Source organism: Lolium perenne, chromosome 3 (assembly GCF_019359855.2).
Source record: "Lolium perenne isolate Kyuss_39 chromosome 3, Kyuss_2.0, whole genome shotgun sequence".
Classification (NCBI taxonomy): Eukaryota; Viridiplantae; Streptophyta; class Magnoliopsida; order Poales; family Poaceae; genus Lolium; species Lolium perenne.
The window spans coordinates 32,555,205-32,627,293 of record NC_067246.2 but is presented as its reverse complement, the minus strand read 5'-3'; the positions used below and the strand labels follow the sequence as shown (position 1 = coordinate 32,627,293).

The 72,089-nt window shown below is 45.9% G+C and overlaps 2 protein-coding genes across 4 annotated transcripts; one reads left to right on the top strand and one right to left on the bottom strand.

The window, feature by feature from the left end:
• Positions 1 to 42,652: 42,652 nt before the first annotated feature.
• On the top strand, positions 42,653 to 43,538 carry LOC127338071 (peamaclein). The gene is made up of 4 exons (XM_051364331.2): positions 42,653 to 42,721; positions 42,846 to 42,887; positions 43,123 to 43,153; positions 43,280 to 43,538. Exons 1-4 carry the CDS (start codon positions 42,662 to 42,664, stop codon positions 43,459 to 43,461), a joined length of 315 nt encoding a protein of 104 aa, XP_051220291.1. The 5' UTR covers positions 42,653 to 42,661; the 3' UTR covers positions 43,462 to 43,538.
• Positions 43,539 to 44,565: 1,027 nt separating this feature from the next.
• On the bottom strand, positions 44,566 to 50,820 carry LOC127340803 (CDP-diacylglycerol--serine O-phosphatidyltransferase 1). 3 transcript variants are annotated; one of them, XM_051366547.2, is made up of 13 exons: positions 50,580 to 50,820; positions 49,496 to 49,681; positions 49,240 to 49,305; positions 48,998 to 49,057; positions 48,469 to 48,559; positions 47,725 to 47,779; positions 47,556 to 47,635; positions 47,290 to 47,406; positions 47,089 to 47,173; positions 46,483 to 46,574; positions 45,512 to 45,765; positions 45,057 to 45,145; positions 44,566 to 44,969 (listed from the first exon to the last, which is right to left on the bottom strand). In XM_051366547.2, the coding sequence occupies exons 2-13, from the start codon at positions 49,654 to 49,656 to the stop codon at positions 44,842 to 44,844; spliced, it is 1,278 nt and encodes a 425-aa protein (XP_051222507.1). In that variant the 5' UTR covers positions 49,657 to 49,681; positions 50,580 to 50,820; the 3' UTR covers positions 44,566 to 44,841. The 3 variants fall into 3 exon arrangements, with proteins under 3 accessions (XP_051222507.1, XP_051222509.1, XP_051222508.1); XM_051366549.2 differs by lacking the exon at positions 50,580 to 50,820 and adding an exon at positions 49,802 to 50,531; XM_051366548.2 differs by lacking the exon at positions 50,580 to 50,820 and having other exon boundaries at positions 49,496 to 50,531.
• Between the last annotated feature and the right edge of the window lie 21,269 nt (positions 50,821 to 72,089).

Below are 72,089 nucleotides of genomic sequence, written 5' to 3'. Positions count from 1 at the left end.
AGAAGTTTACTGGCAGTTTTATAAACGAAAAAGAAGAAAAGGTGAACGGGCCGGGATGATTGGGCCTGGCCAGATCCGGCCTGGCAGCACCATCGTTGCGCGGGAGAGGCTCCCGTTTGAATGGCGGGACGTGGCCCGCCATGCTGGCGCCTGGGCCCGTTTAGGTGCGAATGCACCCGTTGGATCAGATCCAACGGTGCATGCCACCGTCTTCCTCCCCGACGCGGCCAGGCGACCGGCGGGCTAACCCTAACGTCGGAAGAGATCTCATGTGCTCACCTGGAGTCGCAGAAACTGGCGGCGTCGGGCGCGTTGGAGGCGGAAGAGGGCGGGCTACCGGTCGGTGGTCACGGCGACCAAAACAGCACTCCTCGTTCCGGCGATCGACGGCAACGGCGGAGCTGCTGTTCGGGATGGCGGCATCTACCGACATTCCTGGACGGAAAAGAGAAGAGCATCAGCATGAGGGGATGAAGGGGTGTCCAGGGAGCTAGGGGAGAAGAAGGATGGGGGAGTCCCGTGGCTGCAACCTCGACCGTGAGCTCGCAGATGTCGAGCTCGAGCACGGGGTGCTGGGAGGAGTGGAGCTCCCCTCCTCTGGGTAGGTGAACTAGAGGTGAAGTGTGGTTCTGGTGGTGAATGGGTTTGGACGGAGGAGGCATGTGCCATTTTATACTGGAACGGCTGGTGCATGGTGGACTTGGTGCGGCGAGGCGGATCACGGTGGGCGGCAGCAGAGGATTGGCGGAGAGGGGCGGCGTGCTACGTGTCTGAGACACGGTGCCACGCCGTGGATGCACGCGCCCGTCGTCTGCAGCGAGAGAGAGGGCGAGATAGCACGGCGACGACGCGATCTTTCACGTGTTCGACAGAATGACGGGACTGGGCGTCGGTGTTGGCGTGCACGGGGGAGGGAAAAAGGCTGGCGGCGCTTGTCTCTGATGGCGCGGGAGCACGCTGCTGTGCTCGCCTCATCGTCCAAGCCTACCACCGCGAGGGAGTGAGGTGGCCACCGTGGCCGTGGCCGTGCATGGTCACCACAGGTGGTCACCGTGGCGTGTCATCGATGGTAGGAGAGGGTAAGGAGGCCTAGTGGGTTCTGGAGGAAAAGGAAGGGTGCATTGGAGCATCGACATCTCGCTGGCCTCATGCGCACGCTCAGCAGAAGGATATAGAGGGGAGTTGTCTCCATTCGGTTTGTCCAAATGAGGGAATTGATGGGTAAGCTCTAGGCTGTGAAGAGAGGACAGGAGGGAAGCTAGGGAGGGTAGGGGAGTGATGGCGTGTATTTCACACATTCGTTGGGCAACCCCAAGAGGAAGGTATGATGCGCACAGCAGCAAGTTTTCCCTCAGAAAGAAACCAAGGTTTATCGAACCAGGAGGAGCCAAGAAGCACGTTGAAGGTTGATGGCGGCGGGATGTAGTGCGGCGCAACACCAGGGATTCCGGCGCCAACGTGGAACCTGCACAACACAACCAAAGTACTTTGCCCCAACGAAACAGTGAGGTTGTCAATCTCACCGGCTTGCTGTAACAAAGGATTAACCGTATTGTGTGGAAGATGATTGTTTGCAGAAAACAGTAGAACAAGTATTGCAGTAGATTGTATTTCAGTAAAGAGAATTGGACCGGGGTCCACAGTTCACTAGAGGTGTCTCTCCCATAAGACAAACAGCATGTTGGGTGAACAAATTACAGTTGGGCAATTGACAAATAAAGAGAGCATGACCATGCACATACATATCATGATGAGTATAGTGAGATTTAATTGGGCATTACGACAAAGTACATAGACCGTCATCCAACTGCATCTATGCCTAAAAAGTCCACCTTCAGGTTATCATCCGAACCCCCTCCAGTATTAAGTTGCTAACAACAGACAATTGCATTAAGTATGGTGCGTAATGTAACTAGTGACTACATCCTTGAACATAGCACTAATGTTTTATCCCTAGTGGCAACAGCACAACACAACCTTAGAACTTTCTGTCACTGTCCCAGGTGTCAATGCAGGCATGAACCCACTATCGAGCATAAGTACTCCCTCTTGGAGTTACAAGCATCTACTTGGCCAGAGCATCTACTAGTAACGGAGAGCATGCAAGATCATAAACAACACATAAGCATAACTTTGATAATCAACATAACAAGTATTCTCTATTCATCGGATCCCAACAAACGCAACATATAGAATTACAGATAGATGATCTTGATCATGTTAGGCAGCTCACAAGATCCGACAATGATAGCACAATGGGGAGAAGACAACCATCTAGCTACTGCTATGGACCCATAGTCCAGGGGTAGACTACTCACACATCACACCGGAGGCGACCATGGCGGCGTAGAGTCCTCCGGGAGATGATTCCCCTCTCCGGCAGGGTGCCGGAGGCGATCTCCTGGATCCCCCGAGATGGGATCGGCGGCGGCGTCTCTGGAAGGTTTTCCGTATCGTGGCTCTCGGTACTGGGGGTTTCGTCACGGAGGCTATTTGTAGGCGGAAGGGCAGGTCAAGAGGCGGCACGGGGGCCCCACACCACAGGGCCGCGCGGCCAAGGGGGGGGCCGCGCCGCCCTATGGTTTGGCTCCCCTGTGGCCCCTCTTCGTCTCTCCTTCGGACTTCTGGAAGCTTCGTGAGAAAATAGGCCCCTGGGCTTTGATTTCGTCCAATTCCGAGAATATTTCCTTACTAGGATTTCTGAAACCAAAAACAGCAGAAAACAGCAACTGGCACTTCGGCATCTTGTTAATAGGTTAGTTCCAGAAAATGCACGAATATGACATAAAGTGTGCATAAAACATGTAGATAACATCAATAATGTGGCATGGAACATAAGAAATTATCGATACGTCGGAGACGTATCAGCATCCCCAAGCTTAGTTCTGCTCGTCCCGAGCGGTGTAAAATCGATAACACAGATAATTTCTGGAGTGACATGCCATCATAATCTTGATCATACTATTTGTAAAGCATATGTAGTGAATGCAGCGATCAAAACAATGTATATGACATGAGTAAACAATTGAATCATAAAGCAAAGACTTTTCATGAATAGCACTTCAAGACAAGCATCAATAAGTCTTGCATAAGAGTTAACTCATAAAGCAATAATTCAAAGTAAAGGCATTGAAGCAGCACAAAGGAAGATTAAGTTTCAGCGGTTGCTTTCAACTTGTAACATGTATATCTCATGGATATTGTCAACATAGAGTAATATAATGAGTGCAATAAGCAAGTATGTAGGAATCAATGCACAGTTCACACAAGTGTTTGCTTCTTGAGGTGGAGAGAAATAGGTGAACTGACTCAACATTGAAAGTAAAAGAATGGTCCTCCATAGAGGAAAAAGCATCGATTGCTATATTTGTGCTAGAGCTTTGATTTTGAAAACATGAAACAATTTTGTCAACGGTAGTAATAAAGCATATGCATCATGTAAATTATATCTTATAAGTTGCAAGCCTCATGCATAGTGTACTAATAGTGCCCGCACCTTGTCCTAATTAGCTTGGACTACCGGGTCATCACAATGCATTGTTTTTACCAAGTGTCACAAAGGGGTACCTCTATGCCGCCTGTACAAAGGTCTAAGGAGAAAGCTCACATTGGATTTCTCGCTATTGATTATTCTTCAACTTAGACATCCATACCGGGACAACATAGACAACAGATAATGGACTCCTCTTTTATGCATAAGCATATAACAACAATTAATAATTTTCTCATTTGAGATTTGAGGATTGTTGTCCAAAACTGAAACTTCCACCATGGAGCATGGCTTTAGTTAGCGGCCCAATGTTCTTCTCTAACATATGCATGCTTAACCATATGGTGGTAGATCTCTCTTACTTCAGACAAGATGGACATGCATAGCAACTCACATGAAATTCAACAATGAATAGTTGATGGCGTCCCCAGTAAACATGGTTATCGCACAACAAGCAACTTAATAAGAGATAAAGTGCATAATCACATATTCAATACCACAATAGTTTTTAAGCTATTTGTCCCATGAGCTATATATTGCAAAGGTGAATGATGGAATTTTAAAGGTAGCACTCAAGCAATTTACTTTGGAATGGCGGGAAAATACCATGTAGTATAGGTAGGTATGGTGGACACAAATGGCATAGTGGTTGGCTCAAGTATTTTGGATGCATGAGAAGTATTCCCTCTCGATACAAGGTTTAGGCTAGCATGGCTTATTTGAATCAAACACAAGGATGAACCGGTGCAGCAAAACTCACATAAAAGACATATTGAAAACATTATAAGACTTTACACCGTCTTCCTTGTTGTTCAAACTCAATACTAGAAATTATCTAGACCTTAGAGAAACCAAATATGCAAACCAAATTTTAGCATGCTTTATGTATTTCTTCATTAATGGGTGCAAAGCATATGATGCAAGAGCTTAAACATGAGCACAACAATTGCCAAGTATCACATTACCCAAGACATTTATAGCAATTACTACATGTATCATTTTCCAATTCCAACCATATAACAATTTAACGAAGGAGAAACTTCGCCATGAATACTATGAGTAGAAACCAAGGACATACTTGTCCATATGCTACAGCGGAGCGTGTCTCTCTCCCATAAAGTGAATGCTAGGATCCATTTTATTCAAACAAAACAAAAACAAAAACAAACCGACGCTCCAAGAAAAAGCACATAAGATGTGATGGAATAAAAATATAGTTTCAGGGGAGGAACCTGATAATGTTGTCGATGAAGAAGGGGATGCCTTGGGCATCCCCAAGCTTAGACGCTTGAGTCTTCTTGATATATGCAGGGGTGAACCACCGGGGCATCCCCAAGCTTAGAGCTTTCACTCTCCTTGATCATGTTGCATCATACTCCTCTCTTGATCCTTGAAAACTTCCTCCACACCAAACTCGAAACAACTCATTAGAGGGTTAGTGCACAATATAAATTGATATATTCAGAGGTGACACAATCATTCTTAACACTTCTGGACATTGCATAATGCTACTGGACATTAGTGGATCAAAGAAATTCATCCAACATAGCAAAAGAGGCAATGCGAAATAAAAGGCAGAATCTGTCAAAACAGAACAGTTCATATTGACGAATTTTAAAATGGCACCAGACTTGCTCAAATGAAAATGCTCAAATTGAATGAAAGTTGCGTACATATCTGAGGATCATGCACGTAAATTGGCTTAATTTTCTGAGCTACCTACAGGGAGGTGGACCCAGATTCATGACAGCAAAGAAATCTGGAACTGTGCAGTAATCCAAATCTAGTACTTACTTTTCTATCAACGGCTTAACTTGGCACAACAAAACACAAAACTAAGATAAGGAGAGGTTGCTACAGTAGTAAACAACTTCCAAGACACAAAATAAAAACAAAGTACTGTAGGTAAAAACATGGGTTGTCTCCCATAAGCGCTTTTCTTTAACGCCTTTCAGCTAGGCGCAGAAAGTGTGTATCAAGTATTATCAAAGGGTGGTACTTCTACAGCGGGGTGTGGGCTTTTCTCAACCAGTCATAGTATATTAGATACATAAGTTTTAGCATCTCCCTTTTCATTAGTCTTAGGCGTGCTACTCTCATCAAACAAATTTTCAGGAACAAGCCAAGCATAGTTATTTTCTAATGCATCGTTCATAGCTAGGAGCTTACATGGTATTGGTGCTTTGATCTCCCCTCCATCATCAATATTATTGGTGTACCTTATTCTATCCATATCCATCTTTTCAAGGAGACTAACAAAATTAGTAGGAGAACCAAGCATATTAAATTTAGCAAACACCTTTCTAGCTTCTCTTGCTAGACCACCAAATTCTCTAAGAAGGGTTTCTAATACAAAATCTTTCTTTTCCCCTTCTTCCATATCGCCAAGTGTGAAAAACATGTGTTGGATTATAGGATTAAGATTAACAAATTTAGTTTCCAACAGGCGAACTAAATGCGCAGCAGCAATTTCATAAGTAGGCGCAAGGTCTACTAAGTGTCTATCTTCAAAATTTTCAATAGTACTAACATGATTGAAAAATTCTTCTATATTATTTCTCCCAACTATAGACCCACGTCCTACCGGTATGTTTTTTGTGGTAAAATTAAAAGGAAACATGATGAATAAAGTAAAGTAAATGCAAGTAAACTAATTTTTTTTGTTTTTAATATAGCAAACAAGATAGCAAGTAAAGTAAAACTAGCAACTAATTTTTTTGTATTTTGATTTAGTGCAGCAAACAAAGTAGTAAATAAAACTAAGCAAGACAAAAACAAAGTAAAGAGATTGAGAAGTGGAGACTCCCCTTGCAGCGTGTCTTGATCTCCCCGGCAACGGCGCCAGAAAATGTGCTTGATGGCGTGTATTTCACACGTTCGTTGGGCAACCCCAAGAGGAAGGTATGATGCGCACAGCAGCAAGTTTTCCCTCAGAAAGAAACCAAGGTTTATCGAACCAGGAGGAGCCAAGAAGCACGTTGAAGGTTGATGGCGGCGGGATGTAGTGCGGCGCAACACCAGGGATTCCGGCGCCAACGTGGAACCTGCACAACACAACCAAAGTACTTTGCCCCAACGAAACAGTGAGGTTGTCAATCTCACCGGCTTGCTGTAACAAAGGATTAACCGTATTGTGTGGAAGATGATTGTTTGCAGAAAACAGTAGAACAAGTATTGCAGTAGATTGTATTTCAGTAAAGAGAATTGGACCGGGGTCCACAGTTCACTAGAGGTGTCTCTCCCATAAGACAAACAGCATGTTGGGTGAACAAATTACAGTTGGGCAATTGACAAATAAAGAGAGCATGACCATGCACATACATATCATGATGAGTATAGTGAGATTTAATTGGGCATTACGACAAAGTACATAGACCGTCATCCAACTGCATCTATGCCTAAAAAGTCCGCCTTCAGGTTATCATCCGAACCCCCTCCAGTATTAAGTTGCTAACAACAGACAATTGCATTAAGTATGGTGCGTAATGTAACTAGTGACTACATCCTTGAACATAGCACTAATGTTTTATCCCTAGTGGCAACAGCACAACACAACCTTAGAACTTTTACATCCTTTGTCCCAGGTGTCAATGCAGGCATGAACCCACTATCGACCATAAGTACTCCCTCTTGGAGTTACAAGCATCTACTTGGCCAGAGCATCTACTAGTAACGGAGAGCATGCAAGATCATAAACAACACATAAGCATAACTTTGATAATCAACATAACAAGTATTCTCTATTCATCGGATCCCAACAAACGCAACATATAGAATTACAGATAGATGATCTTGATCATGTTAGGCAGCTCACAAGATCCGACAATGATAGCACAATGGGGAGAAGACAACCATCTAGCTACTGCTATGGACCCATAGTCCAGGGGTAGACTACTCACACATCACACCGGAGGCGACCATGGCGGCGTAGAGTCCTCCGGGAGATGATTCCCCTCTCCGGCAGGGTGCCGGAGGCGATCTCCTGGATCCCCCGAGATGGGATCAGCGGCGGCGGCGTCTCTGGAAGGTTTTCCGTATCGTGGCTCTCGGTACTGGGGGTTTCGTCACGGAGGCTATTTGTAGGCGGAAGGGCAGGTCAAGAGGCGGCACGGGGGCCCCACACCACAGGGCCGCGCGGCCAAGGGGGGGCCGCGCCGCCCTATGGTTTGGCTCCCCTGTGGCCCCTCTTCGTCTCTCCTTCGGACTTCTGGAAGCTTCGTGAGAAAATAGGCCCCTGGGCTTTGATTTCGTCCAATTCCGAGAATATTTCCTTACTAGGATTTCTGAAACCAAAAACAGCAGAAAACAGAAGCGGCACTTCGGCATCTTGTTAATAGGTTAGTTCCAGAAAATGCACGAATATGACATAAAGTGTGCATAAAACATGTAGATAACATCAATAATGTGGCATGGAACATAAGAAATTATCGATACGTCGGAGACGTATCAGGGAGTGCAGGTGCTCCAAGGCTTGGCTGCATCTGTTTGGGTCGAGGCCAAAGGTGGTATGATCACCAAACCATCCCGGCCACCTCCTCTCTCCCATTTCCCTCTTAACCACATGGTGCCAAATGCATGCATAAGCATGTGATCCGTGTGTGTAGAGTAACAGAGTGGAGAGAAGGGAGATGGGGTCGAATTCTGTCCATATGCTAGTGGTTTGGAGGAGTAAAGAGAAGAGAGAGAGAGATAGAGGGATGTGTCGTTGCCTATTCGACGGTACCTCGGAGGAGGGATCGTCACGAGGGGGAGAAGAAGTAGGGGCCATAGAGCGGAGTGCACACGGGACGGTGGTACGCGATTTACCCAGCTTCGGAACACCTGCACGATGACAGGGCCTACTGCTGCTTGTCTGGAATTATCTGGGCGCTTTCGCGTTGTTACAATGAGTTGTGGTTGTGCCTCTAGGGCTCCCGGGATCCGGCTTATAAAGGCGCACGGATCTAGGGTTTACATGGAGAGTCCTAGCCGGATTACAGATTGCCTAACTACGGTACAATGACTTGCCGTGTACATCAAGGATCCGCCTCCCATACACGTCGTACTGGATCCGGGTTCCTCATGGGCCTCCATGGATCCGAGTTCCTCCGAAGGTCGGTGCGGATCCGGCTAGCTGATCCTGGGCCAGACTTCATCCTTCATGATCAACAGCAACTGGGCCGCCCGATGGGCCACATGCCACATCACTGTCTATGGGCCACCCGGGCTTGCCGGATCTAGGCACTGTCGATGGTACACCCATGAAGTATACCCACAACAGTAGGCCCCAGAGTTCTCCGAGTTTCGCCTGCAGTTTCCGCCATGCTAGCACCTTATGGTCTCCGGCATTGTTGGTAACGCGGAGAAATTTGAAGAACTCCAACTTTACCTTTTCTTTTTTCCCAACCTTTAGTCGGAAAATCTCCCCATCCTGCGGGACTTCATCCATCGACAATTTAAAACATGTCTCCGGGTTACTCCCCTGCTTGTGAATGAGAATGACTTATCTTTTCGCTTTTACCCGGAATCTTAATAGACTCAAACAGTTCCGCCAATTCTGGCGCCATTTTCGCGCGATTTGAGCGGTAACTTATCCTTAGCCATTTTTACCGTTTAGGGTTTGGACACGTGTCACGCATCCAACGGCGCGATGCTTGCGTTCCGACCACAGGATGCGGAGCACGAATCTCCTCCTCTCGGCCTATAAATATCCACCGTCAACCCTAAACTTCCCATTCACCCCCTCTTTCACCTCTCTGCGAAGCGCCGCCCGCGAGCTCCTCCTCCGCCGTGCCGGAGTCTGCCGGAAAACTCGCCGGAGTTTCGCCGGAGCAGTTTCACCACCGTGCAGTTCATCGAGTTCTTAACTTCGACGAGCCACCGCGCACAAACCTCGCCGCCGGCGACTCCGATCACCGCGGAAGCCATTACGGCAAGTTCTCGAGCTTCGTCCTTTCGCCGCAGTTGGTAGGGATGAACCTGGGATTTAACATAGGATCCGACTAAGTCAGTTTCCGTCTTCATCATCCTATCAGATGTCTTCTTCGACTCCACCTTCCGCTTCCGAACCAATTATGGCGACGCCCATCTCCTCCGCCCCTCCTCCATTTGTCCCAGTTCAGCTGGAGTCCTCAAAGGATTCCGACAAGAATATCGAGGGCACCTCTGCTAACCCGGAAAACATCACAGGCATAGAGCAAATGGGGAAGAAGGCGGAAGAGGCAGCCGCCAAGAAATCTAAGGCTCGTCAACGAGACAATGAGTCTAAGGGAAAATGGTGGCCCTGCACCACCACCGACGCGGAGCTCTCCAACCTCGAGGCGGAGGGCTTCATTAAACCCGGATCCTGGCGGACACTTCCGGGTGCCCCCACTCCTGCTCCCGAAGACGGAGAGATGGTGGTGACAAAGGCGCTAGTGGAGCGCGGATTCTCCTTTCCGCCATCTGATTTCTTTTCAGAAATCTTGAAGACCTATGAGCTCCAGCCCCACAATATTTCCCCGAATTCCATCTTGGCGATCAGCAACCACGTGACGCTCTGCGAGGGCCATCTCCGGGTAGCTCCTGACCTTGCTCTGTTTCAGTACTACTTTTCCGTGAAAAAGGAGAAGATTCCCAAAGCTTCCGAGCTGGCTACCTGCGGATCAATCACTTTCATGCTCCGCCCCGGCTGCGTTTACCCTCCAACTGATCGCCACGAATCCGCGCGATACTGGTCAGGGGGTTTCTTCTATCTGAAGGATGTCTCCGACCCGGCGAGCGAGAGGGTGCTGCCACCTTTTAAGAACAGCCCCGCCAGCGAGGATCCGGCCTGGACGCAATGTCCTCATCTCTCCGACTCACCTCAGCTGACTCGGATGGTTAGGCGGATCTGCAAGCTGACAGAGGAGGGTCTGACGGGGAAGGACCGTACCATGTCCTGGTTTACCAAGCGGATCCAACCTCTTCAACACAGGGACCGCCTGATGTTCCAGTACACGGGGCGCGACGATCTTATGCGTGCGTCCAAGGATAACCTCTCCACCGACGCCATCGACAAGCGGATCCGACTGTTGATCAAGATTCCGCGTGATCTTCACGTTCACGTGTGTAACAAGGACATCCACACCAACGGTTCCGGGACTGCGGTATGTTATCGCGTCTTAACTTGTTATTTTATTTGTAATCTGTAATTTAACTAAGTACTGGCTCTGCAACAAAGCTCGAAGCCCTCGAGGAAGGCGACCTCGGAACTCTCCTCCAAGTTCCTCACGCGGGCAATACTGACCCGGAGGCCGCATCGGAGGCGGAAGCTCCTGAAGCACCGCGTCCATCCAAGAGGAAGAGAGCTTCCCCCTCCAGTCCTTCAGCCAAACGTGCCCGCGAAGTGCTCAGCATCGCGGCAACTCGCAAGGCGGAGGCGGAGAAAAAGCGCCTCAAGCTTATCGATACCAGCAACCGAGCCCAACCAGAAATCCACCAGTTCTTCAGACCTTCCGGGTAAGTGCGAAGTTTCCGAAGGAAATTCTTCCGCCATCGTGAATCAGCATATACTTAATCATAACGCTCTTTTCTTTTCGCGACAGAAGTTCCGAAAACCAGCCCCCCAAGGCCCCTAAAGCCCCCAGGAAGAAGACTAAGCCATCTCCGGCTTCCATACCAGTCACACCAGAAGTCGGAGTTCCACCCAAAGCTGCTTCAGCCGCCAAGCCGGATCCTAAGGACGTCATCAACATTGATGATATCCCTGAAGACCCGACCACCGAGACTGCACAAGGCGATTCCGGCAAGGGCGCCTCCTCATCTGTTCCTCCGCCTGAACAACCCACCGCTACTTCCGCCGAGCCTACGGCCAAACAATACGAGCAGAAAGTGCAGCTGATCCGTGCCACTGGCGCATCCCAGACTCCGTTACTGCAGAAGCTCCCCCTCTCTCAACGTCACGCGGAAATTTCAGCCATGATGGAAAAGGTGTGGGGGCCTGCGGATACAGAGATGAAGGAGCTCTCCGACCTCGAGAGCGATCTCAAGGTCTTCTTTGCTAAGCATAAGGAGGTGCGCCAGGTAACACTAGCCCCCAAGCATTGGTTCAGACATTTTTTCCGTGTAACATGTGTTAGCCAATGCTTCTCTCAACATTAGTCTTAGACGGAAATATGAAATTTTCTCGATCCAAAACTTTGAACTCCTCGCCAGCCCCCAGAATTTTGAATTTCTGGCTAAATCCTCTCTGCGTCTCAGGGCACGCGGAAGCTGCACGAAGATCTGCGCGTCCATGTGCTGGAGCAGATGACGGAAATAGAAGGGCTGCGCCAGACTGCTGAGAATAGTCGTCAAGCTGTGCTCCGCCTGGAGACCCGATTGAAAGGTGAGAAATCCGAGTTGCTTAAATTTGTACTGTATGAGCAACCATAATGTATAACTTGTGTGATGTTCTGTTTTCAGAAGAAACTGACAAGCGCCCCACCATCAATGTCTTGTCCGCCAAGGTCCAAGTATTGGAGGCGGAGGATGAAACTCTGAAGAACTTCTTGAAAGAGTCCTCCGAGAAGGAAACCAAAGAAAAGAAGGAGCTCTCGGAGAAACATTCCCGCGAGATGGCGGAACTGGCTGACAAACTCAAGAAGAGCCATCAAAGGGTGACCACCCTGGCGGCTAGGAACAAGAGCCAGGAGGCAGAGGCGGAGGCTATTGACAAGTTGATCTTCCGTAAGGACCCTTTTTGTTATTGTCTTGACTCCGGCTTCCTCAAAATTTTCTCTGTTCGCGGAAGAAACTGATCTTTTTTACTTTGCAGCAAGCCTAGGCTTTGAATGGACCAAAGATTCAACCCTCAAAAGGACTGAGGCATATGAAGAAGCGCGGAGTTCAATCGAGGACCTCGTCGAAGCATGTCGCGGAATTGCCAAGGCCCTTAACCTGAAGAGAGCCAAGACAACGATAATTGACCGCATGACGAAACTCATGAGGAACGTGCCGGAACTTATCAAGGATTGGCAGGAATCTTCATCTCGCGGAGTTGCTGCCCTCGTGCTAGCCACCTGCAAGGCGCACTTTCCCACCATGAAATTTGCAGATGTCGCACGCGGAGTCCCCAAGGATACCATCATGAGACATCTCCACGCGGAAGCCATGGGATTTGATCGCCTTTTTGCTGGACGAGTTAACCACTCGTTCTGGTACAACAAATATGATCTTCCCAAAGGCTTTTCCGACCCGGAGGAAGAGGAAGAAGAAGCTACCGAGGAAGGCGACGAGGAAGGCTCCGGGTCAAGTGCTGACCAAGACGAGGAAGGCTCCGATTTCAACGACGACGGCTCAGGCGATGGCTCGGACGACGGCTCCGCCTACATAGCTTCTGATGAAGAGCAGTCCTCCGAGAACCTGTGAAACAATGAGAACTGATGCATCACTTTTGACCCCGGAGTGGGTTTGTAATGAATAACTTAAATTCTTAAGTAGCTAGGGACGAAAACATGTTATGCGCGGGCGGGAAACACTTATCCTGCTATCCGTTTAATATTATTCGCATGTTTCATTGGTTTGAAAGCAAGTGCTGGTTTTGTATTTTCCGGCTTGCCCATTTGACCTTCCACGAGCCGGAAGACCCTTAGCCGGAAACGCTCGCCAACAGCGATGAAGCCCAATGGCAATCCATCAATAACCGCGGAAACAAGCCCCCAGCCAGGGTGCCGGAAATCGCTGCCAGGACTCCATGAGTTTGCAACAGAAAATATTTCCACCAGAAAACTTAAGCTTACGTCCTAAGGGACGATTTTTGAAAATCACAACTTTGATACACGCCTAGGCGGAAATATCCAGCTCTGCGGTTTTAGTCGGAAAGCATACACGATCTAAAAATGAACAAGTAAAGGAGGTAAATGACTCATAGAGTGAACCAAAAGCTTTATTTCATTGATCATGTATAATATTATTACAAAGTATGTAATTCTATGCTAAGTGTGGAAAGGACGTAGCTGTGCAATGTTCCAAGGACATTCTGTTTCATCGTAAATGTCACCCGGATCCTCCCGTTTACGTTTCCGGTGCCAATTGGCAGGTATGTCCTTTAGATCACGAAAATCGACGAGGTAGTACAATCCGTTGTGGAGCACTTTGCTAACGACGAAGGGTCCTTCCCATGGGGATTGCAACTTGTGATCTTTCACCTGGCAAAGGCGGAGAACCAGGTCTCCAGCCATGAACGAGCGATTTCGGACTCGATGGCTATGATAGCGTCGGAGCTTCTGCTGGTAAATAGTGGAGCGTTGGTCTGCTAAGTTCCGAGCTTCTTCGATCAGGTCCACAGATAGCTGTCTGGCCTCGTCAGCAGTTTCTTCATCATAGGCGGAAACTCGCGGTGAATCGTGGATGATGTCGGAGGGGAGCACGGCTTCCGATCCGTATACCAGAAAGAACGGAGTGAATCCTGTTGACCTGTTGGGGGTAGTTCGTAAACTCCACAAGACGGATTCTAACTCCTCAGCCCAAGCTCCGGCTGCGCGGCGCAGCGGTTCTTCAAGGCGTGGTTTTATTCCAGATAAGAGGAGTCCATTGGCTCTTTCGACCTGACCATTGGACTGTGGATGAGCCACTGATGCCAAGTCTAGTCGGATCCCAACGTCATGGTAGTAATCCTTCAATTCTCCTTGGGCGAAGTTTGTGCCGTTATCTGTGATTATGCTGTGCGGGATGCCGAATCTCGTCACGAGGCTGCAGACAAATTTGAGTGACGTAGCACCATCGGCTTTTCTCACTGGCTTTGCCTCGATCCATTTACTGAATTTATCAATAGCGACCAGGAGGTACTCAAAACCGCCAGGAGATGATTTATTTAACTTACCAACCATATCGAGCCCCCAGACCGCAAACGGCCAGGTGATAGGGATGGTCTTCAGCTCTTGGGCTGGAGCATTTGGTTGAGTAGCATAGTACTGACAACCTCGGCAAGTTTTTACCAACTTGTCAGCATCTTCTTTAGCTGTGAGCCAGTAAAATCCAATCCGAAAAGCTTTGGCAACGAGGGACCTGGGAGCGGCGTGATGCCCGCAATCCCCTGCGTGGATCTCTCTGAGTATTTCAATGCCATCTTGATTGGAGACGCATTTGAGGAACACTCCTGTTGCGCTTCGTTTGTAGAGCTGTCCGTTAACGATTGTGTAGGATCTTGCTCGTCTGATGATCTGTCGTGCTAGGACCTCGTCCTCCGGCAACTTCTGATCAATGAGGTAGTCCAGGAAAGGCTGGGTCCAAGCCGGAATGATAGCCATCACTTCCTTTGCCGGAGATACTGCCACCTCTGGATTTTCCGGGTTAGCGCCCTTAACTGAGGGTATCCGTAGGTGCTCCAGGAAAATTCCAGGCGGAATTTGCTTCCTGCCGGATTCGAGCTTGGATAGCATGTCTGCCGCTGCGTTATCATCTCTCCTGACGTATTTGACTTCGTATCCAAGGAAGCACTTAGCGATCTCGTCAACTTCGTCTCTATAGGCCGCCATGACGGAGTTTCTGGCGTTCCAGGTTCCGGCTACTTGTTGTGCCACCAGGTCAGAATCTCCACAGCATATAATGTGCTTGATCCCGATTTCCTTAGCGATGCGCAGACCGTGTAGTAGAGCCTCGTATTCCGCCATATTGTTTGTAGCTTCGAAGTGGATCTGCAGAACATACTGCAGTTCTTCTCCGGTAGGGGACTTCAGGGTGACTCCGGCTCCTGAGCCTTGATGCTGCTTGGATCCATCGAAGTGCATGACCCATGTTTCTGGTTCCGGCTCCAGACTTGCATCCGGAGCTTCTGTCCAATTTGCAACGAAATCTGCCAAGACTTGGGATTTAACCGCAGTCCTAGGCTTGTAAGCGATGTCGAAGGCGGATAATTCGATGCCCCATTTTGCCGTACGTCCTGTTGCATCAGCGTTGTTGAGAATCGTCGATAGCGGAGCCTTGCTCACGACTGTTACTGGGTGCTCTTGGAAGTAATGTCTCAGCTTCCGGCTGCCTAGGAACACTCCATAAGCTAGCTTCTGAAAGTGAGGGTATCTTTGCTTTGACTCCGTCAGTACCTCGCTAATGTAATAGACTGGTCTTTGGACGTCATATTCATGACCTTCTTCCTTTCGCTCCACCACGATGACGAGACTGATGACTTTGTTGGTAGCTGCCAGGTAAAGGAGCATTGGCTCTGACTCTGCTGGGGCTGCCAAGATAGGTGGGGAGGTGAGTATTTCCTTCAACCCCCGAAGAGCTACGTCAGTTGCGTCGTCCCAGACGAATTTGTCTGTTTTCTTCAGCAGCTTGTACAAAGGTAGCGCCTTCTCGCCAAGACGACTAACAAACCTACTGATTGCTGCGACGCAACCAGTTAGTCGTTGCACATCTTTGAGACAAGTTGGCCGTTTGATGCACATGATTGCCTTGATTTTTTCCGGGTTAACCTCAATGCCTCTGTGAGAGACTATGAAGCCAAGGAGTTTTCTGGCTGGCACGCCAAAGACGCACTTCAGCGGATTCAACATCATCTTGTACCTGCGAAGATTGTCGAAGGTTTCTGTGAGGTCGCTGATCAAGTCGGATCCTTTCCGGGTCATGACCGCGATGTCGTCGACGTAGGCGTGCACGTTCCGGCCAATTTGGTCCTTCAGGCACCGCTGCATCGTACGTTGGTAGGTGGCACCTGCATTTTTCAAACCAAAGGGCATGGTGACATAGCAGTAAGTGCCGAAGGGGGTGATGAACGAAGTCGCCTTTTGGTCAGACTCCTTCATCCGGATCTGATGATACCCGGAATATGCATCAAGAAAACACAGAAGTTCCGCCCCTGCCGTCGAATCAATGACTTGGTCAATGCGCGGCAAGGGGAACGGATCCTTCGGGAATGCTTGTTCAAGCCAGAGTAATCGATGCACATTCTTAGTATTTCAGTGTTCTTTTTTGGTACAAGGACTGGATTTGCGACCCAATCAGTATGGATAACTTCTATTACAAAACCTGCCTCTAGTAACTTAGCTAGTTCCATTCCTATGGCGCGGCGCTTCTTATCTCCAAAGCGTCGCATAGCTTGCTTCACCGGTTTAGCCCCCGGATTTATGTTGAGGTAGTGCTCGGCGAGTTCCCTAGGTACTCCGGACATGTCAGAAGGTTGTCATGCGAAGATATCCATGTTAGCGCGGAGGAACTCGACGAGCGCGTCTTCCTATTTGGGGTCCATGTTGGCTCCGACTGAAACCTGCTTTGAGGCGTCACCTACAATGAGGTCGTGCTTCTTGGTTTCTATCGCAGCCTTGAAGGAGGTCTTCTGTTCGGAGATCTACTTCTTGGTGGTCTGCATCTCAGTTGGATCCACCGCGGCCCTATAGCCTTGCAGCTCCTCTCCAGATATCACAGACTCTGCGAAGGCGGCTTCGCCTAACTCGCATTCATGAGCCTTCTTGTAGTCTCCGGATACGGTAATCATACCTTTGGGACCCGGGATCTTGAGCTTGTTGTAGATGTAGCACGCTCTAGCATGAAACTTGTGGTAGGTGGGCCTGCCAAAAATGACGTGGTAGGAGCTCTTGAAGGGCACGACCTCGAACGTGATCATTTCTTGGCGGAAGTTATTTGTATCGCCGAAGGCCACGGGAAGTCTGATGCTGCCCAGGGAATTTGCCTTTTTACCCGGAACCACACCATGAAACTCAGTGGTGCTGTGCTTTAGCTGTTCCTTGGTAAGGTTCATCCGCTCCAAAGTTTCCAGGTACATGATGTTTAGGCTGGCCCCTCCATCCATGAGGCACTTGGAGAAATCATACCCGTCGATGCGGGGACTTACAACCAAGGCGTAGCACTCTTTCGGAATGACAGTAGGATGATCCTTTCTGTCAAACGTACACGGAGTTTCCGACCACCTGACGTACTGCGGCACAGCGGGAACTGTGGCATTCAGGATCCGAAGAGCTGATTTGCTTGCACGGACTGTTGGAGTTCCAAGGAAGGTGTGGTATGCGCCCGCACTCTTTTTGTCGAATGGGTTAGGTTTAGCTGCGGATCCGGCTTTGGGATCCGGTGAAGCGTCATCCTCGTCCATCGCCTCGAAACTGTCTTCATCCTTGTCCTTGTTCTTGCCCTTGCCTCCTTTGCCGCGTGGGCGGTGCTTCCGGGCTCGCTTGTATCCTGCTTCCGGGTCAGATTTTAGATCATTGACCCACTTGCAGTTGCGGTTCGTGTGAGTGGACTTCCCTGTAGCCGGATCCAGGTGGGCCAGGCAAGGCATGTCTCTGTATTCTTCATAAGTTTGGGGGGCGCGGGTTTCGGCAGCGGTGACCTCATCGCCACGCTGCTGGCCCCTTCCAGCTCCGCCTCCGCGGCCGCGGCCTCTTCCGCCTCCTTGGCCTCCGCGCTGGAAGGCCATAGCGATCAAGTCGGATCCGCCGCTCTTTTGGTCATCAGGGGGGTTTTTCCGCTTGGTGCCGCTGCTGCTGCCGTTATCACGGTTCTTCTTTTGCTGGTGCAGGGGGATTGCTGTAGCTACTAGATCTCCGCCAGCGTCGTCATCGGCGGCAGTATGATCGCTGGCGATGGTGATCATGTCATCCAAAGTCAGCTTATTTGCATTGACCAAGCAGGTCAGCTTGTGCCGCAGCAGTCCTCCTCGCTGCAAGCCACCAATGAAGGCGTGCATTGCTGTGCGATTATCAACATTCTCGCACTCGTTTCTGCATGCCAACCATCGGGTGAGGAAATTCCTCGATGTTTCACCCTTCTTCTGGATACATGCCTGTAGGTCTCTTGTTGTGGCAGGTCTCTTGTAGGTGCCCCTGAAGTGTTTCTCGAAAGCGTTCTTCAGGTCAAACCAGCAAAAGATGGAGTTCTTCTCGAGGTCGCTGAGCCAGATCCGGGCTGGACCTACAAGGTACAGCTGAAGCATGCGGCAGGCGATGTTAGGGGTTCCCCCGGTGAAGGTTACAGCATTATAGTAATCCTCAATCCAGGTATCAGGCCTTTCCGTGCCATCATAATTCTTCAGATTTCCGGGTAGCTTGAGATTCGTCCTTGGCTTTGGTTCCTCTCGAATCATCCTGCCAAAGCATTTTGGGCCGATGTAGTTAGATCTGTACTCATTGAGGCGTTCGCGGGCATCGCGTGGGCCGCCACCTGGGGTTTTTGAGCGGGAGCGGGATCTCCGGCCTCCGCCTCCGCCTCCGCCTCCGTCGCTGGGTGGCGGTGAAGGGGACCTGCGAGGGGGCCTGTAAGATTTTTTGCTTCCGCCTTCTGAATCCCGGTGGTCTTCCCGAGGCTCGCTCCGGCTTCGGTGGCTACCTTCACCTTGGTGATAGTCCCCTCCGTCGTTCCGGCTACGGCGAGGCTCTGGCTCACGTTCCGCGTTTCGGCTCCTCCTGGGCTCAGGCTCGCGATCGCTATTCCGGCTCCTTCTAGGCTCGGGCTCATGATCGTTGTTCTGGTTCCGACGCGGTTCCGGCGTACGCGCCCTGGTCCTTGGCGGCGGCATGTTGTCGCGGATGTTAATTCCACCAGCCCCATGGGGTCTGGTGTTTCCGGCTGGACTGCGGCGGCGAGGCGGCGGGGGACGCGGGTACCCGTTAGGCGGAGGTGACGGATTCCGGTACTTGTTCCTACCAGTGTACATTGCATCATTTCCCTTCTTCGGATCTGACGGAGGCGTCTTTGACGGCACGGGGATTGGATTCGGGTGCTCCCTTGCTTTTCTTCTGCGCTCCGTGGATCCGGTGCGCGATTCATCATCAGGGTGGCAATTGATACGGACGTCCTTCTGCGCGGTGGATACACAGTGTTCCGGATTGGATTCCAACCTGCGCGAAGTATCGGCCTTACTCTGCTGCTGCATTGCAGAAGCAACGAGCTTGCGGACGTAATTAATATCAATTTCCTCGTCCTTCTTGTTCAGGATTTCCGCCGCTTTTTGCATGTTATCCTTTGGAGTTGCGAGCGGGTGCTGTTCGACAGGGGTTGCGAAGTTGATCCTGCGGGGAGGGATTGCTTCTCGGATGATTCTATCAGCCTCCGCCTGTGCATAGGTCATTTTCACCTCCCACTCGTTTCTCATACTCTTGACTTGCTCAAGTGTTTCGGTGATTTCGCGATCCTGTCTTTCAAAGCGATCCATGAGATGCGCAGCTTCTTCCCTCTCATCCAATATAGCAGCTGCGGTATTGGCGAACTTCTTGGCTGTGGCTAGCATCTCCTTTCTAGTGGCCTCTAAAGCCTCCGGATCTGCGGCGTCGCCAGGGGTTATTGGCTTGTTGAGGACGTCTGACTGTGCGACCAAATCCATGCGTGCTTGTGCAACTATTTCCTCCGGAGACAGGACATCCTCAAACGGACGTTCCCGATCTAACGGAGATCCGGCGTTGGATGGTCCTGGGTCGGAGGTGGTGTTTTCATCTTCGCGTTCCTGCTGATCCAGCGGTGCCACGGTTGCGAGAACCTGCATAGGCTGGGCGGAATCGACGTCAGGTTGCTCACCACCTCCGAGCTCTTCTATCTTGCGATTGAACTCTTCCGTGTCCATAGAGGAGGAATCATCGGAAGTTGGGCTCAGGTTGCCCAGGATCGACTCTTCACCCGGGGCGTCGCTTTCTCCGACAGCCTCTTGCTGATCCAGAGCGTCGTCGTTCTCCGGTACCTCAACCTGCACGGGGCCAGCTCCGACTTCTTGAGGGGCGGCTCCTGCGGTATGGGCTATGAAGTGTACGAAGTGACACCTTTGCTTCTCTAACACCTGGGAAACCCAGGCGGATCTGCAGTGGTCTTCCACCGTTATTTCCTGCTCAGGGGCGGATTGGGTGGGCTTTGATTTTTTCAGATCTAAGGCGGAATCTTCCTTAGGAAATTCCTGCAACTCAGATCGGATCTTCGCGACTGCGTCCTGCTCAGCGGCGGTCGCGTCAGCGTTACTTACCAGCGCGTTCCCGTCGGAATCGACGGTTTCGCCGATGAAGATGTGGATGCCGCCGATTGGGACGATGGAGAGCTTGACGGGTTTAGTCTTAGCCGGAATCCAGCACTCATCCGGAGGGACGATCGGAAGGTTTCCAGCGTAAAGAACATGCCCCACCGCGATCGTGTCGTCGTAGCTTCCCATGGCGGAACCCTCCCAGTTCCGGCCTCCAAACGCCGCTGGCCCCACGGTGGGTGCCAACTGTCGTTGCCTATTCGACGGTACCTCGGAGGAGGGATCCTCACGAGGGGGAGAAGAAGTAGGGGCCATAGGGCGGAGTGCACACGGGACGGTGGTATGCGATTTACCCAGCTTTGGAACACCTGCACGATGGCAGGGCCTACTGCTGCTTGTCTGGAATTATCTGGGCGCTTTCGCGTTGTTACAATGAGTTGTGGTTGTGCCTCTAGGGCTCCCGGGATCCGGCTTATAAAGGCGCACGGATCTAGGGTTTACATGGAGAGTTCTAGCCGGATTACAGATTGCCTAACTACGGTACAATGACTTGCCGTGTACGTCAAGGATCCGCCTCCCATACACGTCGTACTGGATCCGGGTTCCTCATGGGCCTCCATGGATCCGAGTTCCTCCGAAGGTCGGTGCGGATCCGGCTAGCTGATCCTGGGCCGGACTTCATCCTTCATGATCAACAGCAACTGGGCCGCCCGATGGGCCACATGCCACATCACCGTCTATGGGCCACCCGGGCTTGCCGGATCTAGGCACTGTCGATGGTACACCCATGAAGTATACCCACAACAGGATGCAAGGTAATATGGTGGTGTGATGGCCGGCATGGCCATCCTCCACATTTTTATTTGTTTGAAAAATTCGGTCCACACACTAGGGCATGTCCCAAGGCAAAGTTGAGACAGAATATGATGAGCCAAAAAAGGCTACTTGTTTCTAGAGTTTTCAGATTTGAGAATGGAAAAAAATGGATGAGATTTGGAGGAGGAAATTTTGGGTAGAGGCATGATCTTGCAAGATCATTATCACATGCCAAGGATCAGAATGATCTAGGGTTTTTGCAAGGTTTAAGTTAATAAAACTAGTACTAATAAAAAGGGTGTCTCATGAAAAAAAAAAGGTTTTAGGAATCCATGCCTAGTGGAGATCATCACTAGGTACACACATGCACTCACTCAAACAAAACAAGATCAATTATGCATGTCAATTTTTAATTTGAAAAAGTTTTTGTTGGCCCTGAATTTTGCATTCCAAACTTTAAACAAATGCACAAAAGTTGGGTTGTGGCATGTCCTATGATGGCAACAGACCGTAGAGCTTCGCAACGCCTCCATTGAAACCAAACGATAAGAGAGAAAAAAAAAGCATGGTTGCGCGCGACCAAAACCCATCCGCTCTAGCAAACTGCAGGCATATCGTCTATTTGGAATTCGCTGGCGTCCTGAACAAGACAGTCCGTCCAAGGTCAATGACGACAGGCGTCATGCAGTTCCTCATCACGGTGTGAGAGGGATCCAAGAATTGCCTCCATTATTCAGGCCAGGACCCAACACTGCCGACCATCCCAGGCTGGCCAAAGTAGTATCGGAGACCGCTCCAAGGCGCAGAACGCGAGGTCGAGGGACTCCAGTCCACGCTAGGTCCTGCACCACGTTGTTCTCGCTGGCACCGACGCCGAGCACCATGTCATTCTCATTAGCGATCAGAACGTTCACGCGGCCCGCCATCGCCTACTTGTGTGTGACGCTCCTGTTGCCATGGTCAGCATATTCACCATGCACGGGATCCTCCATCAGCGCACCCTCGCCATGCTGCTCCTCGCTCAAAACCACATGCGCGTCCTCGCCATGGCCGAGCAACACCTCCTCTTCCTGGACGACGAGCACCGTCTCCTCGCCATCACGCATGAGACACATAACCGCTTCTTATTCGTCCTGGAGACCAGGCACGAGCACTTCGTATTCCATAGGTGCAACCACCTACTCGCCCACGCCATGCTGCACCACATGCGCAACAACTTGCTGTCCTCGCCATGGCCGAGCACCACCTGCTCTTCCTGGATGCCGAGTGATGCTTCCTCGCCGTCACGCACCACCTGCTCTTCGTCTTCCACGGGCGCAACCACATGTGTGCCCTCACCATGTCGGAAGCGAGCTTCTGGACTAAGCGTCTTCCGGAGGTTATTCCTCTTGATGTTGTTCTCAGACTGCTGGTCCCGCTCATTGGTGTATCTCCGGATCCTCTCACAAACATAGTATCCACATAGATTGGTCCCCGGTGGCTGAATATCCCCAGTCGTCCGCACTGCCCTTTTAAATTGTAGCTCTTTTTTGAATTCACCGACCTTTTCATCTACGAACCGTCTCCAAACCCTACGAGGCAAAGAAAATTAAATGAACAAGAGAGTTATTAATTAGTTACTTGATATTAGGAAATGATGAACGAAATAGGCCGATCGATATAGAGCGCAAATGAATGAAAATAATTACTTTTGCATCATTTTTCTCATGTCGGCCCAAAGCGCCGGATCCATATTCAGAGAGCCGTGGACGAGAACTGTGGAGGTGTGAAATCCGGATTCATTTTTTAGTTTTTTTAAGTCAAATTTTAGTTTTTTTTTAGACAACCTCTTAAGTCAAATTTAAGTCATTTTGTACTTCTTTTTTTAAGTCAAATTGTAGTTCTTTTTTAAGACAAAATGTTTTAAGTTATCATTTTTTACATCTTTTTTAAGTCAAATTATCAAATTTTAAGTCAAATTATCAAGTTTTAAGTTATTTTACCGTTTTTGTTAAACTAATTAACTAGTTAAAATTAAAAAGAACAAAAAAAGAAAAAAAAAAGAAAAAATTCCGGCGGCCGGCGCCCCTCTCTCTCTCTCCTTTCCCACGATCTCTCTGTCTCACTCGATCTGCAGAGAGGCGCGCGGCCGCGCGCGCGCGACATTACCGAGAGGCCGGCCGGGGCGGCGTTGAGGGCGGGTGAGCGAGGCGGCGCGCGGCGTTCAAAGCAGGCGGTGGGCGCGCGAGGGCGGCCGGTGATAGCGGACGGCGGTTAGCGCGCGGCGGCGTGGGCGAGGGGCGGCGCGTGGGCCGGGTCGTCGGCGCGCGGGGCGGTGTGGGAACGACGACGTACGGTGAGGAAGTAGGGCGGCCGGGGCGCTCGAGGACGACGACGGGCGACGGCGGCATCGATGGCGGCGGGCGAGGGCGACGGCGACGGCACGCGGCAGGCCTTCGGCGCGCGGGCGATCGATGAAGTGAAGAAGATGAAGTGTGGGCGGGCGCCGCCCAGTATTTATACCCAAAGGCCATTGGTCACGGTTGGGGTCACCAACCGCGACTAAAGGGGCCTTTAGTCGCGGTTGGGCACCAACCGCGACCAAAGGGTATTTTCGCCGGGTTTTCGTTTCCCGCGGAAAAATACCCTTTAGTCGCGGTTGGTGACCCCAACCGCGACCAAAGGCTATTTTTCAAATTACTTTTCATTTCAAAATCTGAAAAATACATATAATATATCAATAAATTCAGAAAAATAAAACTAATTCATTTCAAAATCTGAAAAATACATATAATATATCAATAAATTCAGAAAATTAAAACTAATTCATTTAAAAATCTTAAAAATACAAATAATATATCAAAAAATTCAGAAAAATAAAACTAATTCATTTAAAAATCTTAAAAATACAAATAATATATCAAAAAAATCGGAAAAATAAAACTAATTCATTTAAAAATCTTAAAAATACAAATAATATATCAATAAATTCAGAAAAATAAAACTCCCTCTTCCCGCCTCTGTCTTTCCGCCGACCCCCTCTTCCCGCCTCTGTCTTTCCGCCGACCCCCTCTTCCCGCCTCTTTCTTCCCGCCACTTTCTTCCCGCCTCCTGTCTTCCCGCTCCCATTTTTCCCGCCACTTTCTTCCCGCCTCCTGTCTTCCCGCCTCTTTCTTCCCGCCACTTTCTTCCCGCCTCCAGTCTTCCCGCTCCCATTTTTCCCGCCATTTCTCACTACATATATGTAGCCCGGCTTGGCCAGCATTATCACATCTCTACAATCTCTCATCACTTTCTCATGGCTTCCACCGCACCCACTCTAACCTACCAGCAGGTGGAGGAGCTTTGCGCCTCGAACTACTGATACGTCCAATTTGCATCACTATTTTATATCATAATTTGCTGCTATTCATTGATATATTTCATATTGGGACACAATACTTATGTTATTTCATCTATTTTGCATGTTTCATCATTATTGGAGGATCAAGCACCGGAGCCAGGATTCTGCTGGAAAAAGCACCGTCAGAATGCAATATTTCGGAAGATCAACTCTGGAAGGAAATTATACCAAAAATCCTATTTTTCAAGATGACGAAGGAAGCCAGAAGGAGGAGCCAGCTGGACCCAGGGTGGGCCCACACCATAGGGCGGCGCGGCCCATGGCCTGGCCGCGCCACCATGTGGTGTGGGGGCCCCACAGCCCCTTTCGCCTCCTTTTCTTCGCGAAACCCTTCGTCCCGAAAACCGAAGCCACAGAGGGTACCTCGCGAAGAGTTACAGCCGCCTCTGCGGGGCGGAGAACACCAGAGAGAAAAGAGCTCTCCGGCGGGCAGGAATCCGCAGGGGAAATTCCCTCCCGGAGGGGGAAATCGACGCCATCGTCACCGTCATCGAGCTGGACATCATCTCCATCACCATCATCATCATCTCCACCATCATCACCGCCGTCTCCACCGCTGGACACCGTCACCGCCGTAGCAATTTGGGTTTGATCTTGATTGTTTGATAGGGGAAACTCTCCCGGTATCGATCTCTACTTGTTGTTGATGCTATTGAGTGAAACCATTGAACCAAGTTTATGTTCAGATTGTTATTCATCATCATATCACCTCTGATCATGTTCCATATGATGTCTCGTGAGTAGTTCGTTTAGTTCTTGAGGACATGGGTGAAGTCTAAATGTTAGTAGTGAACTATGGTCGAGTAATATTCAATGGTATGATATTTAAATTGTGGTGTTATTCTTCTAGTGGTGTCATGTGAACGTCGACTACATGACACTTCACCATTTATGGGCCTAGGGGAATGCATCTTGTACTCGTTTGCCAATTGCGGGGTTGCCGGAGTGACAGAAACCTAAACCCCCGTTGGTATATCGATGCAGGAGGGATCGCAGGATCTCAGAGTTTAAGGCTGTGGTTAGATTTATTCTTAATTACTTTCTTGTAGTTGCGGATGCTTGCAAGGGGTATAATCACAAGTATGTATTAGTCCTAGGAAGGGCAGTACATTAGCATAGGTTCACCCACACAACACTTATCATAACAATGAAGATTATTTAGCCGTATGTAGCGAAAGCACTAGACTAAAATCCCGTGTGTCCTCGAGAACGTTTGGTCATTATAAGTAAACAAATCGGCTTGTCCTTTGTGCTAAAAAGGATTGGGCCACTCGCTGCAATTGTTACTCTCGCACTTTACTTACTCGTACTTTATTCATTTGTTACATCAAAACCCCCTGAATACTTGTCTGTGAGCATTTACAGTGAATCCTTCATCGAAACTGCTTGTCAACACCTTCTACTCCTCGTTGGGATCGACATTCTTACTTATCGAAGATACTACGATACACCCCCTATACTTGTGGGTCATCAAGACTATTTTCTGGCGCCGTTGCCGGGGAGTGAAGCGCTATTGGTAAGTGGAATTGGTAAGGAAAACCTTTACTGTTTGTGCTGATTTTATTTCTGCCTGCTGCTATAAGTCATTATGGAGAGATCTTCTCTTCAATTTTTATTTGGGAAATCTACTACTACTGCAACGGTAGTGGATGAGGCGCCAGGTGAGGAAGTGATACCATATAAAATACCTATGAAAATTATTGAACGTGTTATGGATAACCGCTATGAAGGGGATGGAACTGTCCATCCTGGTGATCATTTACTGTTTTTGCATGAATTATGCGGGTTATTCAAATGTGCAGGTATTGCTATGGATGAAGTGAGGAAGAAACTATTCTCTTTATCGCTGTCTGGTAAGGCGGCGCATTGGTATAAATTACTGGATAATGGGGATTCTCTTGAATGGAATGATATTGTGCCCCGGTTTTATTCTAAGTTCTATCCTCCAAGTGAAATTCACAAAGATCGGAACCGCATATATAATTTTTGGCCTCATGATGGAGAGAGTATTGCCCAAGCTTGGGGGAGATTGAAGTCTTTAATGCTCAAATGCCCCATTCATGAGCTTCCTGGTAATGTTATTATTGATAATATCTATGCAAGACTTTCTTTTTAAGACAAGACCTTGCTGGATACTTCTTGTTCTGGATCATTTACACGCAACAAAGAAGAGTTTAAAAGGGACCTTCTTGATCGGATCCAAGAAAATACTGAAGGTTGGGAGAACGACAAGGATAGAGAATCAGGTATAATTTATGATTATAAATGCATTGAAGCTTTTATGGATACTGATAAATTTCGTAATATGAGTGCTACATATGGTCTTGATTCTCAAGTTGCTGCAAATCTTTATAAAGCTTTTGCCTCTCATTATGAATTGCCAAAGAAGAATTTTGATAAGTATCATGAACCGTATAAAGATAAAATTGATTCATCTATTAATAAATGCGTTGTAGTTGAAACTGCTGATCATGTTATTCCTGAAGCTTATATTGAAAAAACTCCTTTCCCTGCTAAAATGAAGGAGTACTCTGTTATAAATAGTGCGGTTCATAAAAGTGAAAAGAAACCTGTAGAACCTGAAGAACAAATAAAAGTTGAACCTGCTGTTGCAATAGTTAAAGATCTTGTGACTGAAAATGTGGAGGATGGTCATATTATTTTCTGTGAAGATGCTTCTAATATTGTTTCACATCCTAATAAACCCAAACAAGCTAGTGTTCCTATGCTATCTGTTAGAATTGGTGATCATTGCTATTATGGATTATGTGATATTGGTGCGAGTGTTAGTGCTATTCCTTATGAGCTTTACACGGAGATTATGCATGAAATTGATTCTTGTGAACTTGAAGATATTGATGTGGTTATTCAGCTGGCTAATAGAGAAACTATTTCTCCAATTGGTATTGTTCGAGATGTGGAAGTTCTATGCGATAAGATTAAATATCCTGCTGACTTTTTGGTACTTGGTTCTGCTGCTAGTGATTATTGTCCTATTATTTTTGGTAGACCTTTTCTAAATACTTGTGGAGCTATTATAGATTGCAAGAAAGAGAAAATTTTGACTAAATTTTCTGGTGAATCTTATGAGTTTAACTTCTCTAAATTTACCAAAACTCCTTATAAAGCTGATTTGCCTAATAATGATTTTAAAATGGAGTAGTGTGCATCGATTGTTCTTGTTCCTAATAATCCTTTGTAGCAACATTTGGAGGATAGCGAGAGTGAAGTTTTTAGGAAAGAAAGAGATGAGCTTGAAGAAATTTTTCTCCGCCAACCTATTCTCAAGCATGATTTACCGGTGGAAGATTTGGGTACAACACCGCCACCAAAGGAAGATCCTGTTTTTGAATTAAAGCCTTTGCCTGATAATCTTAAATATGCTCATATTGATGATAAGAAAATATATCCTGTTATTATTAGTTCTAAGCTTTCAGATATTGAAGAAGAAAGGTTATTGGAAATATTGAAGAAACACCGAGGAGCTATTGGCTATACTCTTGATGATTTGAAAGGGATTTCGCCTTCTATTTGCCAACATGCTATTAATATGGAAGATGATGCAAAGCCTGTTGTTGAACATCAGCGTCGTCTAATTCCGAAGATGAAGGAAGTGGTAAGGAATGAGGTATTAAGACTTCTTGAAGCTGGTATTATATATCCTATTGCTGATAGTAGATGGGTTAGTCCTGTGCATTGCGTTCCCAAGAAAGGAGGAATGACTGTTGTGCCTAATGATAATGATGAGCTTATCCCTCAAAGAGTAGTTGTAGGGTATAGAATGTGCATTGATTTTCGAAAAGTTAATAAAGTTACTAAGAAAGATCATTACCCTTTACCATTTATTGATCAAATGCTAGAAAGGTTGTCTAAAAATACTCATTTTTGCTTCCTTGATGGTTATTCTGGGTTTTCACAAATTGCTGTTAAAGCTAAAGATCAAGAGAAAACCACCTTTACTTGTCCCTATGGAACTTATGCTTATAGACGCATGCCTTTTGGTTTATGTAATGCTCCTGCTACTTTTCAAAGATGCATGTCTGCTATTTTTCATGGTTTTTGCGAGAGTATTGTAGAGGTATTCATGGATGATTTTTCCGTCTATGGGAATTCTTTTGATAGTTGCTTGCGAAACCTTGATAAATTTTTGCAGAGATGTGAAGAAACTAACCTTGTTCTTAATTGGGAGAAATGCCACTTTATGGTTAATGAAGCAATTGTATTGGGACATAAAATTTCTGAGAGAGGTATTGAAGTTGATAGAGCTAAAGTTGAAGCAATTGAGAAGATGCCCTATCCGAGGGATGTTAAAGGTATTCGTAGTGTTCTTGGTCATGCTGGGTTTTATAGGAGATTTATTAAAGATTTCTCCAAGATTTCAAAGCCTCTTACTAATCTTCTTCAAAAAGATGTACCTTTTGTTTTTGATGATAATTGTAAGGAAGCTTTTGAAACTCTTAAGAAAGCCTTAACAACTGCTCCTATAGTTGAACCTCCTGATTGGAACTTACCATTTGAAATTATGTGTGATGCTAGTGATTTTCTTTGTAGAGTATTTGTTCTTGGACAGCGAGTAGATAAAAAACTGAATGTTATTCATTATGCTAGTAAAACTCTTGATGCTGCTCAAAGAAATTATGCTACAACTGAAAAAGAATTATTAGCTGTAGTCTTTGCTTGTGATAAATTTAGATCTTATATTGTTGATTCAAAAGTTACTATTCATACAGATCATGCTGCAATTAGATACCTTATGACTAAGAAAGATGCTAAGCCGAGGCTTATTAGATGGGTACTTCTTTTGCAAGAATTTGATTTACATATTGTAGATAGGAAAGGTGCTGATAATCCTGTTGCTGATAATTTGTCTAGATTGGAAAATATTGCTTATGATCCTGTTCCTGTTAATGATAGTTTTCCAAATGAACAATTGGCTGTAATAAAGGTGAGCTCGCGAGACAAATTCTTGGTATGCTGATTATGCTAACTTTATTGTTTCCAAGTACTTGCCTCCAACCTTTTCAGCTCAGCAAAGGAGGAAATTCTTTTATGATTTGAGGCACTATTTTTGGGATGACCCACACTTATATAAAGAAGGAGTGGATGGTATTATGCGAAGATGTGTTCCCGAATATGAACAACAAGAGATATTGAGTAAATGTCATGGTAGTGCTTATGGAGGACATCACGCCGGAGAAAGAACCGCGCAAAAGGTTCTACAATCAGGTTTTTATTGGCCAACTCTCTTCAAGGATGCGAGAAAGTTTATTTTATCTTGTGATGAATGCCAAAGGGTTGGTAATATCTCCAGACGTAATGAAATTCCTATGAATTATACTCTTGTTATTGAACTGTTTGATTGTTGGGGATTTGACTTCATGGGACCTTTTCCGTCTTCAGAAGGTAACACTCATATACTTGTTGCTATTGATTATGTTACTAAATGGGTGGAAGCCATACCTACAAAAAGTGCTAATGGTGAGACCTCTTTAAGAATGCTTTTAGATATTATTTTTCCTAGATTTGGAGTGCCTAGATATATTATGACTGATGGAGGTTCTCATTTTATTCATGGAGGTTTTAGAAAAACTCTTGCTAAGTATGGTATTAATCATAGAATTGCTTCCGCTTATCATCCTCAAACTAGTGGGCAAGTAGAATTATCAAATAGAGAGATTAAATCTATTTTGGGAAAGACTGTTAATAAAACTAGAAAGAATTGGGCTAGTAAATTGAAGGATGCACTATGGGCTTATAGAACTGCTTATAAAAATCCCATGGGAATGTCACCTTATAAAATGGTTTATGGGAAAGCTTGTCATTTACCTTTAGAACTAGAGCACAAAGCTTATTGGGCTGTTAGAGAATTAAACAAAGATCCTAAACTTGCCGGTAATAAGAGGTTGTTGCAATTGAGTTCTCTAGATGAATGGAGAAGTGAGGCTTATGAAAATGCTAAACTCTCTAAAGAGAAAGTTAAAAAATGGCATGATAGAAGGATTATCAAAAGAGAATTTAATATTGGGGATAAAGTCCTATTGTATCGGTCTCGTCTCAGATTCTTTGCAGGGAAATTACTCTCGAAATGGGAAGGACCATATGTTGTCGAGGAGGTGTATCGTTCAGGAGCAATCAAAATTAGCTCTCTCCAAGGCAATGCTACGCAAGTGGTGAATGGACAAAGACTCAAGCATTATATCTCGGGTGATTCTTATAATGTTGATGTTGATATTATTCAAGTGGAAACACCGGAGGCTTTCATCAAAGGGCAAATTGACAGTCCGCCAGAACTCGACTTTGAATAGGTAACAGTACTGGTAATGAAAAGTACGCAATTTACTTTCCGAACAATATTTTTGCTGTTTTTGGAAAATATAAAAAAATTACGAGTTCGAAACGGAGTGGAAAGGACGCACGAGGGCGTGCCACCATAGGCCGGCGCGGCCTGACCTCGGCCCGCGCCGACCTATGGTCTGGCCGCCTCGTCGCCCCTTTCCGACTCTGGTTCGATCTGGTACTTTCCTTTTGTCGAGAAATTTTTTGCTATATAATCCCCCGGACCCCTGGAGGTCCGTATATCGTGTTCTCGACGTGTTTTGTTTCGAGTTGTTTCTGCCAGGATTTGCTTCGGATCTAGAGCCATCATGTCTTCGTCGGAAACTCCGAAGGACAGCTCCTGCAAGGATGTTGGCAACTTGTACATGGAGGAGCTGAGGATGCACCCCAAGGAGTTGCTGCTCGTTGAAGGAGAACTGCAGGTCAAGGATGTCCAGGGTCCTAAAGGAGAAGGAAGCTTGGAAGATAGGATGGAGAAGCTAGAACAAGAGGTTTTCAAATACAAGAAGATGGCTGAGCGTGAGGTGGATATCTTCCACAGGATTGTGTCTGAACTCATTGCTGAACATGAGAAGGAAACTGCAAAGCTTTGGAGCGACATCCTCTCACTTCACGACACCACCAACAAGCTCCAAGCACAACTCTATGATGTTCAGAATCAGAACTGTGAGTATGAAAACAGGTTTAAATACATAAGCCGTGCTGCTAGTTTCAGGATTCCCGAGACCAAGATGTCGTTTCTTGATGGAGAGCCTCTTCCTTGGAAGTTTGATGACGGGAGTTCATCACCACCATCGCCTCAGGAGTAATTCATCATCGGTATTGGCATCCCCTTGGTTTGTTCCAAGCTTGGGGGAGTGCCGCGGTATCACATCATCACTACCTTTTACTTTTATTGTCAAGTAGTGTCATATCATGAGTAGGGAAGTTATCATATAAGATGGGTTGCAGTTTGGAAGTATCTCTCCTTTAGTTGGTTATCTATGTATCCCTTGGTGTGAGTTATCGTTATGGAATATTAATGAGAAGTCTTATCATTTACATATTGCACATCTTATTCTAGTTTGCAATCTCTATTATATGATTTACCTTGTTGTTAGTATTGGTATCACTTTGGGAGCATTGAATAAATCTATTTGGTTTTGGCAAACTTAGCATTGGTCAATAGCAACAACACTTTGAGGTTTAAGTAGAAAAGAGAAATACATGTAGTTGTTTCATTGTCTTTCTTTCTTGTTAGCTCATAGCTTATTATTCTGAGGTTAAAATTGTTTGTGCTTACAAGGAAGATGCATGATTGTTTCTATCACATGTATATTTGTTTGTTTCCCTCGACTCTTATGCTTGCTAATTAACCTTGCTAGCCAAAGACCTGTACTGAGAGGGAATACTTCTCGTGCATCCAAATCTTAAACCAAACCTATGCCATTTGTGTCCACCATACCTACCTACTACATGGTATTTTCTGCCATTCCAAGTAAATACTTCATGTGCTACCTTTAAAACAATTCAAAACTTAGTATCTCTTATTTGTGTCAATGTTTTATAGCTCATGAGGAAGTATGTGGTGTTTTATCTTTCAATCTTGTTGGGCAACTTTCACCAATGGACTAGTGGCTTCATCCACTTATCCAATAATTTTGCAAAAAGAGCTGGCAATGGGATTCCCAGTCCCAAATTAATTAAACTAAATAGACACTCCTCCATGGTATGTGATTGATGGACGGCACCCGAAGGATTCGGTTAGCCATGGCTTGAGAAAGCAAAGGTTGGGGGAGTGTCATCATCATAATAAAACTAAAATAAAAAGGCACTCCTTCATGGTATGAGATTGTTGGCAGGCACCCGAGGATTCGGTTAGCCATGGTTTGTGAAAGAAAGGTTGGAAGGAGTGCCACATAAAATGAAAATAATATGGGAGCCGCTCTTAGGAGGTTGTCTGGCAAGGGGGTTAGAGTACCACACCAATCGTTGACAACAACAGACACCTCTCAAAATGTTACTTTTATTCTCTTTATATGATTGCAAAACTGAAAAAGCTCTAGCACATGATTTAATCACTGCTTCCCTCTGCGAAGGGCATGTCTTTTACTTTATGTTGAGTCCGTAAACCTATTTCCCTCCATCTCAAGCAAGCATTTGAGTAGTTGTGATCAAACCATTATATTGTGATTTGCTTCATCATGTCTTTTATTCTTCCTTGTTTAGTTCAAGTTTTATCTGAATGAATATAGCTTTGCAAGTTATCAATGATCATGAGGAGACCATTATGATTGAGTATGCAAGTTGTGCCATATAAACTTTAACATGAGAGCGCTGCTCAATGAGATAAATGTAATCTGTTAATTGTTCTCTAACCAAGAACGAAGTTTGCCATCACCAACTATGATTTCTTATGCACCTTTATTTGTGATTACCTTATACTTGATTCAAGTTGAGTTATATGAGGAAGTTGTTTACTATAATGTCTTGTGTGAATGAATATGATGCTTCTTGTCTGTATTTTATTTATCGACTCTTCACTCCATAAACATGTGGTCCTGTTCTTGAGCTCGATTTCGCTTGGGGACAAGCTAAGTCTAAGCTTGGGGGGAGTTGATACGTCCAATTTGCATCACTATTTTATATCATAATTTGCTGTTATTCATTGATATATTTCATATTGGGACACAATACTTATGTTATTTCATCTATTTTGCATGTTTCATCATTATTGGAGGATCAAGCACCGGAGCCAGGATTCTGCTGGAAAAAGCACCGTCAGAATGCAATATTTCGGAAGATCAACTCTGGAAGGAAATTATACCAAAAATCCTATTTTTCAAGATGACGAAGGAAGCCAGAAGGAGGAGCCAGCTGGACCCAGGGTGGGCCCACACCATAGGGCGGCGCGGCCCATGGCCTGGCCGCGCCACCATGTGGTGTGGGGGCCCCACAGCCCCTTTCACCTCCTTTTCTTCGCGAAACCCTTCGTCCCGAAAACCGAAGCCACAGAGGGTACCTCGCGAAGAGTTACAGCCGCCTCTGCGGGGCGGAGAACACCAGAGAGAAAAGAGCTCTACGGCGGGCAGGAATCCGCCGGGGAAATTCCCTCCCGGAGGGGGAAATCGACGCCATCGTCACCGTCATCGAGTTGGACATCATCTCCATCACCATCATCATCATCTCCACCATCATCACCGCCGTCTCCACCGCTGGACACCATCACCGCCGTAGCAATTTGGGTTTGATCTTGATTGTTTGATAGGGGAAACTCTCCCGGTATCGATCTCTACTTGTTGTTGATGCTATTGAGTGAAACCATTGAACCAAGTTTATGTTCAGATTGTTATTCATCATCATATCACCTCTGATCATGTTCCATATGATGTCTCGTGAGTAGTTCGTTTAGTTCTTGAGGACATGGGTGAAGTCTAAATGTTAGTAGTGAACTATGGTCGAGTAATATTCAATGGTATGATATTTAAGTTGTGGTGTTATTCTTCTAGTGGTGTCATGTGAACGTCGACTACATGACACTTCACCATTTATGGGCCTAGGGGAATGCATCTTGTACTCGTTTGCCAATTGCGGGGTTGCCGGAGTGACAGAAACCTAAACCCCCGTTGGTATATCGATGCAGGAGGGATCGCAGGATCTCAGAGTTTAAGGCTGTGGTTAGATTTATTCTTAATTACTTTCTTGTAGTTGCGGATGCTTGCAAGGGGTACAATCACAAGTATGTATTAGTCCTAGGAAGGGCAGTACATTAGCATAGGTTCACCCACACAACACTTATCATAACAATGAAGATTATTTAGCCGTATGTAGCGAAAGCACTAGACTAAAATCCCGTGTGTCCTCGAGAACGTTTGGTCATTATAAGTAAACAAACCGGCTTGTCCTTTGTGCTAAAAAGGATTGGGCCACTCGCTGCAATTGTTACTCTCGCACTTTACTTACTCGTACTTTATTCAACTGTTACATCAAAACCCCCTGAATACTTGTCTGTGAGCATTTACAGTGAATCCTTCATCGAAACTGCTTGTCAACACCTTCTGCTCCTCGTTGGGATCGACATTCTTACTTATCGAAGATACTACGATACACCCCCTATACTTGTGGGTCATCAACTACCCTTGCCCACCGGGCTACCGCGTCCCCGCCGGCTGGAGCCTAAGCGCCGGCGGCGTGCTGGTCCCTCCCCTCCCTCAGGGTACTGCGCGCCGGGCGGCCATCACGAACCACTACTACCTCGACCTCACGCCAGAGCAGCGGATGAATCCCCGCTGGCATCCCGATAACCAGCATACTTGGGACGCCTTCTTCATCAATCGGCGTGAGAGGGCGCTCGCCAGGTATGAGGAGGACGGTCTGCCTCCTGGGAACTTCCACGAGGCCGGCCGTCGGCTATGGTGGTACGGCCGGACTCTGCAGAGCGTCATGGACTACATCACGGCCGGCGATATCCCCCGCCTGCGCTGGCCTCAGTTCGAGCCACGAGCGCCGGCCGACGACAGCGACGACAGCAGCGACGACGACAGCGACAACTTAGAAGGCGACGACTACCAGTACAACGGCGGCGACTATGAAGACTACGAGTATGCATATTATACGCCTAGGCATGAGTATGACTAAATCACTCCAAATTTCATGTATCATCAGTGCTATCTCGAATCAATCGAATCATTCGAAAATGGACACCAGAACACATCACGGATAATATAATTCACGTGATCCATTCAACAAAGTTTGGTACAATAAATTATTACACATCATTTCTTCCCTTGTGTCCCTGCTTGCTTACGATTGGGCCGTATCCATGGAGCATCCTCATCATTTAACTTAATGCTTGGGTCGGTGTTCACTTTGAAGGGCGGAATTTCACCAAACATATTATAATCTTCTGACATGTCTGTCTTGTCCTCCACTCCCACGATGTTTCTTTTCCCTGAAAGAACAATGTGGCGCTTTGGATCATCGCATGATGTACTGATCGTTTTCTTATCTTTCCGTTTCCTCGGTTTGCTACTCATGTCCTTGACATAGAAAACCTGAGCGACATCTTTCGCTAGGACGAATGGTTCGTCAAGGTAACCAAGATTGTTGAAATCCACCATTGTCATTCCGTATTGCTGGTCCACCTTTACCCCACCTCCTGTTAGCTTGAACCATTTGCACCGGAACAAAGGGACCTTAAAGGAGGGTCCATAGTCAAGTTCCCATATCTCCTGTATGTAACCATAATATGTGACCTTTTGCCCATTCTCGGTTGCTGCATCAAAGCGGACACCACTGTTTTGGTTGGTGCTCTTTTTATCTTGGGCGATCGTGTAAAATGTATTCCCATTTATCTCGTACCCTTGGAAAGTCGTTATAGTCGAAGATGGTGTCTTGGCCAACATGTACAGCTGATCTACAACCTTATTGTCATGCATTAAATGTTTTCTCAACCAACTGCCGAAAGTCTCCATGTGGGCCTTCCTAATCCAGGATTCAGGCTTCCCCGGGTTGTCCGAGCGTAAAATATTCTTGTGTTTCTCAAAGTACGGAGCCACCAAGCTGGAATTGGTCGAAGCTGTGTGGTGTGCTTCGATCGGAGAATGGCCGTCCATACATATCGTTGATTTCCTTCCGATCGTGCCTTTTCCACTTAGTCTCCCCTCGTGCCGCGATCGAGGAAGACCAATCGGCTTAAGGTCAGGAACAACGTCAACACAAAACTCAATTACCTCCTCATTTCCATAGCCCTTGGCGATGCTTCCTTCTGGCCTAGCACGGTTACGAACATATTTCTTTAATACTCCCATGAACCTCTCGAAGGGGAACATATTGTGTAGAAATACAGGACCGAGAATGGAAATCTCTTCGACTAGGTGAACCAGGAGGTGCGTCATAATATTGAAGAAGGATGGCGGGAACACCAACTCGAAACTGACAAGACATTGGACCACATCGTTCTGTAACCGTGGTAGAACTTCTGGATTGATTACCTTCTGAGAGATTGCATTGAGGAATGCACATAGCTTTACAATGGGTACTCGAACATTTTCCGACAGGAGCCCCCTTAAAGCAATCGGAAGCAATTGCGTCATAATCACGTGGCAGTCGTGAGACTTCAGGTTTTGGAACTTTTTCTCCGCCATGTTTATTATTCCCTTTATATTCGACGAGAATCCAGACGGGACCTTCATACTGCTCAGGCATTCAAAAAAGATGACCTTCTCTTCTTTGGTCAGAGCGTAGCTGGCACGACCTTGAAACCATTCCGGATGCCGGTTATCAGGGTCTTTCAAACGTTGCTAGTCCTGCCGTGCTTCCTTTGTATCATTTGTCTTCCCATACACGCCCAAGAAGCTTAGGAGGTTCACGCAAATATTCTTCGTAACATGCATCACGTCGATTGCAGAGCGGACATCTAGGACTTTCCAATATTCTAGCTCCCAGAATATAGATTTCTTCTTCCACATGAGTGCGTGCCCGTCAGCTCCCTTCGGAATTGATTGTCCGCCAGGACCCTTTCCAAAGATGACTTTCAAATCCTTGACCATATCAAATACCTCAGCACCAGTGCGTTCCGCAGGCTTCGGCCGGTGATCTGCCTTGCCGTTGTAATGCTTGCCTCTCTTTCTTACTGGATGAATTTTCGGAAGAAATCGACGATGCCCAAGATACACGTTCTTCTTACAATTTGGCAAATGTACACTGTCAGTCTCATGTAAGCAGTGCGTGCATGCATTGTATCCCTTATTTGATAGTCCCGAAAGGTTACTAAGAGCAGGCCAATCGTTGATGGTTACGAAAAGTAACGCTCGTAGGTCAAATTCCTCTTCTTTGTGCTCATCCCACACACGGACACCAGGTCTGCCCCACAACTGTAAAAGTTCATCAACTAATGGTCTTAGGTACACATCGATGTCGTTGCCGGGTTGCTTCGGACCTTGGATGAGCACTAGCATCATAATGAACTTCCGCTTCATGCACAACCAAGGAGGAAGGTTGTAGATGCATAGAGTCACGGGCCAGGTGCTATGGCTGGAGCTCTGCTCGCCAAAAGGATTCATGCCATCTGTACTTAGACCAAATCTTATGTTCCTTGCGTCAGCTGCAAAGTCTTTAAACTCTCTGTCGATCTTTCTCCATTGCGTTCCATCTGCGGGGTGTCTCAACTCCCCGTCCGACTTACGGTCCTCTTTGTGCCATCGCAACAACTTGGCATGCTCTTTGTTCCTGAACAGACGTTTCAACCGTGGTATTATAGGAGCATACCACATCACCTTGGCGGGAACCTTCTTCCTGGGTTTCTGGCCCTCAACATCGTCACCAGGGTCATCGCCTCTGATCTTATAACGCAATGTAGTGCATACCGAGCATTCATTCAAATTCTCGTATTCACCGCGGTAGAGGATGCAGTCGTTGATGCATGCATGTATCTTCAGAACCTCTAAACCTAGAGGGCAGACAACCTTCTTTGCTTCGTACGTACTGGAGGGCAACTCGTTATTCTTTGGAAACATATTCTTCAACATTTTCAGCAAGTTTTCAAATCCCGAGTCAGCTACACCTTCCTGTGCCTTCCATCTCAGCAAATCCAGTGTGCAGCCCAGCTTTTTCAGACCATTATCGCATCCTGGGTAAAGCGACTTTTTGTGATCCTCTAACATGCGATCCAAATTCTCCCTCTCCTTTTCAGTTTCGCAGCGGCTCCGTGCATCAGCAATGGTCCGACCAAGATCATCAGCGGGCTCATCACGTGCCTCTTCTTGATCACCTTCCCCTTCACCTTCAGCATCCTCCATGAAAGTATCACCGAAATGATCAAGATAGTTTTCATCGATGAAATCATCCCCTTCTTCATCTTCTTCCATTATAACTCCTCTTTCTCCATGCTTGGTCCAACAATTATAGCTTGGCATGAAACCGTGCCGAAGCAGGTGTAGGTGAACTTCTCTTGAGGAAGAGTAACCCTTCTGATTCTTACAGTCAACACATGGATAGATAACAAAACCCTTCTGCTTGTTCGCATTAGCCACTACGAGGAAATTTTTCAAACCCGTAGTGAACTCGCCGGAGAGTCGGTTACCGTACATCCATTGCCGATTCATCTGCATTATTATAATATAAAATATATAATTAACCATCATGCATTTGTTAAACTAAATAGAAATTAAACAATGAACTACACACATGCATATTTTATCAATGACACATGAAAGGTTCAAGTTGCTAACCGCGATCGAGGAGGAAAAAATAAATGAGGAAGCTCGATCAAGTGTGGCTCCGACACTTCATATCATGTTGGTTTCATGCTCTTGGGGCATTTCATCAAACACCTTGTGTGCATAAGAGGAGCCAAAAGCAAACCAACACCCCCTTGTAAAGTTTGTGAAGAGAAGTGGCACCAAATGGCTAAGTGCTGTGGGCTGGACGGTATATATAGGGGAGGGGCTTTAGTCGCGGTTGTCCTGGCCAACCGCGACTAAAGGCCTTTGGGCCAGGCCTGAGGACATTTAGTCGCGGTTGGCCTGGCCAACCGCGACTAAAGCCCCTCCCGTCCACCAGCTGGCCACCGAGCGCGCTGGGCCCAGGCCTTTGGTCGCGATTCGCCTCCCGAACCGCGACTAAAGACCACATTAGTCGCGGTTCGTGTAATTTCGCGACTAATGGGGCTGGACGGAAACCCTTTTTTCTACCAGTGGCTGCTCCACTGCGGGCACCACCAACTCCACCGCGAGATGATCGTCATCACCAAAGGTCTAGATCTAGGACTGCATGACTGGATCGACAACTTTTACCGTGCCCACGAAACAAGTTGATGTTGAAACCCTAAATATATGTCTCCCTCTCCCTCCATTGGTTTTGAGTTTGGATGCTTCTCAGCGATGGTCCCATGGGAGTCCGTCATCCTGCTACTGCTTTTTATTACCAGTCTTTCTTTTAAGGGTTTTTTTTTAATCTCCAGTCAGTAAGGGAGGGGGAATGGAAGCAGCGGGATATATAGAGAGAAAAGAAGATTTCTTGATAGGGAATTAAGGGGCGTTAAGTCACGCACAGGAATTAAGGAGGATGGCTTATATTATCGAAATATCTGAAAAAGCTATCCGGCCTTTTTGTCAGAGGGAGTACCTAGTGTACATTACATGAATTTTTGTCATCTATCCCACATTTTTTGCAAAAAAAATTATTCACGTGGATTAATGCATGATATTTTTTGTTCACTCCTTCCACCACGCTAACTAAAACACACGCTAAATCTAGAGAAAATATTGCTCATATAAATTTATGGTTTATCATGTACCTTATGAACTGCAGACAGCTACATGTTATACTTCCCCCATCTAGGTTTACATGGTTGGTTACTCTTGTCTTAAGTCAAACCTCTTTAAATTAGAAAATTTATAGAAAAAGTATCAGTACAATATCAAATCAATATCACTAGATCTATCATGAAACGTATTTCACAATGCATTTATGTTATAGATGTTGATTTTTTTCCATGAATCGTGGTCAAAGTTAAATAGAAAGATTTTTTAACACAAGCTAAATAGGCCTTATGAACCCAGGCAGATGGAGTATTTTTTTTTGTTTTTGTGAGGGGCAGCTTGATGGAGTATTTAGTATTCCATATGTCCCGAAAGGTTGTCACAACTTTGTTTAAATATTTATATATCTAGACGGGTTTTAATGTGCAGATACATGCATATCTAGACAAAATTGAGACATTTTTTTGGGACGGAAGAGTACTACAAATTACATGTAGAAGATAATCACATGTCATTAGGAGAAATCTAATGCCAAATAGTACTCTTTCACCATTCCAATAAATAAGTCGGACGTGTATTTCAAATTTTCACTTTGACCAAGAATTAGTCTAAGTATATGAGGACTATCTGGTGAAAATTGATGACATTAAAAAGTGTATTTCAATATGAATCCGACAGTATCAATTATGTAGTATATAATGCAGATATTGTTGCTCAATTCTTGATATCAAAGTGTATTTCATATCACTATACATGTCACTAAACTTGTTTTCATAATGCATTTACTGCATATTATAGATGCTGATTTATTTATATGAACGTGGTTAAAGTTAAACACGCTTTACTTAAGACAAACTAAATAGGCCTTAAAGGGGAATATTTAATGGAAAGTGCTGAGCGTCCCCCGGGGGATCGGATCTTCTGATCCCCCGCCTCCAACGATTGACACGTGTCCTCGGGACCACTCAAAGCACATGGGAAAAATTGCCCCACACTCACGAAAAGAAAAAGGTCTCCGCCTCACACGCACATGCGCTCCTGGACCTCGCTCCTGGACTTGTCGCCATGGGCGTGGTCAGCTTGGCCCTGACCGGCGTCCAGCTCCGGCGAGGTTGCCATCCAGCTCCGGCGAGGTTGGCGTCCACGCCACCTCGCAGCAGATGACTCGCGTGGTCGTAGCAGTAGTTGTCCACCATAGCAGCAGTCGCTATCTGCCTTTGCAGCGACCGCCGATCTCCATGGGAACATTGCCCCACTGTCGCCGGAGAAGACCGTGGGAACCTTTGCAGCATCCCGGTCTCCTGCTGGTAGCACCGCGGACCGCCGGTAGTAGCATTGCTGACGAAGGATTGCAGCATCATGCAAACTCCCTGGCAGTGCCCCGCAGGTGGCGTGGTAGCACCGCCGTCGATGGAAGGTAGCACTGCCGGGCGTCACTTGTAGCAACACCAGGCGCCCATAGTAGCAACGCCAGCCGACGGGCGCTGCTGGCAGCAAAGCATGGCGCCGCTGGTAGCAACCCTGGCCGCCCATAGTAGCAACGTCGTGCGCCGCTGGCAGCAAAGCATGCCGCCCATAGTAGCAACGCAGGGCGCCGCTGGTAGCAACGATGGGGGCCGCTAGTCGCAACGCCCGGAGGAGAGGCAGCTTGGGGAGGCGTCCTCGCAGAGGTGGAGGTCGGAGGCGGGGCGGATCACCGAGGTGGAGCCATGGCGCGTTCGCGCCAGTAGGAGGAGAGGTAGGGTTTGGGGCAGCGCACTCACGGTGCTGGAGCCTGAAGCCGGCGGCGGGACGGCTCGCCGAGATGTAGCTCGATGGCGTGCTGGCGACGGGACGAGGAGGAGGCGGGAGAGGGAGGGATTTGGGTGGCGCGAGGCGGCGAGCTTGGGCGCGGCGGCGCGACGCAGGCGACTAGCTTGGGCGCGGCACAGGTGACGAACTTGGGCCCAGCGGCGCTGCGCCATGGCCTATGCGGTTGTGGAGTACTAGTTTAGAAAGGGATAAGGTAAAGGAGGGAGAAAGCCAGGGATATGGACGACCCACACGAGTGGGTCCTACACGGACACGCGTCGCCTTGCGAAGGAGGAGGACGGAACGCTCCGTTCCCCGGGGGAACACGATCATTTTCCATATTTAATACTCCATGCATGCTTAGCCTGGTGGCCGTGCCAAGGTCCCCCACAAGGGTACCATTAATATCATGCTACTGTATACTAGTACATGACAACATGAATAATTAATTTTGGTGAAATTTTGCTAATCTGTGGATATGCATTCCAATCTTGTGCTGGACATATATCTTTCTTATATAGTACTACCAGACATAAATTGTTTAGATTTGGGTATCCATTCATTAAATGGTCTTATTAGAAGCAATTATATCATGATACTGTTATATATCATATTCAGATATTATATATTGCGTGGTTGCAACCCAAGTTTTCCCCAACTGTTGACAATAAACCACAGTTTTTCCCAAGATCGAATCCTCATTGAACAGGAGTGCAACTAAGAAGAAAAAAAAAATGTCTCGTGTTGGGACCTCTCTCTCAATTTCATTCTTCTTGCTAGCATTAGTCTTTGTGGTACTCTCTCTCTCTCTCCAAAGAACAACCATTTCACAGGCTTTTATTTTCTCCAATAAAGAATATATCTGTGTGTTGTTTGATTCCAACATATGTTAACCATGAGCCACGATCAAATTTTCAGGCTGAGGTCTCCGGGAGCAAGAACGTAAGACCATATCGACCGGTAAGTTTGTACTCCCTCCGTCCTATGAAACTTGTCTGAGATTTCTCAAAATTTGGATGTATCTAGGTGCTATTTAGTGTCTAGATACATCCAAATTTAGATAAATCTCAGACAACTTTCATGAGGCGGAGGGTGTAGTAATATTTCCATGACGCTGGTGAAACGAAAAATAGTTTGCTCATTATTTTGTCCTACTTCTATCAATTATTAACTTGCATTTGGATTTCTAATACAGGCTGGTGCAGAAGGATCTGTCCCCATGGAAGGTACGACATGCATAATTTATTGTTATGATTCATTCATACTACTCCCGGGTGGTTTGAATATTGTACATAACAAATTATTGCATTATGTCAATCAAATAAGTAATCATGTTGCTTACGAATAAACAGAATGCCCAGCAAAATGCGACATCCGCTGCTCAGCTACGTCACACAAGAAGCCGTGCAATTTCTTCTGCAACTACTGCTGCAAGAGGTGCCTGTGTGTCCCGTCCGGCACGATCGCCAACAAGGAAGAATGCCCGTGCTACAACAACCTGAAGACCAACGAAGGCAAGCCCAAGTGCCCTTAAGTGAAAATCTGCTTGCAGCCATGCACACATGTACCATCCAATGTACGATCGCCTCCATATTTGCAATCATTTTAGTTGTACCAAATAAATCATTTCGTTGTATTGAAGTTAGTGATTCTAGTATAAGGCCAACATTATCGTCGCAGCCAGAACAAAAGATTGGTAAAGATGTTCTCTATGAATTATCCATTCTAGATGGCGCAATTTAGGGTATCTCTTTTTTTTCGAAGTTGACGGGGGGGGGGGGGGGGGGGGGGGGTGGGGGGTCCCCACCGTTATTTAGGGTATCTCTGATTTGCAGGATTTCAAAAAACGCAGGATTGCAACATCACGCCTACTTAAATCTTACGAAACTTCGCCGTTGGTTTGCTTGCACCACTGCAAAACAAAGGAATCTCCACAAATGATTTAAGTGAACTGATAGTTTCCTAAGAAATTGAGTGCAAAGAAATTCATAGAAAAAAAAATCATTCAATCCTAATATCGAAAGTCACGTACATAAAATGTCTAATCCTCCATAATTTCCGTGAGAAGTCCTTAAGATCAAAGACGTCTTTGGCGTCTCAACATTGTGAGAAACTGTTTTCTACTATGAAGGAATTCTATGAAACATCCTCAAACTGGCACACATCAGAACATAGCAACAAGGCCTTGACAGGTTAGATGACGACCAGCATAGATTTACAGGAAACTGAAAATGAGAATATGCAACATGCCGACCACTGGTTTCATTGAGGGACCAACCTCACACTGAGAAGTTTTGACTAGGCTGGCACAGATGACAGTTACAAGTTCTACAACCCCAGCAGCAGTAGCAATGGCCCCCAGCCTAGTAGACCCTTGAATTACCCCAGCCATATCGATCAGTTTCAGTAGCCATGGGCTCATGGAGCACAGCACAACACAAAACAAAGCCCACAACTGCTGACTACACCGAAAGTTAATAATGTACCTCACATGCCAACAGCTATGTGACTATCTGCAAATCTGAGCATACCTACTAGTCGATGAGCTGTCGAATAGTGAACTCATTTCTGTTAGATAATGGAGAACACTCTGCCAGCCTCTGCAATGCACGCAGCTGAGTTACAAGCAGTGAACATATAGCAGAATAAAGCTTATTTCATTGCTATTATGGACTCAGAGTCTCAGAGGTAGGTTGCACGAAAGGAGTTTCAGAGTTGATTGGCAGGATACATCAATGGAATGAAGTGGGATCTTATTTTGCTGACGGGTCGACATAAAATTGCTTATGGTAATCTTCTCATGATCACCGATTAATGGCTACTGCATGTACAGAATTTGAATAAATATTTACACGGAAATATTGAATTGAAAAAAAAAAGAATGGTGGGCTGCAGAAACAACGTGTTGTCGCAATCACAGCCTCTTTCTTAACATTGTTCGGTAAATTTTCCAAGTCCACACAAGAATGAACATCATGAGAAGCAAGGCCACCGCCGTCCAGAATATGATCAACCACGATGGCATCGACTTTGGAAATAGGCCTGTTTCAGGAGCCATCAACTTGGTCAGCATAATAGGAGGAGACAAATGCTACTTGCAGGCACTGAGAAATTTGAAGTAGCACTCACCATGTCCAAACTTGATGCAGATCAGAAGCTCTATGATGCATATAGCCACCGAAAGCCAACAAAAAGACCCCACCTTTTTTACCGGTTTCCTGGAATCATTTATCACGTAAGATGATTAACTTTAGCAAGATTGTCTCCCTGTATCTATGAATATGTGAGAACTGACAGCAAGTTACACTGGGAAAGGATGTTATTGTTAATTTCTAATACGATATTATGCACAGTTTACATGCAACCAATGTCTAGCAGCAAGTAGCCATTAAGTGGTGCACATGCAGAGGCATTTATCATGTCAGGAGTAATACAGTTCAATAAGCAGTGTGTTAGCCTACAAGAAAGTCGAAAAATTCTCCTCTTCGAAAAGCAATGGTGCATATAGAGGTAAATCATCCAAATTTTGTGCAAACCAATGTTAAGTCTGCAAAGCTTGAAGCTCATGTGTTGAAAAGTTATACCTGTCCTGCAAGTATGTATTGTATTCGCGGATGGTTGGTATCGCAATCAACCACCAAAGGACCAGTCGGTAAACAATCAAGGGGTTCCGGGGAGGAATCCAAAGGCAGAATTTAAGAAAGAACGTGTTTAGCTCGATGGTCATGAAAATTACACACAAGCTTAGAACTTGGATGAATCTCCAAGGACCAAGCAGAGGATACCACTCATCTTTGTCCCACTGTGCTGGTGTGAACTGACCTAGTGTCCTTTTCACCTAAGGATAGGCAAAAGATGAAATAAGTGAATTCATGAATAAGGCTCCCACCTTCAATGTCTAGAATAAAAACTGGCACATTTTAACGACATAGCACTTCAAATCGAAATTATGATAAGTATAACACACAGACAGCACAATATAACCCACGCAGGCTGTTTGTGTCTCCACAAGCAAAAGAAATTTTAAAAAAAGGATCTGCAAGACCTAAACATCAAGCTCAAAGGTTTATATCATTACGTACTTTTATTGGATGTAACCAACAGTAAGCTATATTGTGTGTTAGTAGTTCAGTAATATATCAGTTCTGCCAATGGCAAGCATGGAAATGTGCAGGTAGTACTGTCCAACCAGCAGAATGTCTGTTTCTTTAACTGGAAGTATCCATCTTAACTTGAGTTTATGCAAAATTGACAGTAACAGTATTTACATTGGTCAGTTTGGGCACTACGGTTAAGGATTATTTGGTGCAGTTGCAGAAGATCTATTATAAACCATGAGGTTTGAACTCTTGCACCCAAAAGTTTTAAAAAGTGCAGAAGAGCCAAGGAATAAATGAGGTTTCTCACTAAATCTTGCATTCGCTAGATTTTATCATATTACAATGATACTAAGTAGGATAAAACATCACCTACAACTGGGGATAAAATAAGAAAAAATCAATTCCACTGCACGCTTTGCTAGGCAGCTCATTTCCCTAACAACCAATTAACATACCTTGCTGATAATATTGGGCTGGCGACTTAAGCCAACCCATTCATATGTCCTCCCATCGAAGTATCTCACTGTCTTCATTCCAGCCCAGATACCTGGATCACAGATTAAAATGTCCCCATTCAAGAACATGACACAGCGAAGAAGAATAAACCAATATGAGAAAACACCAAGAATTATCAATAATGACAGAGATCATAACTGTCTCTAAATTTAATGCATTTGCATTTAGAAAAGCAAATTTATTTCGTACAAGTACCACAGCTTTGCTGCTCATTCAAAAACCACTAATATCTCACTAAACAATAACAAAGAAAAACAATACTCCGTCATTGCAATAAGCAAAGGTGTCCAGTCAATTAATGGAGCACATAGTTGGTTCCACCATTAAGTTTTATGTATCGTGTAGGGATATTAAGTGGTGATTATCAGAAAATCAGATGCCACTACATCAACTTTACAATCTAGGTGAACCGTTCTGCGAATGGGGTAATAAAGCCAATGAGCACAATGTTCACCTTAATATGTGCTAAATGCAGGTATCCAGTTCAAAAAACAAATACACTATAATGTATAGATAAAATAACAGAAGGCACATAAAAATCTCACCGAACCAGTTGCAGATCATTATGTCTAGAACAATGCTATCCCACCAGCATTCGTTAAAATTTGGCAACATATGACGAAAAGTCAGCTGCAATTCATACAGGATTACTTAAGGAACTGTTGATTATCCTTTTAGACCGGAAATCATGATTCAAGATACTGTAGTGAAAAACCTGACCGCATGAGGTTGTAAGAAGCACATACCTCCATTAACTCAAAGCCAATTGATAACACCCATAGAAGTGGTTGATTCCGTATCATTATAGCCTTTCCCCACCATCCAAGGATATGGGCAATTACAAACTCGTCAAAAAGGATGTCCTAGAGAAACCTATATTTAGATCAGTAACTTGACATTTTCTACAAGAAAGATCAGTAACTTGAAGCATCTCCAAGATCATGATCAATCAGAGAAATACAACAAATAAAATTGAACAAGGGTAGCAGGTTTGTGAATGAAGTCATCATACATAAACATTGTTAAACCTGCTTTTTGGATGATCAGGTACATATATGCGGCAGTCAGTTCCATAAGATCTTTCAGGTAATTCTGTCACGCAAAGGTACACAAATAAATATTTCTTTTTAATGCCATAAAGATCCACAATTAGATCAGATATGGAAAACCAACTGCCTTACCAACACCAAGATCCGGGTGAAGATACTTCATAAATTGCCTAGCATCATCACGAGTCTGCAAAATGAAACAGAAGGACATATGACTACTAATTATAGGTTCTTCTTTTTCTCTCTTTGCCAGTAAATTAAAAAATATTTTCTAAATACATATAAAAGTGCTATACTACACAATTAAATTTAGAATCTTAACTTTTGACCTCATATTTTCTGACACAGACAACTACCTATCTTCTTATAAAAAAGTAAAGACCTCATATCTTTCTGTTAGCATTCTGGCTACCCATAGGCCATAGGAACAATACTTGAACATGTTAGTGTAATGTCTGGGGAGTTTGCTACTGCATAAACAAGTTTTCAGGGTGATGCAGAGAAGGGATACCCTGACACTTTTACCTATTGTGTTTTACTCTCTTAACCATTCTATTTTCGCAAACAGATGTGTATTTTACATCACGTTGTAGCATACTTGGCACTGGCACACCTTATGCTTTCAACATGTTCTGCCAGATGTTCTGATTGCCAATCAATGCACTTCTTTTTAATCAGTGCAATAACAGATTTATTTATTTTGTGTAGAAAACTAAGCCGAAGTACTAGTAAAATGCTGTTCCCTGTGGTAAGCAAGAAACTGAAAGAAACTTTTGCGCCGTAAATTAGCAATGCTTTTGACAGGTCCACGAATCTGAAAAGTCTAGTAGCAATTAGCGCTTTTTTGAACAAGATTAAGAAAAACACTTTACTCACCTGGAAAAGCAAAAAAGTGAGGGATACAAGGTAAACAACTGCCATCCCATGGACCAGGCGCCAAATTGCAGGATGTGGTCTGATGAGCACACTGAATCATATCGGAAGTAAATGTCAGTAACCGTTTGCAGAAATCTCTGTAACTTCTAGAACAAAATTTGTGGAGAAGGCTGCAGTGAGCAATGGTATTTTTAGGGAGCGAAATGAAGAAACGTTTTGTTTGCAAGCAGAAAAGTGTGAAGCAGAGAAATATTCAGCAAAAGTGGTTCACTCATAGTAATGTAATACCATAAAGAACATAAAATTTATAGGTTCTCTGTGAGTGCGACTATAAAACTGATACATCAGGAGAAAGAGATATTCCAGATCATACTCACAAGCAAGCTCAAAGATATTGAAAACTTGAAATCAAATATGAAGCACAACCGATACCTCCTTGTGTTCAATAGCAGTGTGTAATATCTACATACATGCCTATCATTTCGAAAGTTACAGTTAGGAATTGTGGTACAGAGTTTCCGGAACTCACGTTGAAGGTGCCTGAAGAAAAGAATAAGCCAAGAAAACAGCAATCATTGCGAAGACACCCCTGTTGACAAGACAAAAATATTAATACACAAATTTCTCTAACTAAAATGGGAATTAGCAGATAAAGGGCGAGACAGTAATGGGGAAAGTTTGTGATCTCTACTGCGGATACCTTCTAACAGATATTAAATTGGCAGTACATAGAAGTAATGATCATTTTCTAGCCTAACATAAATAAAATACCTTTTCACAGATGAGATGCGGTCAGCAGAGAAGCTTCCTTCTGGATTAAAAGCGCCACTTGCCCAACTGATTTAAAATACAAAGCAATTTTCAATTAAGCATACAGCAGCTTTGCGATTTTTTATGCATTTTCGTAGTGATTTACGATGCTAAAATGTCAGTGGCTCAACCATCAACAATGAAGAAACATGTATCGTTGCAAAAAACTATCCAGCAAATTTAAAATTATTCCACGGGTAAAAGATATCCAGCTCACATTAAAAAGCAGGTTCCCATCAGTAACAATGAGATTGTCCGTGGTCTGTACGCCCATGCCGTCCATGGATCAACTTCACCGAAATTGCTGACTGGCTTTACACCATTGCACTCTCTGCCAATATATTCTCTACTAGGTTTATCATGACCATTGGCCTCCATGGTAACAACCTCGGCAATTTAGTATCTGTAGAATATCCATAATAGCATATCAGAACAAATACTGTCCTCCAACAAGAACTAAGTGGCTAGGAACGAGTATGCTTGCTAAAGATGCACAGCATCTCCAGTGAGACAAATGACTAACATCTGAATAATGTACAAGCAGATACTGGTGGTACATCAAGAGATGACCGAACACATCTGGAAATAAGCACTTCAAGGAGGAAAAAACTAAATTTGGCATAAACACATCGAGCTGCACTTCAGAAGCATCACCAAGCTTCACAACTTGCAGTGGACAAGTTTACTATTCTAGCTCTAGACACTATGCAGGCGAACGGTTCAGAGTAGCATTCTGGCTAGGTGAGGTAGTGAGGTTCCTACAGCAATGCTCACAAGTCACAACTTGTGTGGCTCTGGTTGTTCCAGGATAACAAAAGGGGCTGTCTGCTGTAAGCCTACAACTAAAGGCTTTCACAGAAAACCAAGCATGAAAGGCTGGGACAGAGGAAGATGGGGGAGAGGAAAAGAAAATGCATTTGAACTTGAATAGGACTCGACCGAGGAAACAATTCAGAAGAAATAGAACAGCATGATTTAGCTGCTGCTGAAGCCGTACACCTCCCTCTCCAAATTAAGAAAACAGAAAAGGTGAACGCAGCAGCTTTTCGCAATGCCGCAAAAGTTCAGGAACTGGAGATGCCCGCAACAACCAAATCGAATCTGCTGGTGGCATTCTCCACGCATAGATAACTGATGCGTATGGAGGAATTGGAGCGGTCTGATTGAAGTGTGGGTCTCTGTTGAGAACTTGAGGTTAACGGGGGGAATTTGGGTGTTTTTGTGGAGCAATGCGACTGAAGAATCAAGGGAAAATACAAGTTTTTTGGAGGATATGGTGGGAAAAGAAAGAAAACACCTACGTGGAGGAAAGCGATGGCCGCCCCGGCCGTATGATTGGCTGGCTCTGGTGGAGATCTTGGCCGCGGAAAACGATCTTCCCGCTCTTCTTCTTCTTCTTCGACTCCTCGTTGCTCTCAGGTAGAGAGAGGGGGACGGTCCGAGAGAGGGGGAGGGGGAGAGGGAAGACAGACAATGGAGGCTAGCCGTCGCCGCCGAGAATCTTCTTATAGGAGAAGATGGTCAAAGGAAGGGGGAGAGAGAAAGAGTTCTCTGCGAAAGAAATTGGATGGGAGAGAGAGAAAAGGAGCAGTTTTAGTTTAGGGTTTATGCTGATTCTCTCTCTCTCTTGGCAGTGGGTCCCGTAAGAAAAGTGTACCTTGATTTCCTTCATTTACACTAATTCCAAAAAAAATCTCCTCTAACATGGTGTTTTATGTTATGTTTTTGTTGACAGGGAGCAAATGATTCACCTCAAGTCAACAAGAAAAAACATAGTAACATAAACATCATATGTACCTTCTATTTTTAGATCTTAAAATAGAAATTCTAATTTGGAGAATAGGGATTGAAGTTAGTCAATTCGGAGAAATACGGGATATGCAATACTTCCATATATCCAATTTGAATAGTACTTGTACAAGAGAGGCATTCAATCTAAGTTATGTTTTTTTAAGGGAGTAACCTCTGCGGAAATACCTAGTGGAATCTTGATCTAGGTGGACCTAGCTTTTCAGAACTCGAAAAATGATATTTAAAAGTTTCAAAAAAAATGCATATATATATTACATTGATACTTACTCATGCAAATATTTAATAAAAAATATATCTGGCCTACAATAAAACGAAAAAAATATTTAAGTAACACTATAATGATTGGCTTCAAATTTCTTAAGGGAATACAAATTTCATTTTCTCTTTTTTGTATAGGCCGCATATGTTCATATTTTGCCTTGAAATTTGCACATGTCAGTATCACGGTAATATGTACATGCATGAATTTTTTCAAATTTTATAAAACTTTGAAATAGCATTTCTTATATTTGAAAAACCAAGTCCTAGACTCATGTCCACTGAATCTGGTTAAGGTAACCTATGCCTTTACATCAATGCATATAGTGGTCGTATAAAGAAAGTTTGCCATCCATAGTTAATGCAAATTATGGAGCACATAAATTCGATATATGAATCAATCAATGAAAACATGAGTATATAACAATTATGCATCACGTAGTATATAGTATGTCGCCAATCAGTATGGCTGGAGATAGATGATTGCATCGAGACACGGGAGGAGAAAAGACCAAAATTATATCTACTGTGCCACCATATGGATAGCCTGTAAAAAAAATAAAAATCTCTAGTCTTTCTACGTTGTTATTTATGCAACTCCGTATCAACCAACATTAACACCTACATGAAGTTTATCCTTAGTTTTGTTATTGATTTCATTCAATCAATTACCAAACATATTTATGAGAATAATTGGTGGTGAAATAGTATATGTAATATGCACAGTGCACCACAAAAGATTACCAGAAGGACATGAGAGAAACAAATACTCAGTTGTCTCCTCCAGGTCACATAAACATATTTTGTACTGATTCCAATTTTTCAGTCAAGTTGTATTTGGTCATCAAATCTTTCTACCGAGAAACCACACGCAAAAAATCTGAAGTGGGAATTTTTATTTTCATGAATATTTGCAAAAAAGTCTTATATGTGCATTTATGATGTCAACGTACATTGGATTTCACCAAGAAGACTTCCAAAAACCAGCCTCCAAACAAAGCTATCCAGATCATCTGATAAATGTACCATGTGCGCAGAATATGTATATGATGGCCTTCAGAATTTAAGAAACACATGATCCATGAAAGTACAACGCAAAATTGGTGTGGTGGGATAAGTGCGAGGCCATAAACGAGGGTAGAAAATTTCGAATGGACCCTCTAGAATAGTTATTGGCTCACCTGACACGAGTTCACAACTTTTTTTTCAAAACACAGACGTATACATTCACAAAGAAATACATACACTTACCCTATGAACGCACACACAACCTACCCTCATGTTCTTTGAGATACTAAATCTAAGAAACTGATCTTGTGGGTCGTGAGATTGACACTACAGGATCCTCGCTATCTTCGAAATGTTGCCTCTCACTTAAGAATATTCATCCTTTATAAGACACCAAAGCATCAAACCTAGGATTTGATCCCTAGTGGGTTGGGGGTAGCACTACTCTCCTAACCATCCAACCATATGTTGGTTCTCACACGAGTTCTTAACTGGTCAGTTGTATGTGTTGTGCCGACTATGTAAGTATTTTACTTTTGCATACACTCTCTTTCTATCGGTAATTGCTCCCTCTTTTAAACAAATAAGACTTATGGCTCCTTTGATTCGTACGATAGAAAAAACATAGGAATAAGAAAAAAAACAAAGGTTGGGATGTCATGCACATTTGAAGCATATGGGAAGATAAAGTGTGTTTGATTGTAGCAAAGAAATGTTTTCATGAGGTATGGCCTAATGATTTTCCCATAAGATTTACACTACAAGATTCCTATAGGATTAATTCCTACAAGATGTGTTCCTATGAATCAAACAATTTGTATAGAAAAATTTCCCATGGGATCCAAATTCTACATAATTCCTTTACAAATCCAAGGAGTCCTTATGTTTTTGGAAAGTTAAGTTAAATATATTTTTAGGAAAAACTATCAGCAACCGTTATATTTTGTAAATGTCATATAAAATGTAGTTTATGATGTATCTAAAGATATTAACATTCTATTCTACTCCCTCCATTACAGAATTCCTGTCGTAAATTTGTGAATAGATACATCCGAATATGTGACAAGAAATTTGGAATTGAGGGAGTACATGTTAATGATTTTTTTCAAAAACTTTGTCAAAAAAAATATGACTTGTACATTGGAATGGAGGTAGTATTATGTACTCGTGCAGCTCTGTGTAAATACATATCTTGGTTATGACTGCAAGTAAATCTCGAGCCTGGTGAGCGGCTCAAGATCACTTCTTTTTTATCTCGACTTCTGATCATTTCGAAAAAAATGGTTCAGCTGTAGGTGTCTTATATAGCTTATTAATTGAAAACTGAACCGATCTTGAGGCAACGCTAAATCACTCGAGTAAACTCATAGCTCGAAACTATGATTATGTATAACAATTGTGTAATATATTAAAAAATAAATAATATAATTTATCACCTTATATGTTGTCGGTTAGATTTAGTCCTCATAAGGTGGATGGAATTTAAGAACAAAACCTGGAAGGTTAATCTATTACTTATGTATGTTTGGATGGGAATTTTCTTCTTCTATATATGAAAGAAACATTGAAATAAAACATTGTTTTCCATAGCTCAAAACTAGCTTGAGATCGACTCAAGAGCGTTATGAACCATATTTTATAGCTCGACCGTTTACTCGATGCAGCATAAACTCGCTGGAATCTTACTATGAGCAGAGCTAAGGCTACTTCAACTCGCTCAAACTTGACTTGTTTGCATTCCTAATACTGGAAAAAAATGGTGTGGAGATTTTTGGCTTCTAGCCTCTGGTGAAAACTTCGTCTTAAAAATCAAAAATCACATCTACGAGTGTCGTCGTGGCGAACGAGCAGATGCCATGGGATGGCTTAACTTGGGGCCGAATGGGCGCTAGAGGATTCGGGGGAGGGTGCGCGACTAGATGGGATGAACTTCCGGATGCTTTCCTCAAGAACACAACCAAAGACCGGTATGCCAGAAGAGAGACAAGAGGAAGAACTCTTTACTAGATCGCTAGCTTCATTGATCTCAACATGTTTACAGGTTCTTGGATGCGAGGTCTATCGTCTAAACTCCACTGTGAACACGCGCCCGTAAGAGGCAGTGCCCCCTCTCCTTATATAGGGGAGAGGGTGGCTTACAGAACAAGAAACCCTAATGGCATCTTTGACTGGACAAACTACTTTACAAAGCTACTTTAATCATGGATGACGACGGGGTCTTCTTTAATCAGGGACGCTGACGTCCTTCGGCTTCTTTCAGCGTCACCTCTCTCTTTGGCGCCAGGCCTCTGATTAAAGCCACTTTGCTTAGCTCATCCTTGTCTTCTAGCTCTGAAGAGAATCTTTGACCAGTCCTGCCGACTGGCCCTTCTTTCCGGTATCTTCTTTACCAGGTTCCGGTATACCCCTCTTGGGGATACCGGCTTAGCTTCACTTAGCCATATTCTTACCTTTGTGTTCCGGTAAGAATATTAAACCGGTATCTCGATGGCTCAAACCATCCGGTTTGGCATGACTTTGGCATACCGGGGGTCATCCCCCCAACATTAGTCCCCGAAGCTGGTATAGTCTGGCGGATTCTATCCTACAGACCATGCCAGGTTTTCATGTTTTTAGGATACCGGTTTAATCTCTCCGGCTGTGAGCTTGGATCCGGCATCTTTGCCCTTATTTGTCTTTTCTCTCTTTGCAAGGCATTCCCCGGCATCTCTTTTCTCCGGTATCATTCGCATTTATTCCTTCCTCGGCGTAGTCGAGAATATCTCGGGCCCCGCGCCTGTCAGTGACATGCGCACTGTTAACTGGCGCGCCAGTGTCAGTTGTCATTTCGCTTCGACTCCCGCGCGTACATTAAATGCAGCACTGCGGATCCCACTAGCCACTTCGGATCTGTGTGTGCCTCCGTGTGCCCTCCTATTTTTTCGCGTGTACCTCCTTGCCACGTGGCGGCCCGTGGAGCGAACCGTCGCGGCCCGCGGAGCGAACCGCCGCGGCCCGACGGTTTTCGGCCCACCTTCTCTCTTCTTTATAAGGAGAACTGCCCCTTCTTCTTCCTCTTCTTGCATTCTCCATCTTTCGCGCATAGTGTTCTTCGCTCGCTGTGCCTCCGCCGTTCTCCGTCCGCCGTCGTCCGCTCGAGCTTTGCTGCCCGGCGAACTCACGCCGCTTCTCCGCCGGACCTCGCCGTGCGGAAATCCTTCGCAGCGCCTCTGTTGCGACCGCCGCATTTTCTCTTCTTCGCGCCCTTCACCGCTTCGCCGTCGACGGTGCCCGTCGGCGACCGTAGGCCTGCTCCTTCGCCGGTGAACATCCTCCCCAGTGACCGCGCCGCCTCAGGTTAGTACCAATCTCATTTTGCTTGCCATTTGTTTGTTTTCTAGATCTTGGGTCGACAGTGTTCTTATTTTCTCTTTTTCTTCGATTTTCTTCTTACTCGTAGATCTTCACACGGGGTTCAACTGTGGGATTTCTGTTTTTTCGCCTCCAATCCAATGTCTAGCGAGGAATCTTCATTTGCTTCTTTTTCTGCTTCCTCCTCCGGTAGCCGGCGTAATCCATCTTCCAGTAGATCCGCAGCTTCAAATCCGATGGATACCGATTCCGGCAGCCATCAAGAATCCGGTAGCCAACGAGAGTCCGGTAGCCACCTAGAATCCGGTAGCTCTAGCCAAGCTTCCGGCGTAGAGCCTTCCCCTATCACTCGTGGAGCCTGGATGGGCTCCAATGTTACCAAATACGAGATCGATTGGCTATACCGGTCCCGCAGGATTCCGGAAGGAGTAACCTGCCGGCTTCCTGGTGACGAGATCGAACCGGAGCTCCAGCCCGGTGAACATGTAGTTTTCCTTGCTCATTTTGAGCGTGGCTTCGGCCTTCCTGCTTCGCCTTTTTCCGGGAGTTCCTAAACTTTTATGAACTTCAACCTCATCACCTCCCTGGCAACGCCATTTTTTATCTTTCCTGCTTTGCCACCTTCATGGAGGCCTACATCGGCATTCGTCCCACTCGTGAGACGTTTGCCCGCTTCTTTGCTCTGCGGATCAATTCCGTTCAGGGCAAAGAAATTCCTAAGCCCAAACCGCCCGTGCAGTGCGGGTCTTGCATCGTCGGCTCCCGCCAAGGGAGCACTTTCTTCAAATTCTCCGGCCTCGAGTCCTGCCGCGCTTGGCAAGGTACCTTCTTCTACGTGAAGAACGACGGCCCCGCGAACCTCATCGATCTACCGCCCTTCAACGCGGCGCCGCCCAGCAGAGCCAATTGGAGCTACAACCCGAAGACGGATCACATTGAAACCAACCGGGTGGTACGCTTCATGGCAACTTTGAAGAAGGAGACCAACATCTGCTCGGATGATATCATCCGCACTTTTATCTCGCGCCGGGTGCTTCCTCTTAAGCGCCGTCGGCATAGAATGAGCGAGATGTACGGTCCTGGCGATCCCACCAAGATCACCGGTTGTCCTCTTAGCAAGAAGGACGTCGTCCGCAAGGCTAGGCAGATCTGCCAAACTGCCATGCCGTTTGACTGGGAATGGGGCTTCCTTCCCCTCAGCACTACTAACCCTCCGACCCAAGAAGTAAGAGATTACGCAATTAGGGTCGGTTTGCCGGTAACTTTTTACTCTTATTAACCTTCTTTTTTCTTGTTTCAGGCCAAGGACCGCTTCCCCACCATTCTCGCAGAGCGGCGTGGGATCTGCGTGAAGCGTGCGCTTGATTCCTTCGATCCGGATCCTTACATCCATTGGAGGGATCTGAAGATGGGCAAGACTCCGGCTTCGCGCCTTGGCAGATCTCCGCCGAAGCCAACCGGCTCTTCTGATGATCTGACCATGCTTGAGGTACTTTTCTTTTCCGGTTTCTTATACTTCTTTCATTATCGCTTTTCTGCGAATCTTTTCTTAGCTATCTTCAATTCATAGACCCACGAGCACGCGCCGCCCTTGCGCGCCGAGGCCGGTCATGAGTTTGTGGACAAGCTCATGGCCCAGAGCCAGAAGCACAAGGCGCCGGCTTCTGATGCCCGTTCCAGCCAGGCCCCTCCCTCTAAGCGCTTCCGGACGGAGCCTTTGGGGGAGAAGGAAGTGGGCATGCGGCGCTACGGGCGCAAGCAGATGCCGACCGCCTCCGGGTAAGTTTCTCGTTTTCTTGCTTTCCTCTTTTTGCCAAGTTCTTTTTCCGGTTTCTCTTTTCCAACCATTTTTCTTTCTTTTCCTCAGCCCTGCGCTCAAGCTTGGCTCAAGGCCAGCGGGCTCTGAAGGTTCCGCAAGGACCTCAACCCCTCCTCCTCGCTCAAGCCCGGCACCATCTGGTGCCGGCAACACCTCTACCTCCCCTCTGGGGGGCACAACAAGTTCGGGGCGTGCAGCCCCTACACCGCCAGAACACCGCACGGAGGAGGATTTTTCCTTCCCTCCAGAGAACCAGGATACCGGCGCCAGCAACATCGGTGCCGGGGAAGAAGCTGCCGGGCGGGCGGAACCTTTGGTTCCTCCCGTCCTTGAAAAGAAGACGACTTCCGCGCCGGAACCTTCCGTGCCGGAAAGTTCCACCTTGGGTGGTGCTCCTACCGCGCCCCCTTCTTCAAGAACTGCACCGCCGCCGCCACCGGATGCGCCTCGTGCCAAGCCTGCCGGGGCCGCTCCAACTGCGCCGCCGCCTAAGCTCTCCAAGCTTATCAAGGGGAAGGCGACGGCCTCCAAGGCTCCCTCTGACGGTCAGCAGTCCCTGGTGCTGCACGTCTCCAAGGCTGCTAGTGATGTCAGTGATGGCGTGTATTTCACACGTTCGTTGGGCAACCCCAAGAGGAAGGTATGATGCGCACAGCAGCAAGTTTTCCCTCAGAAAGAAACCAAGGTTTATCGAACCAGGAGGAGCCAAGAAGCACGTTGAAGGTTGATGGCGGCGGGATGTAGTGCGGCGCAACACCAGTGATTCCGGCGCCAACGTGGAACCTGCACAACACAACCAAAGTACTTTGCCCCAACGAAATAGTGAGGTTGTCAATCTCACCGGCTTGCTGTAACAAAGAGTTAACCGTATTGTGTGGAAGATGATTGTTTGCAGAAAACAGTAAAACAGTATTGCAGTAGATTGTATTTCAGTAAAGAGAATTGGACCGGGGTCCACAGTTCACTAGAGGTGTCTCTCCCATAAGACGAACAGCATGTTGGGTGAACAAATTACAGTTGGGCAATTGACAAATAAAGAGAGCATGACCATGCACATACATATCATGATGAGTATAGTGAGATTTAATTGGGCATTACGACAAAGTACATAGACCGTCATCCAACTGCATCTATGCCTAAAAAGTCCACCTTCAGGTTATCATCCGAACCCCCTCCAGTATTAAGTTGCAAACAACAGGCAATTGCATTAAGTATGGTGCGTAATGTAACTAGTGACTACATCCTTGAACATAGCACTAATGTTTTATCCCTAGTGGCAACAGCACAACACAACCTTAGAACTTTACATCCTTTGTCCCAGGTGTCAATGCTGGCATGAACCCACTATCGAGCATAAGTACTCCCTCTTGGAGTTACAAGCATCTACTTGGCCAGAGCATCTACTAGTAACGGAGAGCATGCAAGATCATAAACAACACATAAGCATAACTTTGATAATCAACATAACAAGTATTCTCTATTCATCGGATCCCAACAAACGCAACATATAGAATTACAGATAGATGATCTTGATCATGTTAGGCAGCTCACAAGATCCGACAATGATAGCACAATGGGGAGAAGACAACCATCTAGCTACTGCTATGGACCCATAGTCCAGGGGTAGACTACTCACACATCACACCGGAGGCGACCATGGCGACGTAGAGTCCTCCGGGAGATGATTCCCCTCTCCGGCAGGGTGCCGGAGGCGATCTCCTGGATCCCCCGAGATGGGATCGGCGGCGGCGGCGTCTGGAAGGTTTTCCGTATCGTGGCTCTCGGTGCCGGGGTTTCGTCACGGAGACTTTTTATAGGCGGAAGGGCAGGTCAAGAGGCGGCACGGGGCCCCACACTCTGGCCGGCGCGGCCAAGGGGGGGCCGCGCCGCCTATGGTGTGGCCCCTCCGTGGCCCCTCTTCGTCTCTCCTTCGGACTTCCTGGAAGCTTCGTGAGAAAATAGGCCCCTGGGCTTTGATTTCGTCCAATTCCGAGAATATTTCCTTACTAGGATTTCTGAAACCAAAAACAGCAACAAACGACAGCGGCACTTCGGCATCTTGTTAATAGGTTAGTTCCGAGAAAATGCACGAATATGACATAAAGTGTGCATAAAACATGTAGATAACATCAATAATGTGGCATGGAACATAAGAAATTATCGATACGTCGGAGACGTATCAGCATCCCCAAGCTTAGTTCTGCTCGTCCCGAGCAGGTAAAACGATAACACGAGATAATTTTACGGAGTGACATGCCATCATAATCTTGATCATACTATTTGTAAAGCATATGTAGTGAATGCAGCGATCGAAACAATGTATATGACATGAGTAAACAAGTGAATCATATAGCAAAGACTTTTCATGAATAGCACTTCAAGACAAGCATCAATAAGTCTTGCATAAGAGTTAACTCATAAAGCAATAATTCAAAGTAAAGGCATTGAAGCAACACAAAAGAAGATTAAGTTTCAGCGGTTGCTTTCAACTTGTAACATGTATATCTCATGGATATTGTCAACATAGAGTAATATAATAAGTGCAATAAGCAAGTATGTAGGAATCAATGCACAGTTCACACAAGTGTTTGCTTCTTGAGGTGGAGAGAAATAGGTGAACTGACTCAACATTGAAAGTAAAAGAATGGTCCTCCATAGAGGAAAAGCATCGATTGCTATATTTGTGCTAGAGCTTTGATTTTGAAAACATGAAACAATTTTGTCAACGGTAGTAATAAAGCATATGCATCATGTAAATTATATCTTATAAGTTGCAAGCCTCATGCATAGCGTACTAATAGTGCCCGCACCTTGTCCTAATTAGCTTGGACTACCGGGTCATCACAATGCATTGTTTTTACCAAGTGTCACAAAGGGGTACCTCTATGCCGCTTTGTACAAAGATCTAAGGAGAAAGCTCGCATTGGATTTCTCGCTATTGATTATTCTTCAACTTAGACATCCATACCGGGACAACATAGACAACGAGATAATGGACTCCTCTTTTATGCATAAGCATATACCAACAATTAATAATTTTCTCATTTGAGATTTGAGGATTGTTGTCCAAAACTGAAACTTCCACCATGGAGCATGGCTTTAGTTAGCGGCCCGATGTTCTTCTCTAACATATGCATGCTTAACCATATGGTGGTAGATCTCTCTTTCTTCAGACAAGACGAACATGCATAGCAACTCACATGAAATTCAACAATGAAAAGTTGATGGCGTCCCCAGTGAACATGGTTATCGCACAACAAGCAACTTAATAAGAGATAAAGTGCATAATTACATATTCAATACCACAATAGTTTTTAAGCTATTTGTCCCATGAGCTATATATTGCAAAGGTGAATGATGGAATTTTAAAGGTAGCACTCAAGCAATTTACTTTGGAATGGCGGAAAAATACCATGTAGTATAGGTAGGTATGGTGGACACAAATGGCATAGTGGTTGGCTCAAGTATTTTGGATGCATGAGAAGTATTCCCTCTCGATACAAGGTTTAGGCTAGCAAGGCTTATTTGAAATAAACACAAGGATGAACCGGTGCAGCAAAACTCACATAAAAGACATATTGAAAACATTATAAGACTCTACACCGTCTTCCTTGTTGTTCAAACTCAATACTAGAAATTATCTAGACCTTAGAGAAACCAAATATGCAAACCAAATTTTAGCATGCTCTATGTATTTCTTCATTAATGGGTGCAAAGCATATGATGCAAGAGCTTAATCATGAGCACAACAATTGCCAAGTATCACATTACCCAAGACATTTATAGCAATTACTACATGTATCATTTTCCAATTCCAACCATATAACAATTTAACGAAGGAGAAACTTCGCCATGAATACTATGAGTAGAAACCAAGGACATACTTGTCCATATGCTACAGCGGAGCGTGTCTCTCTCCCATAAAGTGAATGCTAGGATCCATTTTATTCAAACAAAACAAAAAACAAAAACAAACCGACGCTCCAAGAAAAAGCACATAAGATGTGATGGAATAAAAATATAGTTTCAGGGGAGGAACCTGATAATGTTGTCGATGAAGAAGGGGATACCTTGGGCATCCCCAAGCTTAGACGCTTGAGTCTTCTTGATATATGCAGGGGTGAACCACCGGGGCATCCCCAAGCTTAGAGCTTTCACTCTCCTTGATCATGTTGCATCATACTCCTCTCTTGATCCTTGAAAACTTCCTCCACACCAAACTCGAAACAACTCATTAGAGGGTTAGTGCACAATATAAATTGACATATTCAGAGGTGACACAATCATTCTTAACACTTCTGTACATTGCATAATGCTACTGGACATTAGTGGATCAAAGAAATTCATCCAACATAGCGAAAGAGGCAATGCGAAATAAAAGACAGAATCTGTCAAAACAGAACAGTTCGTATTGACGAATTTTAAAATGGCACCAGACTTGCTCAAATGAAAATGCTCAAATTGAATGAAAGTTGCGTACATATCTGAGGATCATGCACGTAAATTGGCTTAATTTTCTGAGCTACCTACAGGGAGGTGGACTCAGATTCGTGACAGCAAAGAAATCTGGAACTGTGCAGTAATCCAAATCTAGTACTTACTTTTCTATCAACGGCTTAACTTGGCACAACAAAACACAAAACTAAGATAAGGAGAGGTTGCTACAGTAGTAAACAACTTCCAAGACACAAAATAAAAACAAAGTACTGTAGGTAAAAACATGGGTTGTCTCCCATAAGCGCTTTTCTTTAACGCCTTTCAGCTAGGCGCAGAAAGTGTGTATCAAGTATTATCGAAGGGTGATGCATTCTCAGCGGGGTGTGGAGTTTTCTCAACTAGGCATAGTATATTGGATACATAAGTTTCAGCATCTCCCTTTTCATTAGTCTTAGGCGTGCTACTCTCATCAAACAAATTTTCAGGAACTAGCCAAGCATAGTTATTTTCTAATGCATCATTCATAGCTAAGAGCTTACATGGTATTGGTGCTTTGATCTCCCCTCCATCATCAATATTATTAGTGTATCTTATTCTATCCATATCCATCTTTTCAAAGAGACTAACAAAATTAGTAGGAGAACCAAGCATATTAAATTTAGCAAACACCTTTCTAGCTTCTCTTGCTAGACCACCAAATTCTCTAAGAAGGGTTTCTAATACAAAATCTTTCTTTTCCCCCTCTTCCATATCACCAAGTGTGAAAAACATGTGTTGGATTATAGGATTAAGATTAACAAATTTAGTTTCCAACAAAGCGAACTAAATTCGCAGCAGCAATTTCATAAGTAGGCGCAAGGTCTACCAAGTGTCTATCTTCAAAATTTTCAATAGTACTAACATGATTGAAAAATTCTTCTATATTATTTCTCCCAACTATAGACCCACGTCCTACCGGTATGTTTTTTGTGGTAAAATTAAAAGGAAACATGATGAATAAAGTAAATGCAAGTAAACTAATTTTTTTGTGTTTTTGATATAGCAAACAAGATAGCAAATAAAGTAAAACTAGCAACTAATTTTTTTTGTATTTTGATTTAGTGCAGCAAACAAAGTAGTAAATAAAACTAAGCAAGACAAAAACAAAGTAAAGAGATTGAGAAGTGGAGACTTCCCTTGCAGCGTGTCTTGATCTCCCCGGCAACGGCGCCAGAAAATGTGCTTGATGGCGTGTATTTCACACGTTCGTTGGGCAACCCCAAGAGGAAGGTATGATGCGCACAGCAGCAAGTTTTCCCTCAGAAAGAAACCAAGGTTTATCGAACCAGGAGGAGCCAAGAAGCACGTTGAAGGTTGATGGCGGCGGGATGTAGTGCGGCGCAACACCAGTGATTCCGGCGCCAACGTGGAACCTGCACAACACAACCAAAGTACTTTGCCCCAACGAAACAGTGAGGTTGTCAATCTCACCGGCTTGCTGTAACAAAGAGTTAACCGTATTGTGTGGAAGATGATTGTTTGCAGAAAACAGTAAAACAGTATTGCAGTAGATTGTATTTCAGTAAAGAGAATTGGACCGGGGTCCACAGTTCACTAGAGGTGTCTCTCCCATAAGACGAACAGCATGTTGGGTGAACAAATTACAGTTGGGCAATTGACAAATAAAGAGAGCATGACCATGCACATACATATCATGATGAGTATAGTGAGATTTAATTGGGCATTACGACAAAGTACATAGACCGTCATCCAACTGCATCTATGCCTAAAAAGTCCACCTTCGGGTTATCATCCGAACCCCTCCGGTATTAAGTTGCAAACAACGAGGCAATTGCATTAAGTATGGTGCGTAATGTAACTAGTGACTACATCCTTGAACATAGCACTAATGTTTTATCCCTAGTGGCAACAGCACAACACAACCTTAGAACTTTCTCACATCGTCCCGGTGTCAATGCAGGCATGAACCCACTATCGAGCATAAGTACTCCCTCTTGGAGTTACAAGCATCTACTTGGCCAGAGCATCTACTAGTAACGGAGAGCATGCAAGATCATAAACAACACATAAGCATAACTTTGATAATCAACATAACAAGTATTCTCTATTCATCGGATCCCAACAAACGCAACATATAGAATTACAGATAGATGATCTTGATCATGTTAGGCAGCTCACAAGATCCGACAATGATAGCACAATGGGGAGAAGACAACCATCTAGCTACTGCTATGGACCCATAGTCCAGGGGTAGACTATTCACACATCACACCGGAGGCGACCATGGTGGCGTAGAGTCCTCCGGGAGATGATTCCCCTCTCCGGCAGGGTGCCGGAGGCGATCTCCTGGATCCCCCGAGATGGGATCGGCGGCGGCGGCGTCTCTGGAAGGTTTTCCGTATCGTGGCTCTCGGTACTGGGGGTTTCGTCACGGAGACTGTTTATAGGCGGAAGGGCAGGTCAAGAGGCGGCACGGGGGCCCCACACTACAGGCCGGCGCGGCCAAGGGGGCCGCGCCGCCTATGGTGTGGCCCCTCCGTGGCCCCTCTTCGTCTCTCCTTCGGACTTCTGGAAGCTTCGTGAGAAAATAGGCCCCTGGGCTTTGATTTCGTCCAATTCCGAGAATATTTCCTTACTAGGATTTCTGAAACCAAAAACAGCAGAAAACAGAAGCGGCACTTCGGCATCTTGTTAATAGGTTAGTTCCAGAAAATGCACGAATATGACATAAAGTGTGCATAAAACATGTAGATAACATCAATAATGTGGCATGGAACATAAGAAATTATCGATACGTCGGAGACGTATCAGTCAGCGAGAAGGCCACCGGCTTGCTCGGCCGCATCACTGAGTTCCGGCGCAGGGGCCGGGAGCTGGGGCACCTGCTGCCCTATGCCCAAAAGTGGAAAGCCGCGGATGTGACCCCGGCGACCCGCGGCGTGGGCAAGGACAGGCAGCCGGCACCAGATCCCGCTGGGGACCGATGCTCCGAGGAGCATTTCATGCGGCTCCGCCGAGCCGTGAAGGAGCTTGACAATGCGTGGTTTGACTCCACGAACAATCTGAGGGTAAGTTTCCAGTAACCCTTTTCAACTTTTGCCTGTTTCTTTACTTCCGGATTTTTCATCTTTTCTTCAGTTTCATGCCGGTTTCTCTCTTGTCTATCTTCCCAGTCCCCGAGTTTTGTGGTGAGAGCGCAGCTCTTAGCACACAACTTTAACTTAAGAACTTAGCGCGAAACCGGCATTGCCAGTCCCCGAGTTTGGGGTTAGGAACCTTGTTCTTAGTGCAAAACTTGGCTAGAAACGCGCGAAACTAGCACTGCCAGTCCCCGAGTTTCGGGTTAAGAACCTTGTTCTTAGCGCAAAACTTAGCTTAAAAGCGCGCGAAACTAGCACTGCCAGTCCCCGAGTTTCGGGTTAAGAACCTTGTTCTTAGCGCAAAACTTTAACTTATCTCTTTTTCTTGAACAGCTCACGGCTGACGCTCGGAAGGTCCTCTTTGAGGAGCTTCTATGGGAGCATCGGGACCTCGCTGAGGCACATGACAAGTGCCAAGGTAAGTTTCTGTACCACCGGCATCTTTTTACCGGAAACCTTTCTTCCTCTTAACACTCATGACTTTTGTTTAAGAGTGATCCCGGAAGCTTCCATTGAGGCTCTCAAGGAGCAGCTTGCCGCCGCCCAACGTACAACTTTCCCTCTTTTCTGTTGGCTTGGTTTTCTTTTCATCTTAATAGTACAACTTTGTTAACACCTTCTTTTCCGGGTTTCAGGGGAGAAGGACCAGCTCATCCGGCAGCATCAGGAGGAGCTGAGCGCCCAAAAGACCAGCTATCAGGAGCTCAAGTCCCAGTTCATCCAGCTGGGCCTTGACCACGCTAAGGCTCTGAAATCTGCTGAAGCTGACGCAGCGGCCAAGATGCATGAGGCTCTTGAGGATGCCGGCAACTCCAACATGGTGTTGCAGGCTGAGCTGGAGGAGCTGGCCAAGGTGCGGAAAGCTGCCGAGGAGAAGGTCGCGCGGCTCGAGGCGGAGCAGAAGGAGTACGACCGGCTGGTCGTGCAAACTGATGCACATGCCTACCGTAAGTTTCTTCCTTTTCCCTTTTCCAATTTCTGCTTATAAGCTTTTTTCTTCCGATCGCATTTTCTTTCCGTTATCTTTCTTTCCGGTTGCATTTTCTTCTGGGTGTCTTTTCTTAGCCCCTTTCTTTCTTTGCACAGGCCTCTTCCCGGACTCTCAGAGGTTTGCCATCAAGAAGGTTGATGAGCACCGCGTTGCCCAGGCCCAGGAGAATCTTGGAGTGCCGTGGACCCCCTATGACCATCTGGTTGCGCTGAACGCGCGGGTGTCTCACATGCGCGCCATAGATCGTAACCTTTCTGATATTCCTGATGTAGCTACCCAGCTCTTCAGGACTACGTAACTGGCGAGGAGGTGCCTGATACTTTCTCGTTGATCAGCGACCGCCTCAAGGGTGCCGGCAGGAGGATCCGCGAGTGGCAGTGCTCCGCTGCCCGCACTGGAGCAGACTCTGCACTTCGCGTTGCCTGTTCATGGTATCCGGAGCTGAACTTGGACGCCCTCACCGGAGTGCGCGAAGGCGCGGAAACCGATTTGGACCCGATCCTCACCGCTAAGCGGCAGGATCGCGCGTACCACATCGCGGAGTACGCCGATATGCGCACCTTCATCCCTCCCCCTCCTGACGTTCAGGACTATCTCGACGAGGAGGAGGATGAAGCCGAGGAGGAGCCTCTGGGCGATGCCGGTGCTGGCGATGCTCCTCCGGAAGCCCCCGCTGCCTGATCATCTACTGCTTGAAAGTTTACCTGTGTTATGTCTTTTCGTCCTGTTTATCTCAAAACAATGCCTTGTTAAATTCTACCCCGGTATGCCGGGGTTTATGATGTAAAACTCTAAATTTGCTTTTGGTTGCCGTACAACAATTTATGCCGGTAAGTTATACCGGTAGTTAATTATCTTAAGTTTGCCTTAACATATTTGCTTTTGGTTTTGCTTTTATCCTGCACTGCAAAGATTTCCAAATTGTTTCCGCATCCAATTCGATACACACTTGGTTCTTTTGCCTTGGCTCTGCCTGCCTTCTCTGGGCGTTCTTTGGCGTATGAGCACAAGGTTCTTTCACCAAACAAGCATTTTCTTGAACTTAGAAATAACTTCGAAATTTTGCAAAAAACCGGTTTGACCGGGGTTAGTTAAATTTTTCCGGATCGTTTGTTCCCACTCTCTCTCTTCGCAGTTCGCGTGCTTAGTTGCTACCGGTTTATCTTGCTTGCCATGAAGCCGGTTTGCGGACAGCAGCAGAGTCGAAGACTCCGGTAGGTTTGGCACGCTACTAAACCGGAAAGAAAAAATGTTCACCAAGCAACCGGTGGACTGAAAAAATAAACATGTTGCATGCAACTTAGGTTGGGGTAGTCCCCGAAGTTCATTTGAGATTCCGACATCTTTTTATTCATAGCATATAAGGTACAAAAAGGAACTTCTTACTCCACAACTTCAAGAGTAGAAAGGACGCAACAGAGCTACGTTCCATGGACGCTTGCTCTCCTCTCCGGACCTGTCCGCCTTTCCTTTTTTCCACTCCTGTGCATCGATCAAGTAGTATGCATCGTTGTGAAGCACTTTGCTCACAATGAAGGGACCTTCCCATGGTGGTGAGAGCTTATGCCGGCCTTCAGTGCGCTGCACTAGGCGTAGCACCAGATCTCCTTCCCGGAAAACTCTCGGGTTAACCTTCCGGCTATGATAGCGTCTGAGGTTTTGCTGGTAAATGGCTGTTCTTGCTAAAGCCAACTCTCTTGCTTCTTCTAGCAAGTCCACATCATTTTCTCTGGCCTCTTTGACCTCTTGCTCAGTATAGAGCTGTACCCTTGGTGAATCATGAATGATGTCGGTTGGTATGACCGCTTCTGCTCCGTATACCATGAAGAATGGAGTGTATCCGGTGGACCGGTTTGGAGTTGTTCTTATGCTCCATAATACTGATGGTAGCTCATCAAGCCAACACCCCGGTGACTTTTCTACCGCTTCAATGAGCCTTGGTTTGATACCGGAAAGTACCAAAGCATTCATTCTTTCCACTTGGCCATTGCCTTGTGGGTGTGCCACTGAGCACAAATCCAACCGGATGTTGTTGTCCTCACAAAACCTTTTGAACTCACCTTGAGCAAAGTTGGTTCCATTGTCAGTGATGATGCTGTGCGGGTATCCATACCGCAAAATGACATCTTTCAAGAACTTCACCGCTGTGTGCCCATCACATTTTGCGATAGGTTTCACTTCTAGCCACTTGGTGAATTTATCAACCATAACCAAGATGTGAGTCATGCTGCTCCTTGCAGTTTTGAATGGGCCAACCATATCGAGGCACCAAACGGCAAACGGCCATGTTAGCGGTATTGTTTTTAAACCGGACGCTGGGGTATGATTTTGCTTGGCGTACCTCTGGCACCTGTTGCATTTTCTTACCAAATCCTCAGCGTTTTCCAAAGCAGTGGGCCAATAGAACCCATGCCGGAACACCTTTGCTACCAGCGCCCTTGATGAAGCATGATGCCCACATTCTCCTTGGTGAATCTCCTCAAGCATTTCTTTTCCTTCTTCCGGTTCCACACATCTTTGAAGGACACCGGTAACGCTTCTCTTGTACACCTCACCATTGATGAATGTGTATGCCTTGGACCTTCTTTGGATTCTTCTTGATTCATTTTCGTCATCCGGCAAGGTGTCGTTGATCAGCAATTCCTTAATAGGTTTAACCCACGACGGTGTCTCTCGAACCAAAAACACCGGTGCATCTATCTCCATGCTATCCACCAGCATCATTTCTTCCGGTACGGCTGCAGCAGTCCGCGAGCTTGTTGGTGCAATCCCCGAGTTTACCGGTGCAGTCCCCGGGTTTCCTTCATCGATGTCCATAGGTACCACATGCGATTCCGGTACGAAAATTGATTCCGATTTCGGGCTTGGCTTGATTGATGGTACTCTTAAGTGTTCCAAGGCTATTCCGGGAGGAATTTCCTGTCTAGATGAGCCCAGTTTGGACAAAGCATCCGCGGCTTCGTTTTCCGCTCGCGGTACGTGGTGAAACTCACAGCCTTCAAAGAAGCCGGCAATCTTTTGCACGTGAAACCGGTACAAAGCCATGTTTGCATCCTTTGCGTCCCAATCTCCGGAACATTGCTGCACCACAAGATCTGAATCTCCATAGCAAATGATCCGGTGCGCACCGATTTCTTTTGCGACCTTTAACCCATGGATCAAGGCCTCATATTCAGCGACATTGTTCGATGCCCTGAAATGCACTTGCAAGACATACCGGAGATGATCTCCTTTTGGTGAGGTAAGCACCACACCAGCGCCTAGACCCTCTTTGAGTTTGGATCCATCAAAGTGCATTTTCCAGTATTCTATCTTCTGATCCGGCGGCTTGTATTGCATCTCCGCCCAATCGACGAGGAAATCAGCCAATGCCTGTGATTTTATGGCATCTCTTCTTTCGTACACCGGTACATATGGTGATATCTGGATTGCCCACTTTGCAATCCTTCCGCTAGCGTCCTTGTTGCACATGATGTCGGAAATTGGTGCTTCACTCACCACCTTCATAGGATGTTCTTCAAAGTAATGCTTGAGCTTTGTGGCGGCCATGTACACACCATAAGTCATCTTTTGGAAGTGAGGGTAGTTTTGTTTTGAGAGGGAGAGCACCTCGCTCAGGTAGTATACCGGCCTCTGGACGGTTTTTCCTTCCTCTTCTCTTTCAACCACAACCACTACACTCACAACCCGGTTTGTTGCTGCTATATATAGTAACATAGGCTCCCTTTCTAGAGGTGAAGCCAGTATAGGTGCTGTAGCCAACATTGTTTTTAGCTCTTTAAACGCTGCGTCTGCCTGAGGGGTCCAGACGAACGTGTCAGATTTTTTCATGAGAGCATAGAGTGGCAGAGCTTTTTCTCCCAACCTGCTTATGAACCGGCTTAGGGATGCCAAGCTACCGGTAAACTTTTGCACGTCTTTTAGATCGCGCGGTATTGTCATTCTTTCGATTGCCCGGATTTTTACCGGATTCACCTCAATGCCTCGGCTTGATACGAGAAAGCCAAGCAACTTGCCGGCAGGGACTCCAAAGGTACATTTCGCCGGATTGAGTTTCATCCGGAACCTTCTCAGGTTATCAAATGTTTGCCGGAGGTCATCGATTAAGGTTTCTTTTACCTTAGTTTTCACCACGACATCGTCCACGTAGACTTGCACATTTTTTCCAATTTGATCAAACAAGCATTTTTGCATACAGCGCTGGTACGTTGCACCAGCATTGCGCAAACCAAACGGCATAGTGACATAGCAATAAGCCCCGTGCGGGGTAATGAACGCAGTTTTTATTTGATCTTCCTTTTTCAAGGGAATTTGGTGGAAACCGGAATAAGCATCCAAGAAAGACAACAGCTCACATCCCGCAGTGGAATCAATCACTTGATCGATCCTGGGTAAAGGGAAAGGGTCCTTCGGGCAAGCTTTGTTCAAGTTGGTGTAGTCGATGCACATGCGCCACACCTTTGGAGCTTTTGCTTCCATGTTCTCTTCTTTCTTCTTCTCGACCAGCACCGGATTGGCTAGCCACTCAGTGTGCAGTACTTCCACAATGAAACCGGCAACCAGCAACTTTGTCACCTCTTCTCCAATGATCTTTCTCCTATCTCCAGCAAACTGGCGCAGCGGCTGCCTTACCGGCTTTGCATCTTTCCGGACATTTAATGAGTGCTTAGCCAGCTCCCTCGGAACACCTACCAAGTCATCAGTAGACCAGGCAAAGATATTCCGATTCTCACGGAGGAAGCTGACGAGCGCGCTTTCCTATGCCTCATTCATACCGGCACCAATACGAACGGTGCGCTCAGGGTAAGCTGGATCCAGTACGATGTCCTTTGTCTCTTTGGTTGGCTTGAACGCCGGTGTACCCAAGTTTGCGCTCATTGCCGCTAAGCTCAGCTGTGAGGACTGGGCCAGCGCAACCGCGGTTTGCATCCTCCTCTTCTCTTCAGCAATCACCAGTGATTCCGCTAGATTCGATCCGGCGGAAGCTGTTTCCAGTGAGACTTTGTAGTTTCCCACCACAGTCAAGGGTCCACGAGGTGCCGGCATCTTCATCTTGAGATACGCCGTGTGGGTCGAGGCCATGAAAGCAGCCAACGCTGGTCTCCCCAGCAAAGCATGGTAAGGACTATCTAAGTCCACCACCTCAAACTCAAGGTTTTCAACCCGGCAATTGTCACGTCCTCCAAACGACACGTCCACCCGGACTTTTCCAACCGGTGCGCAGGACAATCCCGGAACGATCCCATGGAACGTTGTGCGCGTTGGCTGAAGCATGTTTTCTGTTATGCCCAGCATGTTCATGGTGTGCCTGTACATGATGTTTATGCTGCTCCCATTGTCTATCAGCACCTTGCTGAACTTGACTCGAGCGTTTGGCCCTTGCAAGATTGGGTCCAAGACGAGAGCATAGCCACCCGGATTCGGCATGACCTTAGGGTGATCCTTGAATGACCAGGAGATCTCTTGATCAGACCACATCATATATTTTGGTATTGCCGGCATCACCGCGTTCACTTCCATAGAACGGCGATACAGGCTTTGTTTGTCGGTTGGCTCAGTTACGAATACAACGCAGCACATATCCGGATCTTTGTAAACATTCCGGCCCAAAGGTGCCGGTGGAGGTGGTTGGTCATTGCCCTCCATCACCTGGTTAACTTGCTGGTACTGCTGCCGATTTGGCTGCACCGGTAAGGCGTTTGCCCCGGTAAGTGGCGGTGGTGGCGGTAGCTGTTGTTGCCGCGGCATGTCTTGTGGTGGTTGTGCATCTTTTACCGTTCCCTTTTGCATCAAGTACTTGGTCCAGGTACAATCCTTCGTCAGATGGTTTGACGGGTGTGCCGGATTCGGTGTGTGCCACCGGCAAGGTTGGTCCATGGCAGCTTCCATGGTATACTTTGTGGGCTCTTGCCAGTTCTTTTTCTGAACCCACGGCTTCTTTTCTACCCACTGTTTTTTAGGACCCGCCCACGGCTGCGATCCGGTTCTTTGCCTC

Coding starts and splice junctions, on each gene's coding strand:
- LOC127338071 (XM_051364331.2), top strand. CDS start 42,662: ATGTCTCGTGTTGGGACCTCTCTCTCAATTTCATTCTTCTTGCTAGCA. Junction 42,888..43,122: donor ACGTAAGACCATATCGACCG/GTAAGTTTGTAC, acceptor TTTCTAATACAG/GCTGGTGCAGAAGGATCTGT. Junction 43,154..43,279: donor AGGATCTGTCCCCATGGAAG/GTACGACATGCA, acceptor ACGAATAAACAG/AATGCCCAGCAAAATGCGAC.
- LOC127340803 (XM_051366547.2), bottom strand. CDS start 49,656: ATGGAGGCCAATGGTCATGATAAACCTAGTAGAGAATATATTGGCAGA. Junction 49,306..49,495: donor ATGGGAACCTGCTTTTTAAT/GTGAGCTGGATA, acceptor ATTTTAAATCAG/TTGGGCAAGTGGCGCTTTTA. Junction 46,575..47,088: donor AATGATCTGCAACTGGTTCG/GTGAGATTTTTA, acceptor TCTGTGATCCAG/GTATCTGGGCTGGAATGAAG.